The 67,293-nt window shown below is 49.7% G+C and overlaps 1 long non-coding RNA gene, 1 other non-coding gene and 1 pseudogene across 2 annotated transcripts; 2 read left to right on the forward strand and 1 right to left on the reverse strand.

The window, feature by feature from the left end:
- The first annotated feature begins 32,512 nt into the window (after nucleotides 1-32,512).
- LOC141582766 (uncharacterized) lies at nucleotides 32,513-42,319 on the forward strand. The gene is made up of 3 exons (XR_012515636.1): nucleotides 32,513-32,631; nucleotides 38,377-38,481; nucleotides 42,050-42,319. It is a non-coding gene; the product is annotated as an uncharacterized LOC141582766 (long non-coding RNA).
- Nucleotides 42,320-49,589: 7,270 nt separating this feature from the next.
- Nucleotides 49,590-49,692, forward strand: LOC120361932 (U6 spliceosomal RNA). Its single transcript, XR_005577961.1, has one exon. It is a non-coding gene; the product is annotated as a U6 spliceosomal RNA (small nuclear RNA).
- Nucleotides 49,693-53,629: 3,937 nt separating this feature from the next.
- On the reverse strand, nucleotides 53,630-57,982 carry LOC141582791 (elongation factor 1-gamma-like; annotated as a pseudogene).
- Between the last annotated feature and the right edge of the window lie 9,311 nt (nucleotides 57,983-67,293).

The raw sequence follows: 67,293 nt of genomic DNA on the forward strand, positions 1-67,293 counted from the left end.
CGGGGCCAGGCACCCAGCCGGGCCGTCGCCCTCGCTGCTCCCAAGGGAAGGGGCACCGGGCAAAGGTGCCACGGGCCGCGAGCCCAGGCTCCTTGGCGGAGGCCTCCGCTCGTCCCGCCCACATCATGGCCGCCCCCAGGCTCCCGAGCCGCGGCTTCCCGTCGGACCCCTGGCTGCCCAGCCCGTCCTGGCACCTGTCTCTGGGGCTTCCACGGCCCGAAACCACGGTAGACCCTGCGTCCCTCGGGCCCTCAGAGAGCTCGGATGCGGCCCAGCACCGTCCCTAGTCCCGCCTGGTGCCCCGCGGCAGCCGCCAGCCACTCCTCCCCAGGCAGGCACACGGAAGGGTGCGCGGGATTGCCAAACGATTTCCGCTTGATGGCAGTGTTGCTCCAGAAATGCCCGGCACTCCCTTGCCCCAGGTCCGCTCCCTCCGCCCTTCGCGGAGGGAAAAACGCCAACCCGCGCGCCGAACACCCACACGGCCGATCACGGCCTCGGCCGCTCGGGGCCACCCCTGGACCGCCTGCCGGACCCTGACCTTGGCGGCCGGGCCGCGGCCGGGTCCCCCTAGCAGCCCGCCTTCCCGGCAGACCGGAAAGCGGCCCCCTCGGACCGCCCTGGCGATGCACCCGACGTCACCGCATCCCTAACGATGCCTTCAGCCGGGGAGGGTCGTGGAACCCACAGGGAAGAGGACACTGGGCACGAAGCAGGAGCCCAGCCCGGCCCCTGCCCTGCGGGAGACCTTTGTCCTGGGGCATTGTCACGGCTCGCTGCCAAGCCGGCTTGACCGAGAGCTCAAAGGCCACGGGCGGGCCACTGGCCCCTGGGGGTGTGGACCCAAACTTCAGGTGAACCTACAGTTCAGGGATAGCTGGACCGGGTCCCTGGCCCTTGTCACGTGGCAGCACCGGTACGGGGGTGATGTGGGAGCCCTCGCCAGCCGAGGTCACACCGGAGGGGAGCCAGGTGCCGCCCAAAACACACCTGTCCCCCTCGCACCTGGCCTACGTCCACCTCTGGACGGCTCTGCCCAGAAACCTTGACAGAGGAAACCCACAGAGGCGCGCATGCCGCGGAGGACCGGTGTGTGCCACGGGGGTGCGGTACGTGGGCAAGGCCCAAGGGTTCCGCTCTTCCTCCTCGCACGCATGCTGGGAGGGCAACTCTAGGTTGACCTCGTCGGGGCACTCACGGCCTGGGCAAAGGCCTAACGTCTGCCGCAGGGACACACAGACATTCAACGTTGTCCTCTGGACAGAGGAAACGGAGGGAGCACCCTACCCCAAGCTGCTATCGCGCTGGCCCCTTCCCCAACTCCTTGATCCCCACGGAGTTTCCTTTCGGATCCTTCCGCAACACGGCCGATTTCGTGGACGTGCGCGTGTGCGTGTCCGTGTGTGTGCAGCTGTGGGTGTGTCTGTCTCTCTGTCTGCCTCCACCTTTCTGTCTCTCTCTCTCCGTCTCTGTCTCTCTGGCTGTCGCTCTCGCTCTCACTCTCGCGCTCGCTCTGGCTCTCGCTCTCTCTCGTGGCACTCTCAACCCCAAACACTCTCTCACCCACTTCTACCGGGGCCCGCCTCCTCTTGTGCTCTCTCTGTCTCTATGTCTACGGGTTTCTTTGACTCACTGGGACTTCCCACCAACGAGTGCCTTTAAAACGTTGGGAGGTGTAACTGATCCCGTGAGAAATCGTGCAGGGAGGCCGAGAGGTGGCAGAAGGGCTCGAGACCGGAACCGACCTCTCGGCTTGTACCGCCACCGCCACGCCACCCTGGGGACCCGCTTTCTGGGTCCGCGGGCCACGTCACCCTGATCTGGCTGGGTACCTGGGAAGGCGCGCAAGCTTCGGCGTGCCTGGTGGTGAAAGGTGAATGTCTGTTTGGATGGCAGTGGCTCGGCGCCCGGGTGAGGAGGGGCACAGGCAACCACCTGGCTCACACTCTGGCTGGACTCGGGCTGAAGGGAGGACCATGAACCCTCGAGACCTGCTCTGCTTCCAGTCCTCTGCTTCCCAGCTTCCGGGCCTCAGAGGCCATGGCCTCCTTTTGTGCCTGCCTTCAGTCCTCCCGAGACAATAGAAAACAAAGCAAAACAGAACAAAACAGAACAAAACCAAACAAGAAACGTTCCACCCGTCACCTCTGCCTCCCTGCGTCACTCCCGAACTCTGCGAAGCGGTGCCGATCACCACCCTTTGGACAGGAGGCCCTGTTCACTGGGGAGACTCCTGAACACCCCGAGAAGGGCCCGAAAGCCCGGGAGGCGGCCCGGTCCGCTTAGGAACCAGACCCGGTCCTGCAAAGGGACACGTCCTCCGAAACTCATCCCTGCACGCCCCGTAAGGCCTGGCCCCCTTCCACCTCAGAGACCCACTTGAGGAAAGGCACGGGGATGCTGCTGCCTGAGCAGCAGGCCCTCCTGACGTGGAGCAGCCTGTCCCATGCCGAGTCCCACGGGTCCCTTCCTCCTGGGTGCTCTCGGCTTCCCGGACTTCGGCAGGCCCGGAGAGGCCCCGGTCCCACGTAGCTGATGCCCAGAGGTCTCCATTGCTCAAACGTTGCCACCGAACCCGTCGGTGGCTGCGCCTCCCATCCCAGGTCAAGGGCCTGGGCACCCGCCAAGGCGACCGGGGTCCCGGGAAGCTCCCCAGGCAGAAAGGGTGATCCCGGGCCATGACGGCCCCGCTCCAAAACATCGTCGGGGACGTTGGGCACACCAAGACAGGGTGACACGCCTCCACAGGGCGGGGGCGCGGGGTCTCGGGGTCTCGGGGGGCCCGGCCTGGCGTCCACCTGGCCGAGGCCCGACGGGCAGCACGCTCCACCGGACACCCCAGCGGCCCACCTTCCTCCCTCAGGTGCACGGAAGGAGGCCCCGGGGGCCGGGCAGCAGCGGCCCGCAAGGGCTCCCACGGAACTCCGTGGGAGGGGCCCCTACTCCCTGGGGTGCAGCGTGGCCGAGGGAGCCTTCCGGGGCCAGGCACCCAGCCGGGCCGTCGCCCTCGCTGCTCCCAAGGGAAGGGGCACCGGGCAAAGGTGCCACGGGCCGCGAGCCCAGGCTCCTTGGCGGAGGCCTCCGCTCGTCCCGCCCACATCATGGCCGCCCCCAGGCTCCCGAGCCGCGGCTTCCCGTCGGACCCCTGGCTGCCCAGCCCGTCCTGGCACCTGTCTCTGGGGCTTCCACGGCCCGAACCACGGTAGACCCTGCGTCCCTCGGGCCCTCAGAGAGCTCGGATGCGGCCCAGCACCGTCCCTAGTCCCGCCTGGTGCCCCGCGGCAGCCGCCAGCCACTCCTCCCCAGGCAGGCACACGGAAGGGTGCGCGGGATTGCCAAACGATTTCCGCTTGATGGCAGTGTTGCTCCAGAAATGCCCGGCACTCCCTTGCCCCAGGTCCGCTCCCTCCGCCCTTCGCGGAGGGAAAAACGCCAACCCGCGCGCCCGAACACCCACACGGCCGATCACGGCCTCGGCCGCTCGGGGCCACCCCTGGACCGCCTGCCGGACCCTGACCTTGGCGGCCGGGCCGCGGCCGGGTCCCCCTAGCAGCCCGCCTTCCCGGCAGACCGGAAAGCGGCCCCCTCGGACCGCCCTGGCGATGCACCCGACGTCACCGCATCCCTAACGATGCCTTCAGCCGGGGAGGGTCGTGGAACCCACAGGGAAGAGGACACTGGGCACGAAGCAGGAGCCCAGCCCGGCCCCTGCCCTGCGGGAGACCTTTGTCCTGGGGCATTGTCACGGCTCGCTGCCAAGCCGGCTTGACCGAGAGCTCAAAGGCCACGGGCGGGCCACTGGCCCCTGGGGGTGTGGACCCAAACTTCAGGTGAACCTACAGTTCAGGGATAGCTGGACCGGGTCCCTGGCCCTTGTCACGTGGCAGCACCGGTACGGGGGTGATGTGGGAGCCCTCGCCAGCCGAGGTCACACCGGAGGGGAGCCAGGTGCCGCCCAAAACACACCTGTCCCCTCGCACCTGGCCTACGTCCACCTCTGACGGCTCTGCCCAGAAACCTTGACAGAGGAAACCCACAGAGGCGCGCATGCCGCGGAGGACCGGTGTGTGCCACGGGGGTGCGGTACGTGGGCAAGGCCCAAGGGTTCCGCTCTTCCTCCTCGCACGCATGCTGGGAGGGCAACTCTAGGTTGACCTCGTCGGGGCACTCACGGCCTGGGCAAAGGCCTAACGTCTGCCGCAGGGACACACAGACATTCAACGTTGTCCTCTGGACAGAGGAAACGGAGGGAGCACCCTACCCCAAGCTGCTATCGCGCTGGCCCCTTCCCCAACTCCTTGATCCCCACGGAGTTTCCTTTCGGATCCTTCCGCAACACGGCCGATTTCGTGGACGTGCGCGTGTGCGTGTCCGTGTGTGTGCAGCTGTGGGTGTGTCTGTCTCTCTGTCTGCCTCCACCTTTCTGTCTCTCTCTCTCCGTCTCTGTCTCTCTGGCTGTCGCTCTCGCTCTCACTCTCGCGCTCGCTCTGGCTCTCGCTCTCTCTCGTGGCACTCTCAACCCCAAACACTCTCTCACCCACTTCTACCGGGGCCCGCCTCCTCTTGTGCTCTCTCTGTCTCTATGTCTACGGGTTTCTTTGACTCACTGGGACTTCCCACCAACGAGTGCCTTTAAAACGTTGGGAGGTGTAACTGATCCCGTGAGAAATCGTGCAGGGAGGCCGAGAGGTGCAGAAGGGCTCGAGACCGGAACCGACCTCTCGGCTTGTACCGCCACCGCCACGCCACCCTGGGGACCCGCTTTCTGGGTCCGCGGGCCACGTCACCCTGATCTGGCTGGGTACCTGGGAAGGCGCGCAAGCTTCGGCGTGCCTGGTGGTGAAAGGTGAATGTCTGTTTGGATGGGCAGTGGCTCGGCGCCCGGGTGAGGAGGGGCACAGGCAACCACCTGGCTCACACTCTGGCTGGACTCGGGCTGAAGGGAGGACCATGAACCCTCGAGACCTGCTCTGCTTCCAGTCCTCTGCTTCCCAGCTTCCGGGCCTCGGAGGCCATGGCCTCCTTTTGTGCCTGCCTTCAGTCCTCCCGAGACAATAGAAAACAAAGCAAAACAGAACAAAACAGAACAAAACCAAACAAGAAACGTTCCACCCGTCACCTCTGCCTCCCTGCGTCACTCCCGAACTCTGCGAAGCGGTGCCGATCACCACCCTTTGGACAGGAGGCCCTGTTCACTGGGGAGACTCCTGAACACCCCGAGAAGGGCCCGAAAGCCCCGGGAGGCGGCCCGGTCCGCTTAGGAACCAGACCCGGTCCTGCAAAGGGACACGTCCTCCGAAACTCATCCCTGCACGCCCCGTAAGGCCTGGCCCCTTCCACCTCAGAGACCCACTTGAGGAAAGGCACGGGGATGCTGCTGCCTGAGCAGCAGGCCCTCCTGACGTGGAGCAGCCTGTCCCCATGCCGAGTCCCACGGGTCCCTTCCTCCTGGGTGCTCTCGGCTTCCCGGACTTCGGCAGGCCCGGAGAGGCCCCGGTCCCACGTAGCTGATGCCCAGAGGTCTCCATTGCTCAAACGTTGCCACCGAACCCGTCGGTGGCTGCGCCTCCCATCCCAGGTCAAAGGGCCTGGGCACCCGCCAAGGCGACCGGGGTCCCGGGAAGCTCCCCAGGCAGAAAGGGTGATCCCGGGCCATGACGGCCCCGCTCCAAACATCGTCGGGGACGTGGGCACACCAAGACAGGGTGACACGCCTCCACAGGGCGGGGGCGCGGGGTCTCGGGGTCTCGGGGGGCCCGGCCTGGCGTCCACCTGGCCGGAGGCCCGACGGGCAGCACGCTCCACCGGACACCCCAGCGGCCCACCTTCCTCCCTCAGGTGCACGGAAGGAGGCCCCGGGGGCCGGGCAGCAGCGGCCCGCAAGGGCTCCCACGGAACTCCGTGGGAGGGGCCCCTACTCCCTGGGGTGCAGCGTGGCCGAGGGAGCCTTCCGGGGCCAGGCACCCAGCCGGGCCGTCGCCCTCGCTGCTCCCAAGGGAAGGGGCACCGGGCAAAGGTGCCACGGGCCGCGAGCCCAGGCTCCTTGGCGGAGGCCTCCGCTCGTCCTGCCCACATCATGGCCGCCCCCAGGCTCCCGAGCCGCGGCTTCCCGTCGGACCCCTGGCTGCCCAGCCCGTCCTGGCACCTGTCTCTGGGGCTTCCACGGCCCGAAACCACGGTAGACCCTGCGTCCTCTGGCCCTCAGAGAGCTCGGATGCGGCCCAGCACCGTCCCTAGTCCCGCCTGGTGCCCCGCGGCAGCCGCCAGCCACTCCTCCCCAGGCAGGCACACGGAAGGGTGCGCGGGATTGCCAAACGATTTCCGCTTGATGGCAGTGTTGCTCCAGAAATGCCCGGCCACTCCCTTGCCCCAGGTCCGCTCCCTCCGCCCTTCGCGGAGGGAAAAACGCCAACCCGCGCGCCGAACACCCACACGGCCGATCACGGCCTCGGCCGCTCGGGGCCACCCCTGGACCGCCTGCCGGACCCTGACCTTGGCGGCCGGGCCGCGGCCGGGTCCCCCTAGCAGCCCGCCTTCCCGGCAGACCGGAAAGCGGCCCCCTCGGACCGCCCTGGCGATGCACCCGACGTCACCGCATCCCTAACGATGCCTTCAGCCGGGGAGGGTCGTGGAACCCACAGGGAAGAGGACACTGGGCACGAAGCAGGAGCCCAGCCCGGCCCCTGCCCTGCGGGAGACCTTTGTCCTGGGGCATTGTCACGGCTCGCTGCCAAGCCGGCTTGACCGAGAGCTCAAAGGCCACGGGCGGGCCACTGGCCCCTGGGGGTGTGGACCCAAACTTCAGGTGAACCTACAGTTCAGGGATAGCTGGACCGGGTCCCTGGCCCTTGTCACGTGGCAGCACCGGTACGGGGTGATGTGGGAGCCCTCGCCAGCCGAGGTCACACCGGAGGGGAGCCAGGTGCCGCCCAAAACACACCTGTCCCCTCGCACCTGGCCTACGTCCACCTCTGGACGGCTCTGCCCAGAAACCTTGACAGAGGAAACCCACAGAGGCGCGCATGCCGCGGAGGACCGGTGTGTGCCACGGGGGTGCGGTACGTGGGCAAGGCCCAAGGGTTCCGCTCTTCCTCCTCGCACGCATGCTGGGAGGGCAACTCTAGGTTGACCTCGTCGGGGCACTCACGGCCTGGGCAAAGGCCTAACGTCTGCCGCAGGGACACACAGACATTCAACGTTGTCCTCTGGACAGAGGAAACGGAGGGAGCACCCTACCCCAAGCTGCTATCGCGCTGGCCCCTTCCCCAACTCCTTGATCCCCACGGAGTTTCGATTTCGTGGACGTGCGCGTGTGCGTGTCCGTGTGTGTGCAGCTGTGGGTGTGTCTGTCTCTCTGTCTGCCTCCACCTTTCTGTCTCTCTCTCTCCGTCTCTGTCTCTCTGGCTGTCGCTCTCGCTCTCACTCTCGCGCTCGCTCTGGCTCTCGCTCTCTCTCGTGGCACTCTCAACCCCAAACACTCTCTCACCCACTTCTACCGGGGCCCGCCTCCTCTTGTGCTCTCTCTGTCTCTATGTCTACGGGTTTCTTTGACTCACTGGGACTTCCCACCAACGAGTGCCTTTAAAACGTTGGGAGGTGTAACTGATCCCGTGAGAAATCGTGCAGGGAGGCCGAGAGGTGGCAGAAGGGCTCGAGACCGGAACCGACCTCTCGGCTTGTACCGCCACCGCCACGCCACCCTGGGGACCCGCTTTCTGGGTCCGCGGGCCACGTCACCCTGATCTGGCTGGGTACCTGGGAAGGCGCGCAAGCTTCGGCGTGCCTGGTGGTGAAAGGTGAATGTCTGTTTGGATGGCAGTGGCTCGGCGCCCGGGTGAGGAGGGGCACAGGCAACCACCTGGCTCACACTCTGGCTGGACTCGGGCTGAAGGGAGGACCATGAACCCTCGAGACCTGCTCTGCTTCCAGTCCTCTGCTTCCCAGCTTCCGGGCCTCAGAGGCCATGGCCTCCTTTTGTGCCTGCCTTCAGTCCTCCCGAGACAATAGAAAACAAAGCAAAACAGAACAAAACAGAACAAAACCAAACAAGAAACGTTCCACCCGTCACCTCTGCCTCCCTGCGTCACTCCCGAACTCTGCGAAGCGGTGCCGATCACCACCCTTTGGACAGGAGGCCCTGTTCACTGGGAGACTCCTGAACACCCCGAGAAGGGCCCGAAAGCCCCGGGAGGCGGCCCGGTCCGCTTAGGAACCAGACCCGGTCCTGCAAAGGGACACGTCCTCCGAAACTCATCCCTGCACGCCCCGTAAGGCCTGGCCCCCTTCCACCTCAGAGACCCACTTGAGGAAAGGCACGGGGATGCTGCTGCCTGAGCAGCAGGCCCTCCTGACGTGGAGCAGCCTGTCCCCATGCCGAGTCCCACGGGTCCCTTCCTCCTGGGTGCTCTCGGCTTCCCGGACTTCGGCAGGCCCGGAGAGGCCCCGTCCCACGTAGCTGATGCCCAGAGGTCTCCATTGCTCAAACGTTGCCACCGAACCCGTCGGTGGCTGCGCCTCCCATCCCAGGTCAAGGGCCTGGGCACCCGCCAAGGCGACCGGGGTCCCGGGAAGCTCCCCAGGCAGAAAGGGTGATCCCGGGCCATGACGGCCCCGCTCCAAAACATCGTCGGGGACGTGGGCACACCAAGACAGGGTGACACGCCTCCACAGGGCGGGGGCGCGGGTCTCGGGGTCTCGGGGGGCCCGGCCTGGCGTCCACCTGGCCGAGGCCCGACGGGGAGCACGCTCCACCGGACACCCCAGCGGCCCACCTTCCTCCTCAGGTGCACGGAAGGAGGCCCCGGGGGCCGGGCAGCAGCGGCCCGCAAGGGCTCCCACGGAACTCCGTGGGAGGGGCCCCTACTCCCTGGGGTGCAGCGTGGCCGAGGGAGCCTTCCGGGGCCAGGCACCCAGCCGGGCCGTCGCCCTCGCTGCTCCCAAGGGAAGGGCACCGGGCAAAGGTGCCACGGCCGCGAGCCCCGCCCACATCATGGCCGCCCCCAGGCTCCCGAGCCGCGGCTTCCCGTCGGACCCCTGGCTGCCCAGCCCGTCCTGGCACCTGTCTCTGGGGCTTCCACGGCCCGAAACCACGGTAGCCCTGCTTCCCTCGGGCCCTCAGAGAGCTCGGATGCGGCCCAGCACCGTCCCTAGTCCCGCCTGGTGCCCCGCGGCAGCCGCCAGCCACTCCTCCCCAGGCAGGCACACGGAAGGGTGCGCGGGATTGCCAAACGATTTCCGCTTGATGGCAGTGTTGCTCCAGAAATGCCCGGCACTCCCTTGCCCCAGGTCCGCTCCCTCCGCCCTTCGCGGAGGAAAAACGCCAACCCGCGCGCCGAACACCCACACGGCCGATCACGGCCTCGGCCGCTCGGGGCCACCCCTGGACCGCCTGCCGGACCCTGACCTTGGCGGCCGGGCCGCGGCCGGGTCCCCCTAGCAGCCCGCCTTCCCGGCAGACCGGAAAGCGGCCCCCTCGGACCGCCCTGGCGATGCACCCGACGTCACCGCATCCCTAACGATGCCTTCAGCCGGGGAGGGTCGTGGAACCCACAGGGAAGAGGACACTGGGCACGAAGCAGGAGCCCAGCCCGGCCCCTGCCCTGCGGGAGACCTTTGTCCTGGGGCATTGTCACGGCTCGCTGCCAAGCCGGCTTGACCGAGAGCTCAAAGGCCACGGGCGGGCCACTGGCCCCTGGGGGTGTGGACCCAAACTTCAGGTGAACCTACAGTTCAGGGATAGCTGGACCGGGTCCCTGGCCCTTGTCACGTGGCAGCACCGGTACGGGGGTGATGTGGGAGCCCTCGCCAGCCGAGGTCACACCGGAGGGGAGCCAGGTGCCGCCCAAAACACACCTGTCCCCCTCGCACCTGGCCTACGTCCACCTCTGGACGGCTCTGCCCAGAAACCTTGACAGAGGAAACCCACAGAGGCGCGCATGCCGCGGAGGACCGGTGTGTGCCACGGGGGTGCGGTAGTGGGCAAGGCCCAAGGGTTCCGCTCTCCTCCTCGCACGCATGCTGGGAGGGCAACTCTAGGTTGACCTCGTTCGGGGCACTCACGGCCTGGGCAAAGGCCTAACGTCTGCCGCAGGGACACACAGACATTCAACGTTGTCCTCTGGACAGAGGAAACGGAGGGAGCACCCTACCCCAAGCTGCTATCGCGCTGGCCCCTTCCCCAACTCCTTGATCCCCACGGAGTTTCCTTTCGGATCCTTCCGCAACACGGCCGATTTCGTGGACGTGCGCGTGTGCGTGTCCGTGTGTGTGCAGCTGTGGGTGTGTCTGTCTCTCTGTCTGCCTCCACCTTTCTGTCTCTCTCTCTCCGTCTCTGTCTCTCTGGCTGTCGCTCTCGCTCTCACTCTCGCGCTCGCTCTGGCTCTCGCTCTCTCTCGTGGCACTCTCAACCCCAAACACTCTCTCACCCACTTCTACCGGGGCCCGCCTCCTCTTGTGCTCTCTCTGTCTCTATGTCTACGGGTTTCTTTGACTCACTGGGACTTCCCACCAACGAGTGCCTTTAAAACGTTGGGAGGTGTAACTGATCCGTGAGAAATCGTGCAGGGAGGCCGAGAGGTGGCAGAAGGGCTCGAGACCGGAACCGACCTCTCGGCTTGTACCGCCACCGCCACGCCACCCTGGGACCCGCTTTCTGGGTCCGCGGGCCACGTCACCCTGATCTGGCTGGGTACCTGGGAAGGCGCGCAAGCTTCGGCGTGCCTGGTGGTGAAAGGTGAATGTCTGTTTGGATGGCAGTGGCTCGGCGCCCGGGTGAGGAGGGGCACAGGCAACCACCTGGCTCACACTCTGGCTGGACTCGGGCTGAAGGGAGGACCATGAACCCTCGAGACCTGCTCTGCTTCCAGTCCTCTGCTTCCCAGCTCCGGGCCTCAGAGGCCATGGCCTCCTTTTGTGCCTGCCTTCAGTCCTCCCGAGACAATAGAAAACAAAGCAAAACAGAACAAAACAGAACAAAACCAAACAAGAAACGTTCCACCCGTCACCTCTGCCTCCCTGCGTCACTCCGAACTCTGCGAAGCGGTGCCGATCACCACCCTTGGACAGGAGGCCCTGTTCACTGGGGAGACTCCTGAACACCCCGAGAAGGGCCCGAAAGCCCCGGGAGGCGGCCCGGTCCGCTTAGGAACCAGACCCGGTCCTGCAAAGGGACACGTCCTCCGAAACTCATCCCTGCACGCCCCGTAAGGCCTGGCCCCCTTCCACCTCAGAGACCCACTTGAGGAAAGGCACGGGGATGCTGCTGCCTGAGCAGCAGGCCCTCCTGACGTGGAGCAGCCTGTCCCCATGCCGAGTCCCACGGGTCCCTTCCTCCTGGGTGCTCTCGGCTTCCCGGACTTCGGCAGGCCCGGAGAGGCCCGGTCCCACGTAGCTGATGCCCAGAGGTCTCCATTGCTCAACAAACGTTGCCACCGAACCCGTCGGTGGCTGCGCCTCCCATCCCAGGTCAAGGGCCTGGGCACCCGCCAAGGCGACCGGGGTCCCGGGAAGCTCCCCAGGCAGAAAGGGTGATCCCGGGCCATGACGGCCCCGCTCCAAAACATCGTCGGGGCGTGGGCACACCAAGACAGGGTGACACGCCTCCACAGGGCGGGGGCGCGGGGTCTCGGGGTCTCGGGGGGCCCGGCCTGGCGTCCACCTGGCCGAGGCCCGACGGGCAGCACGCTCCACCGGACACCCCAGCGGCCCACCTTCCTCCCTCAGGTGCACGGAAGGAGGCCCCGGGGGCCGGGCAGCAGCGGCCCGCAAGGGCTCCCACGGAACTCCGTGGGAGGGGCCCCTACTCCCTGGGGTGCAGCGTGGCCGAGGGAGCCTTCCGGGGCCAGGCACCCAGCCGGGCCGTCGCCCTCGCTGCTCCCAAGGGAAGGGGCACCGGGCAAAGGTGCCACGGGCCGCGAGCCCAGGCTCCTTGGCGTAGGCCTCCGCTCATCCCGCCCACATCATGGCCGCCCCCAGGCTCCCGAGCCGCGGCTTCCCGTCGGACCCCTGGCTGCCCAGCCCGTCCTGGCACCTGTCTCTGGGGCTTCCACGGCCCGAAACCACGGTAGACCCTGCGTCCCTCGGGCCCTCAGAGAGCTCGGATGCGGCCCAGCACCGTCCCTAGTCCCGCCTGGTGCCCCGCGGCAGCCGCCAGCCACTCCTCCCCAGGCAGGCACACGGAAGGGTGCGCGGGATTGCCAAACGATTTCCGCTTGATGGCAGTGTTGCTCCAGAAATGCCCGGCACTCCCTTGCCCCAGGTCCGCTCCCTCCGCCCTTCGCGGAGGGAAAAACGCCAACCCGCGCGCCGAACACCCACACGGCCGATCACGGCCTCGGCCGCTCGGGGCCACCCCTGGACCGCCTGCCGGACCCTGACCTTGGCGGCCGGGCCGCGGCCGGGTCCCCCTAGCAGCCCGCCTTCCCGGCAGACCGGAAAGCGGCCCCCTCGGACCGCCCTGGCGATGCACCCGACGTCACCGCATCCCTAACGATGCCTTCAGCCGGGGAGGGTCGTGGAACCCACAGGGAAGAGGACACTGGGCACGAAGCAGGAGCCCAGCCCGGCCCCTGCCCTGCGGGAGACCTTTGTCCTGGGGCATTGTCACGGCTCGCTGCCAAGCCGGCTTGACCGAGAGCTCAAAGGCCACGGGCGGGCCACTGGCCCCTGGGGGTGTGGACCCAAACTTCAGGTGAACCTACAGTTCAGGGATAGCTGGACCGGGTCCCTGGCCCTTGTCACGTGGCAGCACCGGTACGGGGGTGATGTGGGAGCCCTCGCCAGCCGAGGTCACACCGGAGGGGAGCCAGGTGCCGCCCAAAACACACCTGTCCCCCTCGCACCTGGCCTACGTCCACCTCTGGACGGCTCTGCCCAGAAACCTTGACAGAGGAAACCCACAGAGGCGCGCATGCCGCGGAGGACCGGTGTGTGCCACGGGGGTGCGGTACGTGGGCAAGGCCCAAGGGTTCCGCTCTTCCTCCTCGCACGCATGCTGGGAGGGCAACTCTAGGTTGACCTCGTCGGGGCACTCACGGCCTGGGCAAAGGCCTAACGTCTGCCGCAGGGACACACAGACATTCAACGTTGTCCTCTGGACAGAGGAAACGGAGGGAGCACCCTACCCCAAGCTGCTATCGCGCTGGCCCCTTCCCCAACTCCTTGATCCCCACGGAGTTTCCTTTCGGATCCTTCCGCAACACGGCCGATTTCGTGGACGTGCGCGTGTGCGTGTCCGTGTGTGTGCAGCTGTGGGTGTGTCTGTCTCTCTGTCTGCCTCCACCTTTCTGTCTCTCTCTCTCCGTCTCTGTCTCTCTGGCTGTCGCTCTCGCTCTCACTCTCGCGCTCGCTCTGGCTCTCGCTCTCTCTCGTGGCACTCTCAACCCCAAACACTCTCTCACCCACTTCTACCGGGGCCCGCCTCCTCTTGTGCTCTCTCTGTCTCTATGTCTACGGGTTTCTTTGACTCACTGGGACTTCCCACCAACGAGTGCCTTTAAAACGTTGGGAGGTGTAACTGATCCCGTGAGAAATCGTGCAGGGAGGCCGAGAGGTGGCAGAAGGGCTCGAGACCGGAACCGACCTCTCGGCTTGTACCGCCACCGCCACGCCACCCTGGGGACCCGCTTTCTGGGTCCGCGGGCCACGTCACCCTGATCTGGCTGGGTACCTGGGAAGGCGCGCAAGCTTCGGCGTGCCTGGTGGTGAAAGGTGAATGTCTGTTTGGATGGCAGTGGCTCGGCGCCCGGGTGAGGAGGGGCACAGGCAACCACCTGGCTCACACTCTGGCTGGACTCGGGCTGAAGGGAGGACCATGAACCCTCGAGACCTGCTCTGCTTCCAGTCCTCTGCTTCCCAGCTTCCGGGCCTCAGAGGCCATGGCCTCCTTTTGTGCCTGCCTTCAGTCCTCCCGAGACAATAGAAAACAAAGCAAAACAGAACAAAACAGAACAAAACCAAACAAGAAACGTTCCACCCGTCACCTCTGCCTCCCTGCGTCACTCCCGAACTCTGCGAAGCGGTGCCGATCACCACCCTTTGGACAGGAGGCCCTGTTCACTGGGGAGACTCCTGAACACCCCGAGAAGGGCCCGAAAGCCCCGGGAGGCGGCCCGGTCCGCTTAGGAACCAGACCCGGTCCTGCAAAGGGACACGTCCTCCGAAACTCATCCCTGCATGCCCCGTAAGGCCTGGCCCCCTTCCACCTCAGAGACCCACTTGAGGAAAGGCACGGGGATGCTGCTGCCTGAGCAGCAGGCCCTCCTGACGTGGAGCAGCCTGTCCCCATGCCGAGTCCCACGGGTCCCTTCCTCCTGGGTGCTCTCGGCTTCCCGGACTTCGGCAGGCCCGGAGAGGCCCCGGTCCCACGTAGCTGATGCCCAGAGGTCTCCATTGCTCAAACGTTGCCACCGAACCCGTCGGTGGCTGCGCCTCCCATCCCAGGTCAAGGGCCTGGGCACCCGCCAAGGCGACCGGGGTCCCGGGAAGCTCCCCAGGCAGAAAGGGTGATCCCGGGCCATGACGGCCCCGCTCCAAAACATCGTCGGGGACGTGGGCACACCAAGACAGGGTGACACGCCTCCACAGGGCGGGGGCGCGGGGTCTCGGGGTCTCGGGGGGCCCGGCCTGGCGTCCACCTGGCCGAGGCCCGACGGGGAGCACGCTCCACCGGACACCCCAGCGGCCCACCTTCCTCCCTCAGGTGCACGGAAGGAGGCCCCGGGGGCCGGGCAGCAGCGGCCCGCAAGGGCTCCCACGGAACTCCGTGGGAGGGGCCCCTACTCCCTGGGGTGCAGCGTGGCCGAGGGAGCCTTCCGGGGCCAGGCACCCAGCCGGGCCGTCGCCCTCGCTGCTCCCAAGGGAAGGGGCACCGGGCAAAGGTGCCACGGGCCGCGAGCCCCGCCCACATCATGGCCGCCCCCAGGCTCCCGAGCCGCGGCTTCCCGTCGGACCCCTGGCTGCCCAGCCCGTCCTGGCACCTGTCTCTGGGGCTTCCACGGCCCGAAACCACGGTAGACCCTGCTTCCCTCGGGCCCTCAGAGAGCTCGGATGCGGCCCAGCACCGTCCCTAGTCCCGCCTGGTGCCCCGCGGCAGCCGCCAGCCACTCCTCCCCAGGCAGGCACACGGAAGGGTGCGCGGGATTGCCAAACGATTTCCGCTTGATGGCAGTGTTGCTCCAGAAATGCCCGGCACTCCCTTGCCCCAGGTCCGCTCCCTCCGCCCTTCGCGGAGGGAAAAACGCCAACCCGCGCGCCGAACACCCACACGGCCGATCACGGCCTCGGCCGCTCGGGGCCACCCCTGGACCGCCTGCCGGACCCTGACCTTGGCGGCCGGGCCGCGGCCGGGTCCCCCTAGCAGCCCGCCTTCCCGGCAGACCGGAAAGCGGCCCCCTCGGACCGCCCTGGCGATGCACCCGACGTCACCGCATCCCTAACGATGCCTTCAGCCGGGGAGGGTCGTGGAACCCACAGGGAAGAGGACACTGGGCACGAAGCAGGAGCCCAGCCCGGCCCCTGCCCTGCGGGAGACCTTTGTCCTGGGGCATTGTCACGGCTCGCTGCCAAGCCGGCTTGACCGAGAGCTCAAAGGCCACGGGCGGGCCACTGGCCCCTGGGGGTGTGGACCCAAACTTCAGGTGAACCTACAGTTCAGGGATAGCTGGACCGGGTCCCTGGCCCTTGTCACGTGGCAGCACCGGTACGGGGGTGATGTGGGAGCCCTCGCCAGCCGAGGTCACACCGGAGGGGAGCCAGGTGCCGCCCAAAACACACCTGTCCCCCTCGCACCTGGCCTACGTCCACCTCTGGACGGCTCTGCCCAGAAACCTTGACAGAGGAAACCCACAGAGGCGCGCATGCCGCGGAGGACCGGTGTGTGCCACGGGGGTGCGGTACGTGGGCAAGGCCCAAGGGTTCCGCTCTTCCTCCTCGCACGCATGCTGGGAGGGCAACTCTAGGTTGACCTCGTCGGGGCACTCACGGCCTGGGCAAAGGCCTAACGTCTGCCGCAGGGACACACAGACATTCAACGTTGTCCTCTGGACAGAGGAAACGGAGGGAGCACCCTACCCCAAGCTGCTATCGCGCTGGCCCCTTCCCCAACTCCTTGATCCCCACGGAGTTTCCTTTCGGATCCTTCCGCAACACGGCCGATTTCGTGGACGTGCGCGTGTGCGTGTCCGTGTGTGTGCAGCTGTGGGTGTGTCTGTCTCTCTGTCTGCCTCCACCTTTCTGTCTCTCTCTCTCCGTCTCTGTCTCTCTGGCTGTCGCTCTCGCTCTCACTCTCGCGCTCGCTCTGGCTCTCGCTCTCTCTCGTGGCACTCTCAACCCCAAACACTCTCTCACCCACTTCTACCGGGGCCCGCCTCCTCTTGTGCTCTCTCTGTCTCTATGTCTACGGGTTTCTTTGACTCACTGGGACTTCCCACCAACGAGTGCCTTTAAAACGTTGGGAGGTGTAACTGATCCCGTGAGAAATCGTGCAGGGAGGCCGAGAGGTGGCAGAAGGGCTCGAGACCGGAACCGACCTCTCGGCTTGTACCGCCACCGCCACGCCACCCTGGGGACCCGCTTTCTGGGTCCGCGGGCCACGTCACCCTGATCTGGCTGGGTACCTGGGAAGGCGCGCAAGCTTCGGCGTGCCTGGTGGTGAAAGGTGAATGTCTGTTTGGATGGCAGTGGCTCGGCGCCCGGGTGAGGAGGGGCACAGGCAACCACCTGGCTCACACTCTGGCTGGACTCGGGCTGAAGGGAGGACCATGAACCCTCGAGACCTGCTCTGCTTCCAGTCCTCTGCTTCCCAGCTTCCGGGCCTCAGAGGCCATGGCCTCCTTTTGTGCCTGCCTTCAGTCCTCCCGAGACAATAGAAAACAAAGCAAAACAGAACAAAACAGAACAAAACCAAACAAGAAACGTTCCACCCGTCACCTCTGCCTCCCTGCGTCACTCCCGAACTCTGCGAAGCGGTGCCGATCACCACCCTTTGGACAGGAGGCCCTGTTCACTGGGGAGACTCCTGAACACCCCGAGAAGGGCCCGAAAGCCCCGGGAGGCGGCCCGGTCCGCTTAGGAACCAGACCCGGTCCTGCAAAGGGACACGTCCTCCGAAACTCATCCCTGCATGCCCCGTAAGGCCTGGCCCCCTTCCACCTCAGAGACCCACTTGAGGAAAGGCACGGGGATGCTGCTGCCTGAGCAGCAGGCCCTCCTGACGTGGAGCAGCCTGTCCCCATGCCGAGTCCCACGGGTCCCTTCCTCCTGGGTGCTCTCGGCTTCCCGGACTTCGGCAGGCCCGGAGAGGCCCCGGTCCCACGTAGCTGATGCCCAGAGGTCTCCATTGCTCAAACGTTGCCACCGAACCCGTCGGTGGCTGCGCCTCCCATCCCAGGTCAAGGGCCTGGGCACCCGCCAAGGCGACCGGGGTCCCGGGAAGCTCCCCAGGCAGAAAGGGTGATCCCGGGCCATGACGGCCCCGCTCCAAAACATCGTCGGGGACGTGGGCACACCAAGACAGGGTGACACGCCTCCACAGGGCGGGGGCGCGGGGTCTCGGGGTCTCGGGGGGCCCGGCCTGGCGTCCACCTGGCCGAGGCCCGACGGGGAGCACGCTCCACCGGACACCCCAGCGGCCCACCTTCCTCCCTCAGGTGCACGGAAGGAGGCCCCGGGGGCCGGGCAGCAGCGGCCCGCAAGGGCTCCCACGGAACTCCGTGGGAGGGGCCCCTACTCCCTGGGGTGCAGCGTGGCCGAGGGAGCCTTCCGGGGCCAGGCACCCAGCCGGGCCGTCGCCCTCGCTGCTCCCAAGGGAAGGGGCACCGGGCAAAGGTGCCACGGGCCGCGAGCCCCGCCCACATCATGGCCGCCCCCAGGCTCCCGAGCCGCGGCTTCCCGTCGGACCCCTGGCTGCCCAGCCCGTCCTGGCACCTGTCTCTGGGGCTTCCACGGCCCGAAACCACGGTAGACCCTGCTTCCCTCGGGCCCTCAGAGAGCTCGGATGCGGCCCAGCACCGTCCCTAGTCCCGCCTGGTGCCCCGCGGCAGCCGCCAGCCACTCCTCCCCAGGCAGGCACACGGAAGGGTGCGCGGGATTGCCAAACGATTTCCGCTTGATGGCAGTGTTGCTCCAGAAATGCCCGGCACTCCCTTGCCCCAGGTCCGCTCCCTCCGCCCTTCGCGGAGGGAAAAACGCCAACCCGCGCGCCGAACACCCACACGGCCGATCACGGCCTCGGCCGCTCGGGGCCACCCCTGGACCGCCTGCCGGACCCTGACCTTGGCGGCCGGGCCGCGGCCGGGTCCCCCTAGCAGCCCGCCTTCCCGGCAGACCGGAAAGCGGACATGGTTCATTTCGTGTGCGTGTGTGTTTGCATGTGTATTTGTGTGTGGGTGGGTGTTAATGTGGATGTGTCTGTTTGTCTGTTTTTGTCTCTGTTTCACTCTGTTTATATCTGTCTCTGTCTCTATGTCTCCCTCTGGTCATCCCTCATTCTTGTGGGAAGCTGAACCCCAATACTCTCTTTCTAACTTTTATGGTGGCTGGCTTCCTTTCTGCTGTCTCTGTCTCTTTGTCTTCGTGTTTGTTTTTCTGGGACTCCGAGGGTGGTCTCCGTAGATTGTCATCTCATTGTTGCTGGGAACCTGGAACCCTGCTAAAGTTTAAGTTTGCGTTGAAGTGCAAAGTGAATGTGTGTTTTGATGGCCTTGATTCTCCACCTGGTTGAGTAGTGGCACAGCTGTATACCTGACTCACTGTTTTTCTGGATAATTGGTACAGATGACTATGAACTCCCGGTACCTGTTCTGCTGTTGGCCCTCTTTTTCCATATTTTCAGGCTCTGGAGCCCATCACCTCATTTTTCCTTCTTGCAGTCATTCTAGAGAAAAACAGAAATCAAAAACCAAAAATACCACGACGTTCCACCTGTCATCTCAAAAGGGTATGCTAGTCCCTTTTTCAGTTTTGATTTATAGAACCTTTTTTTCTCCTCACCTGTTGCAGAGACATTTCTATTCTCCTTTGAGACTTATTGTCCGAATTGTATTCATTACCAGTATATATTTCTCTTTGGCATATTCCCTTAATGTATTTGTTTTTCCAAGGGACACCTGTTCAGATTTTTCCTCTTTCTTACTACCTCTTTTCCTTCTGTTTTCCAATATGGAAAATATTTTTAGTTCTTACTGACACCTTAAATTTAAGTAAATTCTTATCAATTTAGGGCTTCATCAATTTTTTTACTGTACAATCCATCAGATGTATATTTATGTAGGAAATTTCATTGAAACTGTTTTGAAATTCCAACAATGAAAGATTATATTCCTGGGAACATTCAGAGAAAATATTAAAATTCTACGTAAGTTTACTTTGGAAATTTTGAAGAACAGTATGTCAGACTTAAATAGTCATAAACATAGTCTACATTTTGGAATAAAAAGACCTATCCTTTTAAATGTTTGAATTAATCATTAGTTAATCAAGCTAACTTAATCCTGGGGAAAATCTAAAGGACTTAGAAGGCTTTGTTTTTTCCTGTTCATTGTGGAATTCTCAACAGGAAGGATTTTCCAGGAAAGTTATGAGAATTAATTCCCATTTGGTAAAAATTTAGCATTTCTGTATGTGAAAATATGTAGAAGACAATATCCAGAATTAAACCAGAAGGCATACAAGAATTTAGTACATGACGAGCCTGTCTCATAAATCAAGTGGAGATAAAAACATGGTACAAATTTCTAGCCATATAGAAAAGTCTCATAGTTTCATCCCTCACCCAATAAATGAGGACAAATTCTATGTGGATTCATGAATTAGTTGTACCGTGAACATAATCATTCAACAACTGAACACATGGGCTCCTTGTTTTATCACCCTGCAGTATGGAAAGCCTTTCTACCTTATACTCAAAATTGGTCAAAGTAAATATGGATAAATAAGAACACATAAAACTCATCATGTTAATAAAATATCAAAATCGGAAAAGCAGGAATGGGAATTTCTATTTTACACATTACCACAGAACTTTTGTGAGTTATTACATTTTGGAAATAAGGCCGGGGCCTGCCAGGCACTGTCATCCAAGAAGTTTGGGAGTTCAAGGCAGGTAGATTGTTTTAGCTTGGGAGTTCTAGACCAGCGTGAGCAACATGGTGGTACCCTATCTCTTAAAATAATAAATAATAAATAATAATAATAAACACCCATGCAAACAACAACAAATAACTACTCTGGTGTGGTAGTGCGCACTTGTGGTAGTGCACTGCCAGCTACTATGGAGGATGTGGTAGGAGGATTGCTGGAGGCCAGAAAGTTGAGGCTGCAGTCAGCCTGGAAAGTGCCACCCCATTCAGCCTGAGGACAGAGGAGGACACCGTCTTCGAAAAAGGAGGAAAGGGCCGGGCGTGGTGGCTCACGCCTATAATCCCAGCACTTTGGGAGGCCAAGGCAGGTGGATCACGAGGTCAAGAGATCAAGACCATCCTGGTCAACAAGGTGAAACCCCATCTCTACTAAAAATACAAAACACTAGCTGGGCATGGTGTGCGCCTGTAGTCCCATCTATTCGGGAGGCTGAGGCAGGAGCATTGCTTGAACCCAGGAGGCGGAGATTGCGGTGAGCAGAGATCGTGCCATTGCACTCCAGTCTGGGTAACAACAGCGAAACTTCATCTCAAAAAAAAAAAAAAGAAAAGAAAAAGAAAAAAGTAAAAGAAAAAGGAGGAAAGTGAGAAGGAACGAGAAAAATAAAGAGAAAAGAAAGCCAAACTTTTTCCTCAGTATCTGTAATAACACATGCACATACAGATAGATGCACACGTGCTCTCTCTCTCACACACACACACACAGAGCGAGCAAGCGCACTGTCATCTAGAAATAATGAACATAATTGTGTTTTCTTTCCTTTTTGATGTTTTTGTCTAATTTGGCCAATTTGTATAGATATTTTGTATTATTACCACTACCTTCTATCATCTTTGATACCTAAAATTATTTCTTTAAAATTTTCATTTTATTTCATTAATAATCACGGCCATTTCAAATCCTATTGTACAGAACTGTAGAAAGATGAAAATGTGAAAGCCGCTGAAAATTTTAAGGGTTTGTCCTTCCATGTTGCTAAATGCCTACATGGAAATGAACGATAGCGCTTTTTTTTCTTTTTTTCTTTTTTTCTTTTTCTTTTTATTTTTTGAGACGGAGTTTCGCTCTTGTTACCCAGGCTGGAGTGCAATGGTGCGATCTCGGCTCACCGCAACCTCCGCCTCCTGGGTTCAAGCAATTCTCCTGCCTCAGCCTCCCGAGTAGCTAGGATTACAGGCACGTGCCACCATGCCCAGCTAATTTTTTGTATTTTTAGTAGAGACGGGGTTTCACCATGTTGACCAGGATGGTCTCGATCTCTCGACCTTGTGATACACCCGCCTCGGCCTCCCAAAGTGCTGGGATTACAGGCTCGAGCCACCGTGCCTGGCCCCTCTTTTCTTTTCTTTTCTTTCTTTTTTTTTTTTTTTTGAGACGGAGTTTCACTCTCGTTACCCAGGCTGGAGTGCAATGGCGCGATCTCGGCTCACCGCAACCTCCGCCTCCTGGGCTCAGGCAATTCTCCTGCCTCAGCCTCCTAAGTAGCTGGGATTACAGGCACGCACCACCATGCCCAGCTAGTTTTTTGTATTTTTAGTAGAGACGGGGTTTCACTATGTTGACCAGGATGGTCTCGATCTCTCGACCTCGTGATCCACCCGCCTCGGCCTTCCAAAGTGCTGGGATTACAGGCTGAGCCACCGCGCCCGGCCTCTTTTTTTTTATAGAAGGGATTTCGCTCTGATTGCCCAGGATGGAGTGCAGTGGAGCAATCCCAACATAATACAGAGGCAAAGCCCTGGGCGCAAGCAATCCTCCCACCTCAGCCTCCCGAGTAGCTGGCACTGCAGGCCTGCTGCAGTCAATTTTTTTTATTTTTGGTGAAGAGACCGGGTTTGACCAGGCTGGTCTTGAACTCCTGGCCTGAAGCGATTCTCCCGCTTTAGCGTTCCAAACTGCTGGGATTACAGACAGACGTGAGTCACTGCGCTTGGCCTGAAGCTGTATTTCTTTTTGGTCAAATATTCCTTAGAGGAAAATTTTCTTCTTCAGTTTTACGTTCCGGGGAGCCCTGCCCCTGTCGGCAGGACGGCCATGTGGTTTAATAACCAGTCAATCTAAACTGAACGAGAACGCACACCCTCCTCAGCCATGTAGGTGGTGAGAACACGAGTGGGGCGAAGCAATCTGTGGGCTCAGCTTTCTCCCCCTGCCCGCCCTGCCACAGGAGACGCTTCCAGGCCCACCGACGGTGAAAGCCAGAAAGGCTGTACTAGGAGGATCTCCCTACACTTGCCAGAAGTAAAACCTAGGCAGCGGCAAAAACTCGGCGTCCGAAACGCGCCCAAAAGTCCTGGGATGCCCGCCGGACGCCAGCCTAGCGGCAGCCGCCATCGGGCAAGGTCGCGAGCACTGGCTGCCCAGAAGCGGGAGGGCAGGGAAGGTCCTCTGCATCAGAAAGGCCGCCCACGGCACAAACCTTGATCTCGCGTCCTCCAGTGTGAGAGAAAGAAAGGCAATGAAAGAAAAGGAAAGAAAAGGCGAAGTAGACCTACCTGGTTGAAGGTCGCGCGCCCGCGGGAAAGTCCCAACCCGCTCTACGTCCTGCAGTAGCACTTCAGATACTGGGTAGGATGCCCCCTCCCCATTCCTGGGAGGTGAGGGCTTAAAGAATCCGGGGAGGAGAAGGGAAAGGAATCCGGTCTTCCTAGTGCAGGCTTCGCCCAGGGTAGGTGTGGGGCGTCCTCAGGCTTCCCCAGGTGCAAGAAGGGGCGGAGAGAGGCAGCTTTGGGAAAGTCGGGTGGGAAACCTCTCCTCTTTACTAATTGCTGAGGAGTATCTATTCGTCCCACGTGATTCCTTTGAGTACGCTTTTCGCTTGCAAGAGGGCAAAGGAGACATGTATCGAAAAAATGAAAAGCGTACCGTTTAACATTCACAAAACTATTTAGAGGAAAAAGAAGCTTAAACAAGTACACTTTTAAGTGATGTCATCAGTTTATATCATCTATATGCCTGACGTTATTAAAAGCCTCAATTGCTCCCTCCCCAGGTGAGAAACGGGTTCCCAAGACCAAACACTGCCCGTGCCTTATCACCTCCCACTTTTTTTCAGGAACTGCGAGGAGCCAAGCGCTTCTTCTGCAGCCTTCCAGAAGATGCTGCTGGTGGCGCATGCGCCATCTAGGTGGGTGGGGGTGTGCTAAGACCGAAGGAGTGATCGCGACTCCTAGGTTTCCCCCGCCTGACCAGTCCCCAGAGTGATATCTTCTTTTGAGAAAAGGGACTTGCTGCGGGCCGCGGTGCGTCACGCCTGTAATCCCAGCACTTTGGGAGGCTGAGGTGGGCGGATCATCTGAGGTCGGGAGTTCAAGAGCAGCCTGGCCAACATGGTCAAGCCCGGTCTCTACTAAAAATACAAAATTAGCTAGACGTGGTGGCGCATGCCTGTAATCCCAGCTACTCCGAAGGCTGAGGCAAGAGAATCGCCTGAATCCGGGAGGCGGAGGTTGCGGTGAGCTGAAATCGCGCCATTGTACTTCAGCCTGGGCAGCAAGAGCGAAACTCCGTCTCAGAAAAGAAAAGAAAAGAAAGAAGGAAAGAAAGAAAAAAAAAGGGACTTGTTCGTCTTGCAAAAAATCATGTTCGCAGAATGCAGACACCTGTAGTGTATTAAGGAAAACGAAGATAATCTATTGATGACAGAACTCTGCGGAGTGTTAACTTGGGGCGTGCATCCTCCCAGCACCTGTTTCCTAAGGGGAGGGAAGATGCAAATTAAGATCATTTAAAAATAATAGCCTAGTGAGTTCCCAAAGCCCATGGGAATCATGCAAGCTATGCGGGTTGCTTAAAAAAATTGACTGTGAAGATATTGTGGATCCTTCCCACCCCCCACCCCCACAATGTAGTCCTTGATTGGTTTTTGTGAGAATTTTTTTTTTTTTTCACAAATAGGTGTTTTCAGTGGGAACCAAAGTCATCCCTGCCCAGGTACACTCTCAAGTGTACTCACCTTAAAAGAAACACTTTAAAAAGAAATCCAAGGCCTCTGAGGGCACTACAACTGGCCTTTCGAGGGCTCCAACTTCTCAGAATTTCCTGCCTCCATTTCACTCTTCAGCGATTGACCTTCACACTCTCAGTCCCCCACCCCCACCCCCACCTCAAGACCACCTGCTGCCAGATACTCCCAGACCTTTTCTCTTACTCATTCCCTTGCAGTTTGGGCAGAGCTGGGTGGGAATTACCAGGAGGTGCGCGGGGAGGAGAATAAATGGGCTTAGGTGATGCTTTGTTCTTGTCAGTCAGCTGCCTTCTCCTGCTGAGGGGAGAGTTGGGGGAAGGATTAAGGCTCTGCCACAACTCCACGTTATAGAAAAATGGAAACTGAAAAGAGCTTTCCTTCTCCCCCCGTGGAATTATCAAAAAAATAGCTCAGCTATGAATCTCAGCTGCCCCTCTCTGGATATTTCCCTTTCTCCTCCTTTATTTAGGGGAGGAATGCCCATCGCCTGACAGAGAGAACCAAGTCATAGCCTTTTTTTCTGTCTATATTCCCTGAAAGGACACAGATTCAATAAGCACTCATTGTGCTAGGAAACCAAAGTCGACAGAGGTTAAATGGCTTTGCCAAGGTGAATTAGGGTGGTAGGATGGATCCAAACATGCCAGGCTCTCATGCTGCAAATCCTTTGCTTTCTCCATGAAAACGGCCAAACAGCTCAATAAAGGTTGGTAGCCTGGGCGACAAGAGCAAAACTCTGTCTCAAAACAAACAAACAAACAAAAAAGGATTCTCGGTATCATTCATTTGGGCAAATAGACAAATACAAAGCAAAATCACAAGGAGATACACCTCACACTTATTAGGATGGCTAGAATAAAAACAAAATTGGGGCCGGGCGCGGTGGCTCAAACCTGTAATCCCAGCACTTTGGGAGGCCGAGGTGGGTGGATCACGAGGTCAAGAGATCGAGACCATCCTGGTCAACATGGTGAAACCCCGTCTCTACTAAAAATACTAAAAATGAGCTGGGCATGGTGGCGTGTGCCTGTAATCCCAGCTACTCAGGAGGCTGAGGCAGGAGAATTGCCTGAACCCAGGAGGCGGAGGTTGCAGTGAGCCGAGATCGCGCCATTGCACTCCAGCCTGGGCAACAAGAGCAAAATTCCGTCTCAAAAAAAAAAAAAAAAAAAAATTGAAAACAAGTGTGAAGATGTAGAGACATTGAAACTGTCATACACTGCTGGTGGGAAAGTAAAATGATGTAGATAGATATTTAATATTATGGAAAGCAGTTTGGCACTTCCACAGAAAGTTAAACATAGTGCCATTTGATCCAGCAATCCCACTCATGTGTATCCATCCAGAGGAAAAGAAGTTATACAAAAAAGACACTTGCACACACGTTTATAGCAGCACCATTTGCAATTGCAAAAATATGGAACCAGCCCATTGATGGCCCAAATGCCCATCAATGAGTGAATTTTAAAATGTGATATATGTGTATATACAGGTATATGTATATATATATATACATATATACATATTTCGGTTGCTGTGAATGCTATTATTTCATTCCTTTTATGACTAAGTAGTAGTCCATGGTGTGTGTGTGTGTGTGTGTGTGTATATATATATATATACACACACACATAAGTATTTATAAATATATGTATGTGTATATATACATATATACACCATGGACTACTACTTAGTCATAAAAGGAATGAAATAATGGCATTCACAGCAACCTGAATGGAAATGGAGACCATTATTCTAAGTGAAGTAACTCAGGAATGGAAAAGCAAACATCATATTTTTTTTTTCATTTTAGGTTTTGGGGTACATGTGAAGAACATGCAAGATTGTTGCATAGGTACACACATGGCAGTGTGGTTTGCTGCCTTCCTTCCCCTCACCTGTATCTGTCATTTCTCCCCATGCTACCTCTTCCCACCTCCCCACCCCCCATCCCTCCCCCATTTCCCCCCAGCGGACCCCAGTGTGTAGGGCTCCCCTCCCTGTGTCCATGTGTTCTCATTGTTCAACACCCGCCTATGAGTGAGAACATGTGATGTTTGATTTTCTGCTCTTGTGTCAGTTTGCTGAGAATGATGGTTTCCAGGTTCATCCATGTCCCTACAAAGGGTGCGAACTCATCGTTTTTGAAACATCATATATTCTTACTTATAAATGGGAGCTAAGCTGTGAGGACCCAAAGGCATAAGAATGATACAGTGGTTCAGGCAGGGTGGCTCCCACCTGTAATCCCAGCATTTTGCAAGGTCAAGGCAGATGGATCACTTGAGGTCAGGAGTTCCTGGCCAACATAATGAAACCCTGCCTCTACAAAAATACAAAAATTAGCTGGGCATGATGGCACATACCTGTAATCCCAGCTACTGGGAAGGGTGAGGCCGGAGAATCACTTGAGCACAGGAGGCAGAGGTGGCAGTGAGCCAAGATCACTCCACTGTACTCCAGCCTGGGTGACAGAGGGAGACTCCATCTAAAGAAAAAAGATACAGTGGACTTTGGGGATGTGGGTAGGAGGAAGTGGGAAGGAGGCAAGGCTAAGGGACAAAAGACTACACATTAGATACAGTGTACACTGCTTGGGTAATGGGAGCACCAAAATCTCAGAAATCACTACTGAAGAACTTATCCATGTAATCAAACACCACCTGTTTCCCTAAAAACCTATTGAAATAATAAAAAGTTGGGCCGGGCGCGGTGGCTCAAGCCTGTAATCCCAGCACTTTGGGAGGCCGAGGTGGGTGGATCACGAGGTCGAGAGATCGAGACCATCTTGGTCAACATGGTGAAACCCCGTCTCTACTAAAAATACAAAAAATTAGCTGGGCATGGTGGCACATGCCTGTAATCCCAGCTACTCAGGAGGCTGAGGCAGGAGAATTGCCTGAACCCAGGAGGCGGAGGTTGCGGTGAGCCGAGATCGCGCCATTGCACTCCAGCCTGGGTAACAAGAGCGAAACTCCATCTCAAAAAAAAAAAAAAAAAAAAAAAGAAATAATAAAAAGTTAAACATAGGGTTACTATATAATCCAGCAATTCCACTCCTAAGTATATACCCAAGAGAACTAAAAACAGATATTCAAACAAAAGTTATGCATGAATGATTGAGGCATTATTCATAAAACCCAAAAGAAACAACCCAAATGCCCACGAACTGGTTAATGTTTAAACAAATGTGCTGGCCGGGTGCGGTGGCTCACGCCTGTAATCCCAGCACATTGGGAGGCAGAGGTGGGAGGATCACAAGGTCAGAAGTTTCAGACCAGCCTGGCCAATATAGTGAAACCTCGTCTCTACTAAAAATACAAAAGTTAGCCAGGCGTGGTCCCAGCTACTTGGGAGGCTGAGGCAGGAGAATCTCTTGAGCCTGGGAGGCAGAGATTGTAGTGAGCCGAGATAGCATCACTGAACTCCAGCCTGGGCAGCAGACCAAGACTCTGTTTCAAAAAAAAAAAAATAATAATACAAATAAAAAATAAAAATAAGCAAATGTTCTATATCCATACCATGGATTGTTTTAGCCATAACATGAAACGTAGCACAGATACATGGATTTAACCCTAAAAATATTATAATACATTAAAGAACCAGACACAAAAGAATGCAGATTGCATGATCTCATCTATATGAAATGGTCAGAATAGGCAAATCCAGACACAAAGTGGATTAGTAGTTGCCAGGGGCTGGGGAAGGGGGAATAAGGAATGACTACTAATAGAAATGGAGCGTTCATTTTAGAAAAATGTTCTAAAATTGGTTGTGCTAACGGATGCACAATTTTCTGAGTGTGCTAAAAAGCAGTGACTTGTATATTTTTATGTGATGAATTATATGGTATGTGAACTGCATATCAACAGTAAAAAATAAGCCAGCACATAGATTTAATAAAATTTAGGTACAAGATTGGTGGGAAATTTTATAGTGTGGGTTAATCAAGATGACAATACTTCAACTCACTGATCTTTTATATCAAATATATGCAAAACATATGTGAGTGTGGCTGGGTGTGGTGGCTCATGTCTGTAATCCCAGCACTTTGGGAGGCTGAGGCAGGCAGATCACCTGAGGTCAGGAGTTCAAGACCAGCCTGGCCAACGTGGTGAAACCCGTCTCTACTAAAAACACAAAAATTAGCCGGGCATGGTGGTGCTCACCTATAGACCCAGCTACTCGACTCAGAAGGCTAAGGCAGAATTGCTTGAACCCAGGAGGCAGAGGTGGCAGCGACTGCACCGCTGCACTCCAATTTGGGCAACAGAGTGAGGCTCCACCTCAAAAAATAATAATAATAATAATAATATGTGAATGCTGAAATCATGCAATCAAAGTACAAAGCATCAACTATTAATGTTCTTGCAAAAAAAAAATATTGTACCTACATCTAACCAAATCCATAAAACTAACTACAAGATATTCTGCTTAAAAAGGAATATGTTTTGCACTGGAATAAATACAGTGAAATGTAGAAAGTGAAAAATTCTACAGGACAAATAACAGACTAATCTCTCACCAAAGGAATAGCAAAGAAAAAAACAGGTAGAATTGTTACAGATTAGAAGATGAAGAGGAAATATTTGATTCAATATTATTTGTAATACTTCTTTTTAAAATTTTTATTTTAAGTTCCACGATACATCTGCAGATAGGTGCAGCAAACCACCATGGCACACATAGGTAAACGTGTGCCATGGTGGTTTGCTGCACCTATCAACCCACCACCTAGGTATTAAGCCCCACATACATTAGCTATTTATGCTGATGCTTCTTTAGGTCCTAATAAGAACAAGAAAAATTTAAGAGGCATATTTAGGTCAAACAGGGAAATTGGACATTGATGTTTTTATGTTCCATTAAAGAATAGTTATAATTTTTTAGAGGCAATGATGGCATCTTGGTTACATTTCCCCAAAGTCCTTATTGTTTAGGGCAGGCGTCCCCAAACTACTGCCCGCCACATGCGGCCCCCTGAGGCCATTTATCCGGCCCCCCACCGCACTTCAGGAAGGGGCACCTCTTTCATTGGTGGTCAGTGAGAGGAGCACCGTATGTGGCGGCCCTCCAACGGTCTGAGGGACAGTGAACTGGCCCCCTGTGTAAAAAGTTTGGGGACGCCTGGTTTAGGGTGTATATTATTGTAAACTGCATGGATTATATAGCTTGTTAGAATTCATGTGTGAATTCATATGATACTTGGAATATACTTTGACATATTTCAGCCCCCAAAATAGTAAATAAAACATAATTGGTAAATGGTGATTTGTTTTGTTTTTGTTTTCAGACAGGGTCTTGCTCTGACTCCCAGACTGGAGTGCAGTGGCGCGATCTCTGCTCGAGAAAATGGTGATTATTAGCCGGGCATGGTGGCTAATGCCTGTAATCCTAGCACTTTGGGAGGCCAAGGCGGGTGGATCACCTGAGGTCAGGAGTTCAAGACCATCCTGGCCAATATGGTGAAACCCTGTCTCTAGTAAATATTCAAAAATCAGCCAGGCGTGGAGGCAGGCATCTATAATCCCAGCTACTTGGGAGGCTGAGACAGGAGACTAGCTTGCCTCAGCAAGCAAGGAGGGCAGAGGTTGCAGTGAGCCAAGATTGCACCATTTCACTTCACCCTGAGTGATAGAGTGAGACTCTGTTTCAAAAAAAAAAAAAAAAAAAAAAAAAAAGAAAGAAAGAAAGAAAGAAAGAAAATGGTGATTATTGGATTATTGTTGAAGCTGGTTGGTGGGTACATGAAATTTTTGATATATTCTTCTATCACCTTTGAAATTGTTCATAATTAAGAGTAAACAAAAGGCCGGGCACGGTGGCTCAAGCCTGTAATCCCAGCACTTTGGGAGGCCGAGGCGGGTGGATCACGAGGTCGAGAGATCGAGACCATCCTGGTCAACATGGTGAAACCCCGTCTCTACTAAAAATACAAAAAATTAGCTGGGCATGGTGGCGCGTGCCTGTAGTCCCAGCTACTCAGGAGGCTGAGGCAGGAGAATTGCTTGAACCCAGGAGGCGGAGGTTGCGGTGAGCCGAGATCGCGCCATTGCACTCCAGCCTGGGTAACAAGAGTGAAACTCCGTCTCAAAAAAAAAAAAAAAAAAAGAGTAAACAAGAACAACCAAATTGGAGTTTGAGCATATTATTGAGGACTATGAGTGAAAATATCACAAATAAAAGAGTTGGGCTGGGTGTGGTGGCACAGGCCTGTAATCCCAGTACTTTGGAGGCTGAGGAGGGCCAATTGCTTGAGCTCAGGACTTCGAGACCAGCCTGGACAACACGGCGAAACCTCATCTCTACAAAAAATACAAAAATCAGGTGAGTAGGTGGTGTGCACCTGTAGTCAATGCTACTCAGAAGGCTGAGGTGGGAGGATTCTTTGAGCCCAGGAGGTCAAGGCTGCAGTGAGTCAAGGTTTCATCACTGCACATGAGCCTGGGCAACAAAGTGCGACCCTGTCTTAAAAAAATAAAAATGCAAATAAAGAGTTGATTATGGTCACATTCACAGAGCTATAATTGCTTGGGTTTCAAGAGAGGATTGAAAAAAGGTGACTCTTGTTTAAAGTATTGTAAAAATATTCAGCAGCTTGAGGTACAAGGTGTCGATTTTTAATGGGCCTTTGAACCAAAATGTAGTAAGTAGAAGGAAGTTATATAATGCACTTCTTTTATAAGTGCACTATACTGTTGACAAGGTCACCCCTGGGAATGGCAGAAGATTAGGACTGGTGAACAAAGGTGAACTTCATTAATTTCTTCAACAAACGTTTGTTGAACATCTAGCATATGCTCATCATGTTCTTAATGTGGAAAGTACAGCCACGAAATAGACCAAAAATATCCCAATTCACATGGAGCTCACATTCTAGTAGAGGAGACTGATAAAATAGGATCAATAAGTTATGTACGTGTCATTATAGTCATATGTGCTATAACAGCAAACTGAGCACGGAAAGGGAAGAGTGTGGGGTGGGTATGGGATTTGCATCTCTGGGTGGATTGTAGAGCTAAGGCCTCGTTGAGAAGACGACATCAGAGGAAAGACCTGAGGGAGGAGATGAGAGAACTCTGTGGATATCTGGGAATGGGGATTTTAATGAGAGAGAGTATCCTGAGCTTTCCATGGATCTTTTCCTGTCAATGTATTCATCACTGACAAACAGTAATGTTCCCCCAGTCTTGATGCAAGGGGTGCTTCATTGTTTGGCAGCGTGAATTGGTCAGGATTAAGGCCACAGTTACCTTGATGGTTCACATAATTAGGACATGGTTGCAGATCTTTGATGCTTTGAACAAACTGAGGCTATAGCCATGCATAGTAACTGTGTATGCTTTTATAAAATGGATGTGTTGGGAATACGTATAAACAGGTCTTTGCAATAACCTCTAACTTAAGTGGTTCAGTCCAGTTTTTTAAGCTGTTTATAGCTACTTGTGTATGAATTCCAAACTGTTGCTTAGCACCCAATGTCAGGATACTCAACCATCATTGGAATCAATAAGCTATAGGTGGGAAAACATTTCTGTGTGTTTGGATGTGGACCTAATAAATTATTTGTTTCATTAGCTTCAGAAAAGAAACAATGGGCCGGCCATGGTGGCTCAAGCCTGTAATCCCAGCACTTTGGGAGGCCGAGGCGGGTGGATCACAAGGTCGAGAGATCGAGACCATCCTGGTCAACATGGTGAAACCCCGTCTCTACTAAAAATACAAAAAATTAGCTGGGCATGGTGGCACGTGCCTGTAATCCCACCTACTCAGGAGGCTGAGGCAGGAGAATTGCTTGAACCCAGGAGGCGGAGGTTGCGGTGAGCCGAGATCGAGCCATTGCACTCCAGCCTGGGTAACAAGAGCGAAACTCCATCTCAAAAAAAAAAAAAAAAAAAAAAAAAAAAGAAAAGGAACAATGGCTTAAGTAAGTAGAAAATCCTGTTCAGTATCTTTGACCACAAGCCTGAATCTCAGACATTACCATATATGGTTAATAACTGGTCATGGTTGATTACATCACAATAGGCATGACCTTATAAAGGCCAGACCAGCTTCAGTCTTAGGCTAATTTCTCCTAAGGGTGGGTAGCGGCTTGGAGGGTTTTAAGAATTGTTGTTGTTGTATTTTAATTTTATTTTACTTTATTTTTAAATAGAGAAGTGGTCATGCTATGTTATCCAGGCTGGTCTTAACTCCTGGGCTCAAGCCATTCACCTATCTTGGCCTCCCAAAGTGTTGGGATTGCGGGTGTGAGCCACCTTGTTTGGCCCTTGTTATATTTTAAACAGTTAAAAAGACTGTTTTTTATTTGTTTCTTTGTTTTTTCCTTATTACTGAATACTTATTGAGGAAAATTGTGTCTGTGGCAAAGGAATTCAACAATACTTTCTTTCCTTTTCAGGTCACACTATTATAAGAACATAGAAGAGTGTCATTTACAGATGGTGTGGCCTTGTGTGGCCCTGGACCCAGACTTCAAGCACAGATAAAAGATCAGACAGACACTGATGTCCCAAATCGGATAAGTATGTAACACAATTCTCAATTGTCCTTTGATTATGTTTTACTCCCTTCTGTACAATAGGCTCATTTTTAAAGGTATGTCTCTCACTGAACTTCCTCTCTTAATATCTGAGTAGGCACTGTGTCTGTGTATACCCTATGGCTAGAGTTGTTAATTATGATAATCATGAGAGTTCTCTCTGTGTGGTTGAAAATAACCTATTTGATAAGTTCTAACACTGCTGAACTCAGATTAAACTCAAATCCCCAGAAAGGTCATTATTTAACTAGAGCTAAATGCCTTGATATTTGGAAGTATGACTTTCTGAAATGTTTTCATCCAGTTTGTACTGGCACCATGGAGGTTTGGTAAAAACCATATGTTCATTAGGCTTTGACTTGCATCATAGCCATCTTCTCAATGCTCCACATTAAGTAAAGAAAGGCAGGGTTATTTCAGTAATCTGGGACCTTGCAAGGCTATCAGAGTAGCCTGATATTTCTATAATCCACAGAGCTGGGAAACAATTTGGGGTGATCCTGTTTGTCCCCTTGGATTGCTGGGAAAAAAAAAGGACCCTCCTGGCATCCTAAACTGGAATCTCTGAAGGCTGTGTGAACCTTCCCATGTGAAGTGCACTCTGCAATGTGGCCTTCTGGTTAAGCAGTTTTATTCACATTTTACTGAAATTGCTGTTGGAAATAATCCAGCATAAGCTTATTTGTGGTGCATTTGAAAAAAGAAAACTACAGCTGTAGCATGCCAATTATATATTATTCTTGCCTCCATAGCACAGAGTAGGCTCACAGTAACAATCAAATGTAAATAATTTATTATTTATGATGTATTGTTTTTTGTAGTTTTCATAGTACATGCTTATTATAGGCAATTTAGAAAGTTATACACATTTCATGAGAAAGCCATGAGAGTACTTTCAAACCTTTGTATTGGCTTCCAATTTCAAATGGATCAGCACACATACTCTCCTGGTGACTTGGGCAAACCCTGAAGCCAAGGTTCAGCAGATACTGGCTTGTTGCTATGTGCCAGGTCCTTATCATTATGCTTTATTTATTAAAAGTATTGGGGGCAGCAAGAGATAAGGGGACCAGGTAAGAGAGGGTAGTCAGCATCATAAACCCATTATGACTTCATCAACTTGTCACCCTGGTTTTGAACCAATCATTTTACTTCTCTAGGTTTCAACTTTCTCAACTAAAATAAGGATCCAATAAATTTGAGTGGTTCTTAATATTTTCTTTTCTTTTCTTTTTTGAGACAGAGTTTTGCTCTGTCACCCAGGCTGGAGTGCAGTGGCACAATCTCAGCTCACTGCAACCTCTGCCTTCTGGGAACAAGCAATTCTCCTGACTCTGCCCGCTGAGTAGCTGGGATTATAGGCATGTGTCACCATACCTGGCTAATTTTTATATTTTTAGTAGAGACAGGGTTTTACCATGTTGGCCAGGCTGGTCTTGAACTCCTGACCTCAGGAGATCTGCCCACCTCGGCCTCCCAATGTGCTGGAATTACAAGCATGAGCCACCGCACCCAGCCAATATTTTATCTTCAAGGATCTTTTTGAGAAGCTGGTGAATGCTGTGGGAATTTTTGTAAAAAGCAGAATGTGCACATACACACACACAAATTCAGGAACCTCAAGGACACCTATGGAATTCTCTAAAGAGCTGTCTTTTCCAATTTTAAACATATATGTGATTCTAGTGTCTTCCATCATTCAGATTATATCAGGCTCCTGCCTAAAACTCCAGTGTTTTCCCTTAAAATTAGAATTAAAATAAGCCGGGCGTGGTGGCTCAAGCCTGTAATCCCAGCACTTTGGGAGGCCGAGGCGGGTGGATCACGAGGTCAAGAGATCGAGACCATCTTGGTCAACATGGTGAAACCCCGTCTCTACTAAAAATACAAAAAACTAGCTGGGCGTGGTGGCGCGTGCCTGTAATCCCAGCTACTTAGGAGGCTGAGGCAGGAGAATTGCCTGAGCCCAGGAGGCGGAGGTTGCGGTGAGCCAAGATTGTGCCATTGCACTCCAGCCTGGGTAACAAGAGCGAAACTCTGTCTCAAAAAAAATAAAAAATAAAAAATAAAATAAAATAAGAACCAGCCTCAGCTAGTTGCCAACAAGACATGGTTACTCTGCCTGCCCCAGACACACAGGTTTTCTTTTTTTTGTAAGCTGTAGTCATGCAGGTATAATTGACAGACAATAATCTGCCCTTATTTAAAGTGTACTATTTGATAAATATTGCCATAGGTGACAGCTGTGAAAGAATCAGTGGAATGAACATATGGAACATATCTATCACATTCCAATGTTCTGGATCCCTACATATGCACAGTGATGAAACCTACATTATTGCTCCAAAGAGATTGCTTAGTTATTTATGTCATAATATGTCATGTTTATGGTTAACTAGGAATAAATTATTATCAAGGCAATTATATATGTATTGAAAGAAAAAGCATCCACCTTGATGATTTGAATGTTCCTGAGTTTCTTTCATTATGTATGTGTATTTTCTGCCTCAGTCCAATGTTATTTAAGCAAAATATTTCACCAGAGATCCTGAGTTAATGAGTGTTATTGTATATCCTCTTTGCATTGCTTTTAGTTTAAGGGTCATTTGAGTCTTAACCATTTTAAACATGGAGTCTTTGACACATTTCCACTCATAACAAATCACAAAAGAAATTTTAAAAATTCTATAATCATAAAAGTTGAACCTATTTTCAATCATTTTAAAATAGTGATAATGTGACCAAATATATTCATGGATGCTTGGTCTTGACAACCTCTATTCAGTAAGTTATCTAAGGAAAGAATATATGGTAGCTTATGTTTCATATGTGGTATAGGTCAATTTCTCTTTATTGGCAATTACATAAAAATAATAGCCTGCATAGCAGAGTTATCAACTGGCAGCCACCTTTGCCTAAGGGAAGCGACATAATTTCTAATTGCTTTTGTTTAATCTTAATAGACTCTTGAGTGGCCTTAGTAAAAGTTGAAGAAAGTGGACAAAAACAGAAGTGGAAATTTCATAAAAGGAAGGCATACTATATTAGATATTATTGTTTTACTTAATTTTTTTTTGTTTGAGATGGAGTTTTGCTCTTGTTGCCCAGTCTGGAGTGCTGTGGCACGATCTCGGCTCACCGCAACCTCCACCTCCCAGGTTCAAGTTATTCTCTTGCCTCAGCCTCCCGAGTAGCTGGGATTACAGGCATGCGCCACCACACTCAGCTAATTTTGTATTTTTGGTAGAGATGGGGTTTCTCCATGTTGGTCAGGCTGGTCTTGAACTCCCCACTTCAGGTGATCCACCCACCTCAGCCTCCCAAAGTGCTAGGATTACAGACATGAGCCACCATGCCCAGCTTATTGTTTTACTTAATAACTTACTCTTACCACATATTTTATTCTTTCTCTAAGAGTAATATTTTTTGTAAGAGTAATTTTTAATATTGTTTCAGTTATGTAGTACTTTCTATTTCTGGACCCAAATCATAAGCACAGGATATTTTTTTGTAGAATTATAGTGAAGCACTGTAAACAAGTGAAATATCTATGTAGAATTATAGTGAAGCACTGTAAACAAGTGAAATATCTATCAGTTGAGAAGTAGTTCAAGAAACATATTGGACTGGGCACAGTAGATCACGCCTGTAATCCTAGCACTTTGGGAGGCTGAGGCGGGTGGATCACTCTAGCCCAGGAGTTACAGACCAGCCTGAACAACATGGCTAAACCCTGTCTCTAAATAAAATATAAATATGTATTTTTATGATATAACCATATATACTGTAAAATACAATGAAGTTATTTATAAGTAACTCTATAAAAAGACATTTATAAATAATACAATGAAGTATGTAATTTGATACATTTTGATGTATGTATACATCCATGATACTGTCACTATGTCAAGATACTAAGAATATCCAACACCTCAGAAACTACTCTTTCCCCTTTGTAATCCATTCCTCATATCATTCCCTGCCCTGCCATTCCCCTGGCAGTCATTGATTTGCTGTATATCACTATAATAAATTTAATAGGTTTTTGGAGTTTAAATAAATGGAACGATACAGAGTGCATTCTCTTTTTTTGTCTGGCTTGTTTCACTTGGAATATTCTGTTTTTCATCCATCAGTGCATCACTGATTCATTTCTTTTGTTGCTGAGTGGTGTTCCATTATACAGCTAGGCCACAGTTTGTCTGTTTTCCTGTCAATGGACATTTGAGGTATTTCCAGGTTTTGGCCATTACAAATAAAGCTGCTAGGTACCTTGTGGGAACTTGTGTTGTATGAACATATGCTTTTATTTCTGTTGAGGTATAATTTACCTATTGTTAAATTTACTTTCAACGTGTAAAAAGTTGTATGAATTTTGACAAATACATATAGTCATTTATCTACCATCACAGTCAAGATATGGAATCTTTCTATGACCCCAGAAAGTTCTCTTGGGATTCTTTGTATTTCAATGCTTTCAACCTACTTCCAGCCTGGCAACCACTGATCTAATTTCTATTATAGTGTTATATTTTTAATAATATCATATACTTGGGATCGTAGAATAATGATCCATTTGTTTCTGGCTTCTTTCACTCAGCACTGTGTTTCTGAGACTCATCCATGTGGTTGCATGTATCGGTGGTTTGTTTTTGTTGTTGATGAATATTATATTGTATGTATATGTGACAGTTTGCTAATCCATTCATCAGTTCCTGGACATTTGGGTAGTTTCCAGGACTTTGTGTATGTATGGTATAACACACACACACACATATATATAAACATGTTTATTTCAGCCAGGCATGGTGGCTCACGCCTGTAATCCCAGCACTCTGGGAGGCTGAGGTGGGTGGACCTCCTGAGGTCATGAGTTCGAGACCAGCCTGGCCAACATAGTGAAACCCCGTCTCTACTAAAAATACAAAAAAAAAAAAAAAAAATTAGCTGGGTGTGGTGGCGGGTGCCTATAATCCCAGCTACAAGGGAGGCTGAGGCAGGAGAATCACTTGAATTCAGGAGGTAGAGGTTGCAGTGAGCCAAGATTGCACCATTGCATTCCAGCCTGGACAATAAGAGTGAAACTCCATCTCAAAAAAAAAAAAAATTGTTTATTTCTAAGATCTGAATTTCAACACAAAACAGTTAAAATGTCCATGATAAATAAAAATAAATTTGGTCTACCATGTTTTTCTTTTTATTTTTTTCTTTTTCTTTTTTTTTTTTTGTGACAGGGTCTCACTCTGTCTTCCAGGCTGGAGTGCAGTGGCATAATCTTGCCTCACTGTGGCCTCAATGCGCCCCCACCCACCACCCCCCAACCCCCGGCCAAAAGCTCAAGGGATCCTCCCACCTTAGCCTCCCTAGTAGCTGGGACCACAGGTGCACACCACCATGCCTGGCAATTTTTTTTTTCTTTTCTCTTCTTTTAAAAAATTATTTGTAGAGACAGGTTTTCACCATGTTACCCAGGCTGATTTTTTTTTCTAGGAATGAAAACATGATGGTTTGCCTTTAGTTGGGCATCTATTTCTTCACTATGCCACTCCTACCACCAGCACTATTCCTACCCCAACATGAGTACTTAATTGTCATGAAAATAGTCAATGAGCAAGGGCATGAAAATTCAAGGAGCAAGAAATGCTCAATATATTTCATATGTAATATTGCTTAGATATTTCCTGAAAATACATTATTAAGTGTATATTTATCTTGGTGATCATTGCAGAGAAATGAAGAATTCAGAGCCAGATCCTAACCTCAAGCCAAGAAATAAAAAAAGGAAGAAAAAATCAAGAAGCTCAGAACAGAACTCCAGCAATACTGAACACAGGTAATGAAACTAGATATGTATTGTGTCATGTCACATTGTGATCCATGGTAGGAAATTATCTCATTAGATGGAAGCAAAGTATGATAAGTAGTAGACTTTTTAGCAAATTCTCATTTCATTTAAAATAACTCTATAGAAAACAATAACTCCATGGATTTTATTTTCTAAGACAATAAACCATTTTCATGTGTGGAAAAGACCCAGGGATAACTAAACTATCCTAAATGTTTTGTGACAACATATTAAACAAGCAAAAATTTGTTCGTTTGTTTGTTTTGAGACAGAGTCTCACTCCGTTGCCCAGGCTAGAGGGTAGTGGCATGTTCAAGGCTTATTGCAGCCTCAACCTCCTAGGCTCAAGTGATTCTCCCTCCTCCACCTCCAAAGTAGCTAGGACTGCAAAAACATACCACCCTACACCTGGCTAATTTTAAAATGTTTTGTAGAGACAGGGTCTTACTATGTTGCCCAGGCTGATCTCAAACTTTCAGCCTTAAGTGATCCTCCTTCCTCAGCCTCCCAAAGTTCTGGGATTATAGGCATGAGCCACCACACCTAGCCACAAAACTCATTTTGAGAAAAAATTGTTATGATGATGTGAATAATTGGGTCAACAATATTTCCTTTTAGAAGAAAATTGGGGCCAGGTGGGGTGGCTCATGCCTATAATCCCAGCACTTTGGGAAGCCAAGGCAGGTGGATCACCTGAGGTTAGGAGTTCGAGACTAGCCTGACCAACATAGTGAAACCCCATCTCTACAAAAATACAAAGAAATTAACCTGGCATGATGGCAGCTGCCTGAAATCCCAGCTACTTGGGAGGCTGAGGCAGGAGATGGCTTGAACCTGGGAGGTGGAGGTTGCAGTGAGCCAAGATCACACCATTGCACTCCTAGCCTGGGTGACAGAGCAAGACTCCATCTCAAATAAGAAAAAAAAAAAAGAAAAAAGAAAAAAAACTGGACAATATGCAAGATCTCATCTCAAAAATAAAAGAAAATCTTTACATTTTAATAATCTTAAAGCCAGGGCCAGGCGCGGTGGCTCAAGCCTGTAATCCCAGCACTTTGGGAGGCCGAGGCGGGTGGATCACAAGGTCAAGAGATCAAGACCATCCTGGTCAACATGGTGAAACCCCGTCTCTACTAAAAATACAAGAAATTAGCCGGGCGCAGTGGCTCAAGCCTGTAATCCCAGCACTTTGGGAGGCCGAGGCGGGTGGATCACGAGGTCGAGAGTTCGAGACCATCCTGGTCGACATGGTGAAACCCCGTCTCTACTAAAAATACAAAAAATCAGCTGGGCATGGTGGCGTGTGCCTGTAATCCCAGCTACTCAGGAGGCTGAGGCAGGAGAATTGCTTGAACCCAGGAGGCGGAGGTTGCGGTGAGCCGAGATCGCGCCATTGCACTCCAGCCTGGGTAACAAGAGCGAAACTCCATCTCAAAAAAAAAAAAATAAAAATAAAAATAATAATAATAATAATAATCTTAAAGCCCTCTGTATACCTGTGTAAATCTCAAATACTCTATTTTTGAAAACCTTTAAGGCCGGGCGCGGTGGCTCACGCCTATAATCCCAGCACTTTGGGAGGCTGAGACGGGTGGATCACGAGGTCAAGAGATCGAGACCATCCTGGTCAACATGGTGAAACCCCGTCTCTACTAAAAATACAAAAATTAGCTGGGCATGGTGGCACACGCCTGTAGTCCCAGCTACTCGGGAGGCTGAGGCAGGAGAATTGCTTGAACCCAGGAGACGGAGGTTGCGGTGAGCCGAGATTGCGCCATTGCACTCCAGCCTGGTTAACAAGAGCGAAACTCCATCTCAAAAAAAAAAAACAAAACAAAACAAAAAGACCTTTAAACTTTATACATTCAGCTACTTTCTCTTTGAAAGTCCATTGCCGGGAATATGCATAAAGTGAAGATTGCATTTTAACATAATGGATGCTCACTAGGTGTTTATTGATTGAATTGGTTTGTTTCTACCATTCTATAGAAAAGTAAGTTAAGCAAAAGTCAGCAGGGAACTCCAAATGACACAATCTGTTGGCCTTTTCCTAGCCTCACTCTAGTTCACTTTATAATATTTGATCATTTCTTTTCAATAAGGTTTTCTTTTCTTTTTTTTTTTTTTTTTTCTATCCTCCTACTTCCTTTTTTTTTTGGAGATAGAGTCTCACTCTGTCACCCAGGATATAGCACAGTGCACAATCTCAGGTCACTGCAACTCTTTCTCCCAGGTTCAAGTGATTCACCTGCCTCGGCCTCCCAACTAGCTGGGATTACAGGTGCCTGCCACCATGCCCAGCTAATTTTTGTATGTTTAGCAGAAATTGGACTTCACCATGTTGGCCAGGCTGGTCTCGAACAACTAACCTCAAGTGATATGCTCAACTCAGTCTCTCAAAGTGCTGGGATTACAGACGTGAGCCACCGCACCTGGCCCCTTTTGTATTTCTGAGAATTCAGTTACTTTCCCTTATTTTACCCCTCAATGGGGCATTCCTGAAGGTTCTGTCCTCAGTTCATGACAAATTATGTGTATTTATGAAGAGGTAGTCTTTTATAGTAAAAAGGGAACTGAATTAGGTATATGAAGAATTGCATTCAAATCTTGATCATGTTTCACGCTGTGTGAACTTTGTCCATTTACTCAAACTTTTGGAGTTTGTTTCCTCATCTGCAAGCAGTGAAATGAAACTACTTGCCCAATTTACATAACAGAATTATAATGAGGATGAAAACAGATGATAGATGTAAAAACTCTGACAAGTATATATTACCATGCAAATGGATGTTACTTTCTATTCATTGTTACTATTATTAGACAGCTAGGTCACTGACACTATGAGACAGAATCTTTGTATAAACTTATTTGGCTCCCAAGGAAATTAAGCTAATGACCTTGTATTAATTATCCATATTCTAACAGGTCCAAGACATATAGAGTATTTTTTTGCATATGTTTATCATGAAATCTAATTTGTCATTATGTTGTAGTAGTATTTCACAAGGCCTTTGGTGAGGATACCATCTTTCCTAGCATTAGAATGTTAGCAGAAGTAGTCATTGTGTAGAGTTTAAAATGCTTATTATATTTCTATTCAAGTCTTTTCCATATACTGTTAGGTCCTTGAAATTTAATAAATTAATAAGTTTAGGGCTGGGTGCGGTGGCTCACGCCTGTAATACCAGCACTTTGGGAGGCTGAGGTGGGCGGATCACGAGGTCAGGAGTTCGAGACCAGCCTGGCCACATGGTGAAACCCTGTCTCTACTAAAAATATAAAAATTAGCCAGATGTGGTGGTATATGCCTGTAATTCCAGGTACTCGGGAAGCTAAGGCAGGAGAATCGTTTGAATCTGGGGGGTGGAGGCTGCAGTGAGCCGAGATTGCACCATTGCACTCCAGCCTGGGCAACAGGGCAAGATTCCATCTCAAAAATATTAAATAATTAGTTTGGTGTAAAATCTCCTTAAAAGCCCGCAAATGTCTACTGTTATACATTCTGACCTGCATATTTTATTGCAAGCATTTAAACATTTGACTATTTGTATTACAGGAGCATGGACCATCAGGCTGCTCGTAGACTTCAGGATCTTTTCAACCAGTTCTACAGGCAGATAGAGGGCCATCCCCACCCCAATCTCTACCACAACCATTTCTTCCTAGAGGATTTTTTACTCCTTCTCCAACTCCTTTACATGAACTAAGTAGGAAACCATCATCATGACCAACACCTTTGCAGACCACCTCTACTACCACCTTTGTTAAGAGACCTACTCCCCAGGATCCCCACCTACTGTCTTATGGAGTGAAATAGAAATAAATGTGTTAGCCTCAATTCCATGTGTTGATTCTTGAACTACATGAGAATTCTCTTTGAAGAGAATCAACTCATCAAGGCAAAACTTTGAAGAGTTTTTGGTGATTTTGGGCCACTGGTGATTATTAATGAGTGAAAAGTGATTGATTAGCTGGCTGGGCACGGTGGCTCACACCTATAATCTCAGCACTTTGGGAGGCCAAGGCAGGTGAATCACTTTGAGGCCAGGATTTTGAGACCAGCCTGGGCAGGATGGTGAAAGCCCATCTCTACTAAAAATACACAAATTAGCCTTGCATGGAGGAGGGTGCCTGTAATCCCAGCTACCTAGGAGACTGAGGCAGGAGAATCACTTGAACTCAAGAGGCAGAGATTGCAATGAGCCAAGATCATGCCACTGCACTCCACCATAGGCAACAGAGCAAGATTCCATCTCAACAACAACAACAAAAGTGAAAGAAAACTGATTAGCCATGTATAAGTATTAGATAATGTTAGAGAATATGACTGCTTCTTTTTTGTTTCCTTTGTGAGCTCACCATGTTATCAGTATAATATCTCGATAATTGGAAAGTCTATAGAGAATATTAAATTAATGTAGAAGGCAAAGAGAAATCAATAAAGTGGTGGAAGGATAATTGTATTAGTTTTTCAGGGCTGTCATACAAAATTCCTACAAACTAGGTGGCTCCAAACAACAAAAACTTCTCTCTTACAGTTTTGGAGTCCAGAAGTCCAAAGTTAAAGTGTTGGCAGGGCCACACTTTCTCTGGAGGTTCTAGCAAAGTAACTGTTCCTTGTCTCTTTTAGCTTCTGGTAGTTGTTGGCATTAATTGGTTTGTGTCCACCTCTCTCTCTACTGCATGTTCTCATAGCCTTCCCCTCTGTGTATCTGTAAACTCCCCCTACCTCTCTTTTGTGTCAACAAGTCCACTGAAAAAGATTTTCTTTTAAGGAAACCGAAAGAGACTTTATTCCAGTAAACAGTTTGCAAACCAGGGAGATACAGTCTTCTGTATAAAACAAAGGTGCATTCAGAGAGAAGAGAGGGGTTATTTTGCGGGATGGGGGTGGTGGGGCCTTCCTTTAACTGAGACTTCCCTGAGTGGAAGGGTGTTTATCTTTTTTTTTTTTCTTTTTTTTTTTCTTTGACAGAGTCTTGCTCTGTCACCAGGCTGGAGTCACCAGGCTGGAGTGCAGTGGCACAATCTCAACTCACTGCAACCTCTGTCTCCCAGGTTCAAGCAATTCTCCTGCCTCAGCCTCCCGAGTAGCTGGGATTACAGGCATGCACCACTATGCCCGGCTAATTTTTGTATTTTTAGTAGAGACGGAGTCATGTTGGTCAGGACGGTCTTGATCTCTTGACCTCATGACCCACCCGCCTCGGCCTTCCAAAGTGCTGGGATTACAGATGTGAGCCACCATGCCTGGCCATGTGGTTATCTTTTATAGACAAAGTTCCCACCCAGGTTCCCCACTCTGGTCCACTTATGCAAATGAAGAAGCAAACTTCCTTAGTTCTGATTCCTTGACTTGCTGAGTTCTGATTGGTCTACACAGGTCACAGTCTATTGGCCTATTATGCAGTTATGAAAGTCCCAAAGTTAAGCGAGCATGGAGTTTTTCAGGGCTGCAAAGTATGTGCATGACCTCTAGTAAGCAAATGGCCTGTCGGCTCTATTTTTAATTTAGGCCCAGTTAGCCACTCAGTGTCCATCTTAAAGGATTGGCTCTTTCAGGGTTCACATGTGAATGCATTTACGGTCCACCCAAATAATCCAGAATAAGCTCCTTCTCCGAAGATCCTTAACATAATCAGGCCGGGTGAGGTGGCTCACACCTGTAATCCCAGCACTTTGGGAGCCTAGGCAGGCAGATCACAGGGTCAGCAGTTTGAGACCAGCCTGACAAACATTGTGAAACCCCATCTCTACTAAAAATACAAAAATTAGCCAAGCATGGTGGTGCACCTATAATCAATCCCAGCTACCCAGGAGGCTAAGGTAGGAGAATCGCTTGCAGTGAGCCGAGATTGTGCCACTGCACTCCAGCCTGGGTGATGGAGCGAGATTCTGTCTCAAAAAAAAAAAAAAAAAAAAATCCTTAACATAATCATATATTTTGCCATATAAAGTAATACAGGTTATAGGAATTAAGTCATGGACATTTCTACTGGGGACCACCGTCCATTCCACTACAATAATATAGGAAATACATTCTCAAAAGCAATTTTGATTTTTTTACTATCTTTAAGTGGTGTTACATACAGGGATGATCCAGTGGCAGCAGGCTAGACAGGAGACCTACACAGCCCAGTGGTGGTGAACTGGGCAGGAGAACCACAAAGGATGCAAATAGCATGTAGTTCATATAGCATTTTCACCTAGCACCTTCCCCCTACCAACCTCCAAAACAGAAGGCCCCCATACAGCCTGCATTCCACAGGACGGGGTAGTGGGAGGTTCAGATGCTCCTTATAGATAAAGAATAAATCTCTGCGTTGGCCACTATCAGATTTCTAAGCTCAGAACTCCAAACACACATTCAGGTGCATCTGCCATACAGGGTTATTCTCATGGTATGTTTCAGTTATTACTGTCAGGCATGTTTACCACACATGGGGGTAGCCACCATACAACTGCACATGAAGAAACTTCTTAAAAGAGGCAGCAGTAGAATGCATGAACAGGAAAGGAAAGCAAGTATAGGGCAGATAAATTACAGGCGAGCACAACATCTAATATGATGTCATGGCTATAAAGAGGTAGACTCGATTAAGTCAGAAATTAAAACTTTCACGATGATGTCTTTGGTAGATGGAACCATTGATCTCACTTCTTCACCTCCTCACTGTATCCACACCCTTTGTCATGTGACTTTGCATGTCTCTCAGTAGAACTGGAGTGTATTTACCCATCTCTCTATTTATTTTTGAGACAATATCTCTGTCACCCAGGCTGGAGAGCAGTGGCACAATCACAGCTCACTGCAGCCTCAACCTTCCAGGCTCAAGTGATCCTCCCACCTCAGCCTCCCAAAGTAATGGTATTAGAGACATAAGCCACTCCGATTGGCCCCTGCCTCTTTAATATTAGCTTCAGGCGTATGATTGTCACTGACCAAAGGGAAATAAGCAAAAATGACAGCATGTCAATTCTGAGCTTAGGACACAGGAGGCATTATAGTTTTTCTACCTGCTCTCTTTTTCCCTCTGTCTTCACCATTCCTTGGCTAGCCTACTAGCCTAGGAATTCTTGATTAGCCAACGAACTACCAGGCAAAAAAATCAAGGATTCTAAAAAAAATGAGAAATATGTAGAGCACACCCAGACCCAGACTTGCAGCCATCTAGTTGAGCCTAGTTCAAATTAGCCAACGAACTACCAGGCAATCTGCAGATGTGTGAGCAAAAAGGATGTTTACTGTAATACACCACTGAGATTTAATGATTTTCTCTAGGCCACAATAGCAATCTAATAAAATATCACATGGTGCTAAGAAATACAGATCAGGGATTAAGAGGCAGTGCACAGTACGGATAGGAGCTCACACTTTGGGAGTCAAAGTCCAGCTCTGCCACTTAACTACCTGTGGGAATGTCAGGAAATCACTAAGCTTCCTGCACCTAAGTTTCCTCATTTGTGTAATTGGGATGATAGTTTATATACCTTGTCATACTTCACAGAGTTATTGTGGTAACTAAATAAATATATATAAACTGCCAAAGATATTAGTTTGCACACAGGAAACACTAGATAAGTATTTGTTATGATTATGATTATGATCATCCTCATCCACTGGAACCTATAACTAGTCTTTGAAACAATGATAAATGTCATAGAGAATTGCCCAAATGTAGTACAAATATTCAGTAGCAATATACATTCTACCCAAAACCATATGAAATTCACCCTTTGCATTCAACCTCAATTATAAATCTGTTTTTTTCTCTTTTGAGATGAGTTTCGCTCTTGCTGCCCAGGCTGGAGTGGAGTAGCCTGATCTTGGCTCACTACAACCTCTGCCTCCTGGGTTCAAGTGATTATGCTGCCTCCACCTCCCTAGCAGCTGGGACTACAGGCACCCACCACCATGCCCAGTGAATTTTTTGTGTTTTTAGTAGTGATGGGGTTTCACCATGTTGGCCAGGCTGGTCTGGAAATCCTCAACTCAGGTGATTCACCCGTCTCAGGCTCCCAAAGTGTTGGGATTACAGGCGTGAGCCATTGGACCCGACCTTATAAATCTGTTTTTAACCTTTGCCAATGTAGAACACGAACAACCATATTTCAGTGGTATTTTAAAAAGACATAGCCCCCTGGCTGGGCACAGTGGCTCATACCTGTAATCCCAGCACTTTGGGAGGCCAAGGTGGGTGGATCACTTGAGGCCAGGAATTGGAGACCAGCCTGGACAACATAGTAAAATCTCATCTCTACCAAAAATTTAAAAAATTAGCCAGGAATGGTGGTGCACACTGGCAGTCCCAACTACTTGGAAGGCTGGGGCATGAGAATCACTTGAATCTGGGAGTCAGAGGTTGCAGTGAGCAAAGATCATGCCATTGCACTCCAGTCTGGGCAACAGAGTGAGACAATGGTGGTTTGTCTTTAAATATGTTATTTTTCAGGAGCTATTATGTTATATAAATCCAGACTTTGTCTGGTTTTGTTTTTTGTTTGTTTGTTTTCTTTTTTTTTTGAGACAGAGTCTGGCTCTGTCGCCCAGGCTGGAGTGTAGTGGCCCGATCTCGGCTCACCACAACCCCCACCTCCCAGGTTCAAGCTACTCTCCTGCCTCAGCCTCCCAAGTAGCTGGGACTATAGGCGTGCGCCACCATGCCCAGCTAATTTTTGTATTTTTAGTAGAGACGGGGTTTCACCTTGTTGACCAGGATGGTCTCGATCTCTTGACCTTGTGATCCACCCGCCTCGGCCTCCCAAAGTGTTGGGATTACAGGCGTGAGCCACTGCGCCTGGCCTGTGAGAATTTTAAAACATTGTTTTTATATTTCTGATTTTAAAAGTATTACATGCTCACTATACAAATGCAGAAAATGATGCTGAAGTACCAAAAAAAAAAAAAAAAAAAAAAAAAAGGGCAAATCCTATGACTCATGGTATTCACTTTAAAGATTTGCATTTGACTCTGCCAGAAATTTCCTATACATGAGATACATTCAGTTAGGAATATTTTAATGGGAGTATCTTATTTATGCAGTTACATGAGCTATTTTGTTCATTTTTATAAATATCATTAACATCTATCCATATCATAAATAAATGTTTCTATCCTACTTTTTTTTTTTTTTGAGACAGTGTTTCCACTCTTGTCATCCAGTCTAGAGTGCAACGGTGCGTTCTCTGCTCACTACAAACTCCTCCTCCCAGGTTCAAGTAATTCTCCTGCCTCAGCCTCCTGAGCAGCTGGGATTACAGGGGCATACCACCACGTCTGGCTAATTTTCATATTTTTAGTAGAGACAGGGTTTCACCATGTTGGCCAGGATGGTCTTGATCTCTTGACCTCGTGATCAACCATCTCAGCCTCTCAAAGTGCTGGGATTAAAGGCGTGAGCCACTGTGCCTGGCCTATCCTACTTTTTTTTTTTTTCTTTTTTTTAAGTAGAGATGTGGTCTTGCTATGTTGCTCAGGCTGGTCCTGAACACCTAAACTTAAGCAATCCTCCTGCCTCAGCCTCCCAAAGTGCTGAGATTACAGGTGTGAGCCACCATGCCCAGCCTACATTCTACTTTTTTTCTTATTATTTTATCACATTATAATTCAACTACGGAATCATATAGTAGATGGCATTTAAGTTGGGCAGGGTGAACACTATATCTATTCTAAGAGACTGTCTGCTTGATTCACAGAAGCCTCTGGATAACTCCTTACAGTTCAGAAACTTACTTGTATCAGCTTGAGTTGGCCTAGGGAAGGCTGGAAGTGATAAATGAAGACTTTGTTCAACCTGAGTATAATGTGCTACACTGCAGTTAGTAGTCATAATGTATGCAGTACACACATAGAGTGCAACCCTATGATTGAGGAGAGGCACTCCACTTTGATGCAGAGGTTGCTGGTACATAACCATCCTATCCTATTCTGTTTGTAATGTGACTAATTAGCTTCTAGAAGGTCTGCTATGGCTCTCACTCACTGAAGTATTACATCTGCAAAATTGTGCCTCCACCTTCCATCATCCCACCATCACTACCCTTACTGCCTGATGAGGATTGGAGGTTCAGATGCTTATATCTTTGCACTTGAGAGCACTGCTTATCTTTGAGCTGTGTATTCTTACCACAATGACTTTCTTCTATGTCATCTGCAGAAGTAAACCTCAGTTGATTTACTTAGATGGTGTTTGTGTCTGAGCTTTCTGTCCATACAATCCTACTATGGTTATTTGTCAATCAGTGGATGTATAGGTGTTTAAAGAATATCTCCATAGATAATAAAACAATGTATACATGTCTGAACATTTCACATAGATGAAGTCTCATGTATGGAATTACCTGGTGTAGCAGGATTATCAAATCAGTCAACTGCCTTCAAGAAAACTTGTACTAAGGGATTCACTTGCTGTGGATGAGACTAAGTACTTTGCTGCTCCCTAGCCAGAACTGAGTAAAATTAATATTTTACACTTGGCCAATATGACCAAGCCAGAAGTAATAGTACTTCACTCTTGTCCCTTGCATCATCATGACAGCTATTGAGTAAAAAATAGAGAGTTGATACAGGTGTTATAAATACAAACTTAGAATCGAACAGACCCAAGGTAGAGCCCAGCTCCACCTCTTGATTTGGGCATAATTTTAAGCCAGTTTCTTTTCTTTTTCTTTTTCTTTTTTTTTTTTTTTTTGAGACGGAGTTTCACTCTTGTTACCCAGGCTGGAGTGCAATGGCGCGATCTCAGCTCACCACAACCTCCGCCTCCTGGGTTCAGGCAATTCTCCTGCCTCAGCCTCCTGAGTAGCTGGGATTACAGGCACGCACCACCATGCCCAGCTAATTTTTTGTATTTTTAGTAGAGATGGGGTTTCACCATGTTGACCAGGATGGTCTCGATTTCGTGACCTTGTGATCCACCCACCTCGGCCTCCCAAAGTGCTGGGATTACAGGCTTGAGCTACTGTGCCCAGCCTAAGCCAGTTTCTTACTCACTCCATGCATAGATTGTCTCCTTTGTAAAATGGGCATAACACTTAGGTCACAGAGGAGTGGTCAGAACCAGCAAATCTGACTCACAGATTAAACACGCTTCATATGCTCACTTCAGCAGCACATAGATAAAACTGGAAAGACACAGAGAAAATACATGGCAGCTGTGCAAGGATAACATGCAAATTTGTGAAGTGTTCTATATTTTTCATGTTCATGGATTGGAAGAATCAATATTGTTAAAATTTTATACTACCCAAAGCAATCTACAGATTAAATGTAATCCTTTTTAAAATACTAGCAACATTCATCACAGAAATTTTAAAAAAATTTTCTAAAATTTATATGGAACTACAGAAGACCTAGAATAGCCAAACTTACCCTAAACAAGAAGAACAAAACTGGAGGGATCACATTAGCTGACTTCAAATTATACTACATAGCTACAATAATCAAATCAGCATTGTACTGGCACAAAAACAGGCACATAAACCAATGGAACAATATAGAGAACCCAGAAACAAATTCACACACCTATAGTGCACTCATTTTTGACAAAGGTGTCAAGAACATACATTGGGGAAAAGACAGTCTGTTCAACAAGTGGCACTGGGAAAACTGGAAATCCATATGCAGAAGAATGAAATTAGACCTCTATCTCTCACCATATACAAAAATAAAATCAAAGTGAATTAAAGACTTAAATCTAACATCACAAACTATGAAAGTACTACAAGAAAACCTAGGGAAAACTCTCCAGGACATTGGTCTGGGCAAAGATTTTTTGAGCAATACCCCACAAGCACAGTCAATCAAACCAAACATGGACAAATAGAATCACATCAAGTTAAAAAGCTTTATACCTGTAATCCCAGCACTTTGGGAGACCGAGGTGGGTGTATCAATTGAGGCCAGGAATTGAGATCAGACTGGCCAACATGGCAAAACCTCTTCTCTATTAAAAATTTAAAAATTAGACAGGCATGGTGGTCACATGGGCACTTCCAACTATTTGGAAGGCTGAGGCACAAGAATCATGCACAGCAAAGGATACAATCAACGAAGTGAAGAGGCAACCTATAGGATGAGACAAATATTTGCAAACTACCTCTCTGACAAGCAATTAATCACCAGAATATGTAAGGAGCTCACGTAACTCTAGAGGAAAAAAAATCTCATAATATGATCAAGAAATTTGCAAAAGATTTGAATAGACATTTCTCAAAAGAAGACATACAAATGACAACAGCATTTTAAAAAGTGCTCAACATCACTGATCAGCAGAGAAATGCAAATTAAAACTACAAGGAGATAGCATTGCATCCAGTTAAAATGGCTTATATCCCAAAGATAGATAATAATGAATGCTGGTGAGGACATGGAGAAAAGGGAACAATTATACACTCTTGGTGGGAACGTAAGTTATTACAACCACTATGGAGAATAGCTTGGAGGTTCCTCAAAGTATAAAACTTTGAGCTACCATAGGATCCAGCAATCCCACTGCTGGGTGAATAACCAAAAGAGGAAAATCACTAGATATCTGCACTCCTATGTTTGTTACAGCACTGTTCACAATAGCTAAGATTTGGAAGCAAGCTAAGTATTCATCAGCAGATGCATAGATAAAGAAAATGTGGTACATATACACAATGGAGTACTATTCAGCCATAAAAAAGAATGAGATCCTGTCATTTGCAACAACATTGATGGAACCGGAGATCCTGTTAAGTAAAATAATTGAGGCCCTGAAAGACTAACATCACACCTTCTCACTTATTTGTGGGATCTAAAAGTAAAATCAATTGAAATAATGGACATGGAGAGTAGAAGGATGGTTATCAGAGGCTGGGAAGGATAGTGGGGGGTTTACGGCAGAGGTGAGGATAGTTAATGTGTACCAAAAAATACAAATAAAAAGAATGAACAAGACCTACTATTTGATAGCACAATAGAGTGACTATTGCCAATAATAACGTAATTGAAAATTTTAAAATAACTTAAAGAGTATAAGGGCCAGGCGTGGTGGCTTAAGCCTGTAATCTCAGCACTTTGGGAGGCTGAGGTAGGTGGATCACAAGGTCAGGAGTTTGAGACCAGCCTGGCCAATATGGCGGAACCCCGTCTCTACTAAAAATACAAAAAATTAGCTGGGTGTGGTGGCACATGCCTGTAATCCCAGCTACTCAGGAGGCTGAGGCAGTAGTATCACTCAAACTGGGAGGCAGAGGTTACAATGAGCCGAGATCACTCCACTGCACTCTTGCCAGGGCAACTGAGCAAGATTCAGTCTCAAATAAAAAACAGTATAATCAGATTGCATGTAACTCAAAGGATAAATCAGGATATGTGTACAGGGTCCCATAAGTACCATTATCCATGATGTGGTTATTTCACATTACATTCCTGTATCAAATCATCTCATGTACCCCATAAATATATATACCTACAAATGTACCCATAATTTTTTTTTGTTTTTTTTTTTTGAGACGAAGTCTTGCTGTGTCGCCCAGGCTGGAGTGCAGTGGTGTGATTCCAGCACACTGCAACCTCTGCCTCCTGCATTCAAATGGTTCTCTTGCTTCAGCCTCCTCACTAGCTGGGACCACAGGCGCCCTCCACCATGCCCAACTAATTTTTGTATTTTTAGTGCAAAAAGTGTTTTGCCATGTTGGCCAGGCTGGTCTCAAACTCCTGAGCTCAAGGGATCCACATGCCTTGCCCCTACAAAGTACTGGGATTATAGACGTGAGCCACTGTGCCCGGCCTTAGCTTTGGTTTTTTCCCAGATACCTTTTATGAGGATGAGGAAGTTATATCTATACCTAGTTTACTACATATTTTTATATGAAGGAGTGTTCAATTTTGTCCTTTTCTTTTTTATTTTTTTTTTTTGAGACAGAATCTCGCTGTCCCTGGGCTAGAGTACAATGGCACTATCTTGATTCATGGAAACTTCCATCTCCTGGGTTCATATGATTCTCCTGCTTCAGCCTCCAGAGTAGCTGGGATTATAGGTGCACCTCACCACACCTGGCTAATTTTTTGTGTGTTTTTAGTAGAGACGGGTTTTCACCATGTTGGCCAGACTGGTCTTGAACTCCTGATCTCGTGATCTGCCCTCCTCGGCCTCCCAAAGTGCTGGTATTACAGGCGTAAGCCACTGCACCTGGCCCGATTTTGTCAATTTTTTTCTGCAACTATTGGGATAATCATGTGATTTTTGTGTTTTTTTCTTGATGTAGTGTATTATATAAGTTCATTTTTGAATGTTTAAAGAATCTGTTAGGCTGCGCGTGTTGGCTCACACCTGTAATCCCAGCATTTGAGAGGCCGAGGTGGGTGGATCACAAGGTCAGGAGATTGAGACCAGCCTGGCCAAGATGGTGAAACTCCATTCCTACCAAAAATACAAAATTTAGCTGGGCGTAGTGGTGGGTACCTGTAATCCCAGCTACTCTGGAGGCTGAAGCAGGAGAACTGCTGAACTGCTTGAACCCGAGAGGTGGAGGTTGCAGTGAGCCGAGATCGTGCTATTGCACTCCAGCCTGGGTGACAAGAGCAAGACTCCATCAAAAAAAAAAAAAAAAAAAAAAAAAAAAAAAAAAAAAAAGAACCTGGTATTCCTGGTATAGATCACATTTGGTTATATTGTATAATTATTTTTACGTGTTACTATAGTCAACTTTCCAGTATTTTGTTGATGGTTTTTGCATCCATATTAATAAGAAATATTAGGCCAGGCGCCGTGGCTCATGCCTATAATCCCAGCACTTTGGGAGGCCGAGGCAGGTAGATCACGAGGTCAAGAGATTGAGACCATCCTGGTCAACATGGTGAAACTCTGTCCCTATTAAAACTACAAAAATTAGCTGGGCATGGTGGCACAGCCTGTAGTCCCAGCTACTTGGGAGGCTGAGGCAGGAGAATTGCCTGAACTCAGGAGGTGGAGGTTGCGGTGAGCCGAGATCGCGCCATTGCACTCCAGCCTGGGTAACAAGAGTGAAACTCCATCTCTCTCTTTCTCTCTCTCTCTCTCTCTCTCTCTCTATATATATATATATATATATATATATATATATATATATATATATATATAAGTTTGTAGTTTTCATTTTCCTTTTTTTCTTTTTTTTTCTGGCAAGGTCTTGCTCTGCTCCCCAGGCTGAAGTGCAGTGGCATGATCACAGCTCACTCCAGGCTCAACCTCCTGGGCTCAAGTGATCCTTCTGCCTCAGCTTCCCAAGTAGCTAGGACTATAGGTGTATGCCACCGTGCCCAGCTAATTTCTTTTTTTTTTTCCTTTCTTTCTTTCTTTTTTTTTTTTTTGTAGAGAGGAAGTCTGGCTTTGCTGCCCAGGCTGGGGCTATGTCTTTTAAAAACAGCACTGAAATATAGTTGTTCCTGTATCACATTGGCAAAGGTTAAAACGTTTTTCTTGGCCAAGCACAGTGGCTCATGCCTATAATCCCAGCATTTTGGGAGGCTGAGGCGGGCGGATACCCTAGGTCAGGAGTTCAAGACCAGCCTGGCCAACATGGTGAAACCCCGTTTCTACTAAAAATACAAAATTTAGCCAGGGGTGGTGATGAGTGCCTGTAATCCCAGTTACTTGGGAGGCTGAGGCAGGAGAATTGCTTGATCCTAGGAGGCAGAAGTTTCAGTGAGCTGAGATTGTGTCACTGCAGTCCAGCCTGGGCAACAAGAGTGAGACTCTGTCAAATAAGACAGTAATAATAATAACGACAACAAAAAGTTTTTTTTTTTTTTATTACAATGTTTAGTTTCCTTTAATGACCCCTATCTACCTGAAGAGCAGGTGCAGGCAGTGAGGTGATGGCAAGAGATGTTCACTTGAAGATCTTGCCCTGATTGAAGGCTTTACCCATGTGCTGGAAGGCCCCTCCCAGGAAAAGTTCTCTCAAACCAGTATCTGGGTCTCCTCACTGCCAGGATCCAGGATCCAGTTTCTGCCATGTGTATGACTCATAGTCCACCTGCCAATCTGGACTCACCGGAAAGGCAAGCTCCTGGCATAAGAAGACCCAGACTCCAGAAATGGAGCTGCTATTGTTGGTTCCAAAGAGGATGACACTGGCAAAGACATTCTTTCTTGGCTTGTCCAGTAGCTGGAATATTCCAGTGGTGAGATTGCAGCTCATGAAAGTCTGAGTGAGTTCTTCAGGGAAGTGATACTCTGAGTACCACAGGGACCAGCTGTCCTTATCAAAGTGCTTCCAGAAATATGGCAGTGCCACAGAGAGTGTGTCCTCGTTGGAGTACTTGTGCTTAAATTCATCCAACACAAAGGTACTCTTGGGCAGGTGAGTGAAGCAGTCTTTGACCTTGGGCTCAGTGGCCAGCGCCTGCTCATATTCATCCATCTCCTCCTCAAGAGCAGGGGCAGCCACCTTTTTCTCCTCCTTCCATCAGCCTGGGGCTGCTGCTTCTCTGCCCGTGAACCCTTCTCTTTCCATGGGGTGTCCTTTTTAGGTTGGCTCTCTGCAAACTTTTTAGTATCAAACTGGGCCATCTTCTCACAGTTTCACCTTCCCTAAGGCAGCCCAGAACTGGGGCTGGTTAATGCAGGTGAGGAACCAGCAGTTGGTATCAGGAAATGCCTGGCAGAAAGAAGACTCTAGGACCTACTTATAGAGCCACAACAGGGTGCAGGCAACTGTCATGTCAGCCGGTGTCACTCATTCGCCCACCAGAAAAGCCCCCATCTTCGAGTGAGCATCCAGCAGATTCAGAATTTGCCTCACTTCCTCCTTTGCATTCTCAGTTGCCTGCTCGTTGTGATGCATGATGCCCAAGGTGGGGAACACCCAGGTACTGGCTGGGGGCACTATATCACTAAGAGCAAAGCTCACCCACTGCACCACCTGGACTGTGCCTCTGGAGTACTTCCCCGCAGCTCCTCATTGCTCACATAGTAGGCAATGGCATTACTCTCAAACACACAGAATCCATCATCACCCACAAATGCGAGAACCTTGCTGGCAGGAAATTTGTGGAGAAATTCAGGGGTGCAGTTGGTTTGGCCAAATTGGAAATGGGGTGCTGTGGAGAGCATGTGGATCTAAGTCCCACTGTACTGAGCAGTGATGAGGGCATTGAAGCTCCTCCAATTTTCAGGATATGTGTACAGGGTGCCAGCCACCATGGTGATTCCACAAAGGCAGGCTTTTTTGTTTTGTTTTGTTTTCTTAAGATAGAGTCTCACTCTTTGTCACTCAGGCTGGAGTACAGTGGTGTGATCTCAGCTCACTGCAACCTCCACCTTTAAGGTTAAGTAATTCTCCTGCCCCAGCCTCCTGAGTAGCTGGGACTATAGGTATACACCACCACACCCAGCATTTTTTTTTTTTTTTTTTTTTTTTTAAGTAGAGACGGGGTTTTACCATGTTGCCCAGGCTGGTTTTGAACTCCTGAAATCAAGCAATCTGCCCATCTCAGCCTTCTGAAGTGCTGGGATTATAGGTGTGAGCCACCATGTTGGGCCTGTAGTTCTCTTATTTGTGATGTTATACCTGGTTTTGGTATGCGGTTTATACTGGCATGATAGAATGGCTCACACCTAAACTCAGGAAAACACTTTACTTACATTTACTCATTTAGTAGAAAAGGTTTTATAAAGGATACTGATGAGGCCGGGCGCAGTGGCTTACGCCTGTAATCCCAGCACTTTGGGAGGCCGAGGCGGGTGGATCACGAGGTCAAGAGATCGAGGCCATCTTGGTCAACATGGTGAAATCCTGTCTCTACTAAAAATACAAAAAATTAGCTGGGCATGTTGGCGCGTGCCTGTAATCCCAGCTACTGAGGAGGCTGAGGCAGAATTGCCTGAACCCAGGAGGCGGAGGTTGCGGTGAGCCGAGATCGTGCCATTGCACTCCAGCCTGGGTAACAAGAGTGAAACTCCATCTCAAAACAACAACAACAAAAAAGGATACTGATGAACAGCCAGATGGAAAAGATGCACAGGGCCAGTAATGTGGACAGGGGTGTGGAGCTTCTGTGCCTTCTCCTGGCACCCTTCAGGAACCTAGATGTGTTAGGCTATCTGGAAGCGGCTCCCAAACCTTGTCATTCTGGGCTTTTAAAGAGACTTCATTTCATAGACACGATTGATGAAATCACTTGCCATTGGTTACGAAGTCTAACTTCAACCCCTGTTACCTCCCTGGAGTTTGGGAGGTGGGGCTAAAAGTCCCAACCCTCTAATCATGCTTGGTCCTTCCTGTGACCAGCTCCCACTCTGCAGCTACCAAGGGGCTGCCACCAGTCATCTTCTTAGTATACAAAAGACATTCTTCTCTCCCAGGAGATTTGAAGGGATTTAGGTGCCATTTTAGGAAACCAGGACTTGAAGATTAAATACTTATATTTCACAATATCATAATACCCTTTTGCTATTACCCCCTACTACCACCTTAAACAGCCCTAGGCAACCACTAATTTCCTTTTATCTCTATAATTTGCCTATTCTGGATTTTCTTTGTTGTTATCACCCAGGCTGGAGTGCCATGGCACAATCTTGGCTCACTGCAAGCTCTGCCTACCGGGTTCAAGCAATTCTCCAGCCTCAGCCTCCCGAGTAGCTGGCCACTATGCCTGCCTAATTTTTGTATTTTTAGTAGAGACGGGGTTTCACCATGTTGCCAGGCTGGTCTCGAACTCCTGGGCTCAAAGTGATCTGCCCATCTTGGCCTCCCAAAGCACTGGTATTACAAGTATGAACCACTGTGCCCAGACAGAAGTTCTTTTTATAGACAGGGTCTCACTCTGTCACCCAGGCTGGAGTGCAGTGACATGTACAGTGAGCTCACTACAGCCTCCACCACCCCTGGGGCTCCAGTGATCCTCGCCTAGACTTTCCACGTACCTGAGAATACAGATGCATGCCCTGGCTAATTTTGTTTATTTTTTGTACAGACAGGGTCTTCCTATGTTGCCAAGGCTGATCTTGAACACCTGGGTCAAGCAATCCTCCTGCCTCAGCTTCCCAAAGTACTGAGATTATAGGTGTGAGCCACTGAGCCCAGCTTGGATATTTCTTGTAGATGGAATAATACAATATATACCACAATTTCTTTATTCTCTCACCTTTTTCTAGACATTAGGGTTGCACTCAGTGCTTACCTATAAAGCTGTTATGATTATGTATAGTTTTTGAATGGACATATGTTTTCATTTCTTCTTAGGTACCTACCTAGAAGTAAAATCGGTGGGTCATGGAATTTTTATGTTTAACAGTGTGTTAGCCGGGCGCGGTGGCTCAAGCCTGTAATCCCAGCACTTTGGGAGGCCGAGGCGGGTGGATCACAAGGTCGAGAGATCGAGACCATCCTGGTCAACGTGGTGAAACCCCGTCTCTACTAAAAATACAAAAAATTAGCTGGGCATAGTGGCGCATGCCTGTAATCCCAGCTACTCAGGAGGCTGAGGCAGGAGAATTGCTTGAACCCAGGAGGCGGAGGTTGCGGTGAGCCGAGATCGTGCCATTGCACTCCAGCCTGGGTAACAAGAGCGAAACTCCGTCTCAAAAAAAAAAAAAAAAAAACAAAAAAAAAACAGTGTGTTAAACATAAAAGTGATCTCCACTCACTCCAACCTCTGCCTCTAGGGTTCAAGCAATTCTCCTGCCTCAGCCTCTAGAGTAGCTGGGACTACAGGCACCCACCACCATGCCCAGCTAATTTTTGTATTTTTAGTAGAGATAGTTTCACCATCTTGGCCAGGCTGGTCTTTAACTCCTGACCTCAAGTGATTCACCTGCCTCAGCCTCCGAAACTGCTAGAATTACAGTCATAAGACATTGCACCTGGTCTGACTTTTTAATTTTAACCATCCTAGTGGGTTTGAAATGGTATCTCTTTGTGATTTTGATTTACATTTCCCTGAAGGCTAATGATGGTGAGTATATTTGCAAGTGCTTATTGGCAATTTGTATATCTTCTTTGGAGAATGTCCATTGAAACATCTTACCCATTTTTAAATCTTGTTTTGTGTTTATTCAGTTGCAATTATTCATCATATGTTCTCAGTACAAGTCTCTTATCAGATATAAGATTTACAAAATTTTTTTCCCATTCTGTAAATTTTGTTTTCACTTTTTCTTTTCTTTTTTTTTAGATGGAGTCTCACTCTGTTGCCCAGGCTGGAGTGCAGTGGCGCAATCTCAGCTCTCTGCAACCTCTACCTCCCAAGTTCAAGCAATTCTCTGCCTCAGCCTCCCAAGCAGCTGGGATTACAAGTGCATGCCACCATACCTGGCTAATTTTTGTATTTTTAATGGGGACAGGGTTTCACCATCTTAGCCAGGCTGATCCCCAACTCCTGACCTCGTGATCCGCCCACCTCAGCCTCTCAAAGTGCTAGGATTACAGGTGTGAGCCACCGCGCCTGGCTGTTTTCACTTTCTTGCTGGTATCCTTTGAAGCATAGAAGTTTTAAATTCTGATGTTATTCAGTATATATATTTTATGTTTTACTGCTTATGCTTTTGGTATTTGTGATATTGTTTTTACATTTGATATCCTAGGAGTCACCCCTGAGTGAGGGCAGCTTACTGTTTGGTGTTTAGTCAGGGTTTTGTGTTTAAACCCCTCATGCCAATGAAGCTTCTGTCCTATGTCGATGAGTCTGTGTGTGGCTTGGAAAATGCTTTTATGTCTCCCCTGTGTCTTGCTCTAAGATTCACTCTTGATTGGCTACAGCCATCCCAATTGTGCAAAGAATTCCCGAAACCTCTGGACTGTGATCCAGAGGGCTCTTTTTGGCCGTCTCTTTCCTTCATTTCCTCTGACTATTCTCCAAGGCCTCCACTGGTCACAGATTTCACCACTCTCTATTCTAAATAAAGTTAGTTGTGGTGGCATAATCCTAGCACTCTGGGGGCTGAGGCAGGGAGATTGCTTGAGCAGTCTGTGAGCCATGATCATGCCACTGCCCTCCAGCCTGGATGACAGAGGGAGATCCCTTCTCTACGTAAACAAACAAACAAACAAAGTTAGTCCCTTCAGGCCAAACAGCAGAGCTCTTAGAAATTAGTCAATCATAAAGGCCGGGCGCGGTGGCTCAAGCCTGTAATCCCAGCACTTTGGGAGGCCGAGGCGGGTGGATCACAAGGTCGAGAGATCGAGACCATCCTGGTCAACATGGTGAAAACCTGTCTCTACTAAAAATACAAAAAATTAGCTGGGCATGGTGGCGCGTGCCTGTAATCCCAGCTACTCAGGAGGCTGAGGCAGGAGAATTGCCTGAACCCAGGAGGCGGAGGTTGCGGTGAGCCGAGATCGCGCCATTGCACTCCAGCCTGGGTAACAAGAGTGAAACTCCGTCTCAAAAAAAAAAAAAAGAAAGAAATTAGTCAACCTTCCCCCTAGAAAATCCCCTGTGCCACTATTCTTGACTAGGGACAGAGAGCCACTTTTCACCAAATGACATCTTGTTCTATTCCTAGAACAGGACATTGGAAGGCTATAGTAACCCTGACTCTTCATGGTTTGCCCATTCTGCCACAGAAACTAGGATGGTTGTTGCTAGTGTCCCATTATTCTGAGCTTCCAGCACCTCTCATGCTCCTTCTTCTCTTTCTCCTGGCTTCCAGGCTAGCAGTAGGTCCAAAAGTATTTGTAGTAGGGCTTTGGGATGACAATCTATTGTATGTGTTGTGTTCCTGATGGGCTACCTCTGTTGCCTGAAAAGGCAGTGAGGCATGGGCTTCAGAAAGCTGGGGAAGAAACTTCTCACCACTTGCCCAGGGAGAACCTATTTGTCTCTTTAAGTGGGCTAACTGCCAGCAAGTGCACAAGGGATGATTGAAACATAACAACAAGCCCGGCATGGTGGCTCACACTTGTAATCCCGGCAGTTTGGGAGGCCGAGGTGGGCAGATCACCTGAGGTCGGGAGTTTGAGACCAGCCTTGCCAACATGGTGAAACCCTATCTCTACCAAAAATACAAAAAGTAGCCAGGCATAGTGGTGCACACCTGTTATCCCAGCTACTTGGGAAGCTGAGGCAGGAGAATTGCTTGAACCCGGAGGCGGAGGTTGCAGTGAGCCAAGATGGTGCCATTGCACTCCAGCCTGGGCAACAGGAGCAAAACTTCATCTCAAAATAAATAAATAAATAAATAAATAAGTAATCAAGACATAACAAAACAGAAAATTCATTCACAACCCTATTGAGAGGTTAAAAAGTTTAAATAAGTACATGTTCAAATGATAATGTTGCCTGTTGTATCTTTCTTATGCCTTAATTGCTCCCTCCCCAGGTGAGAGGGAGGTTTCCAAGACCAGACACTGCCTACGCCCTATCACCTCTTGCTCTTGGTCGTGGAACTGCTAGAGGGTCAGCACCTTAAGGGTTGCTGCTTGATAGCATCCATGTCGCCTAGGTGGGTGGCAATGTGTCAGGGCCAAAGAAGTGACAGCAGCTGGCAGGTTTCCCCTACCTGGCTACTATATGTTCTTTAAGAAAACAAACACACACCTCTTGCAAAATAATATTTACCTAAGGAGACATGTACAGGATAAAGAGGAAAATGAAAATAGCCAGTGATGAGAGATGAGGAGTATTAAATGCGGCCGCGTAACCTCCCAGCACCTTGTTCCCCCAGGACAGAGAGAGATACAAATAAAGATAGCTTTAAAACAATAGTCTAGTGAGCGCTATAGGTCCATGGGTAACCTGCTGGCTATTAGTAAACAATAACAATGAAAAGATTTTTTGTGGACCTACCTTTCTGGTTTCTATTGACAGATGTAATCCTTCTTTTTTCAGGAAAAATATATTCACAAATACAAAAGTGTTTCAAGAAAAAATTGAAGTCACTCTTGCCCACATCCACTACTCAGTGTAACCACCCTTAAAGATTGCTGTGGTCAGGCGCAGTGGCTTACGCCTGTAATCCCAGCACCTTGGGAGGCTGAGGCAGGTCAATCACGAGGTCAGGATTCTGAGACCAGTCTGGCCAACATGGTGAAACCCCGTCTCAACCTAAAATACTAAAATTAGCTGGGCGTGGTGGCAGGTGCCTGTAATCCCAGCTACTCAGGAGGCTGAGGCAGGAGAATCACTTGAACCTGGGAGGCAGAGATTGCAGTGAGCCAAGACTTCACCATTGCACTCCAGCCGGGATGACAGAGCAAGACTCCATCTCAAAAAAAAAAAAAAAAAAAAAAAAAAAAAAAAAAAAAAAAAAAAAAAAGATTGCTGCATATTTGTCTACTAATTTTTCTGTATTTATAAAATCAGTCTATATTTATCAAGAACATGTTTAAAAGAAATCTCTGCATTAACCTCAGGGCGCACAGCTGGTCTTTGATCGCCTCCAACTCCTTAGAATGTCCTGACTCCATTTCACTGTCCCACAGCTGACTTTCTTGCAGGCTCAGGGCCCCAGTACCACCTGCTGAAAAGCTACTTCCAATCTTAAACTTAGGCCCTGACTCACAGCCCTTTATTCTAACAGAGCCCCTAGGTGTTTGGGCAGAGGTAGACAGGTATTACCAGGGAGGCGGGAAGAGGACAATGAGACCCCTTCTGTTCTTTGTCCTGGCCAGGCAGCTGCCCTCTTGCATTACAGGTCTACACAAGCTAGCTCCCCATTCCCACCTGCTTTCAATAGGTGGGGTGTGGATTGGCAGGATGGGTTAATAGTCTGCCACAACTTTCTCACTTTGTAATGAATGGGAGTTGTATCGTAAATGCACCTGATGGTAATAACGTAAGCATATCCTGAGAATGATCCTGTATGGCAGACGCACCTGAATCCTGACTGTGTGTTTGAAGTTCTGAGCAAAGAAATCTGGGGGTGGCCAACACAGGGATTCATTTCTTATTGATGAAGAACCTGTGAACTCCCAGCCGTCCTGCCTCGTAGAATGTGGGCTATACAGGGGTTCAAGGCCCTGTGTTTTGGGTTAAATGAAGTCTGCCAGGTGGAGGCTGTTGGGGGAGGGTGTGAGGTGAAAATACTATATAAATTCCGTGACTTTATTTTCCAAGTGGTTGTGATTCTCCTGTCCAGCCCACTGCTGTTGGGCCTTGTCCCCCATATGTAAGCACCCGATAAAACCCCACGTCTCATTCACTGGCTCTGACTCTTCTTCAGCCTGTTGAACCTTATATTCACCCCCATTGGAGTGTACAGGGGTTCAGCATAACATGATGATATGACAAAGACCTGGGCTATGAATTTTAACTACCCCTTTCTGGATTCCTGCTTGTTTTTTTCTCCTTCACTTTAAGGAGGAATGGCCATTTCCCCATGTAAAGAACCAAGTCATTACCTTTTTTCTGCTCCATTGCCTAGATGGACAGATTCAATAACTACTAGTGCCAGGAAACCGAGGTCCACAGAGGCCACGTGGCTTTGCCAAGGGGAACAACCAGGGGTGACACAGGATAGTTTCACACAAGCCAGGCTCTCATGCTGCAAATCCTTTGCTCTCTCCATGTTATATAAATGGATTTTAAAATTTTACTTTAGGGTATTGTCTTAATTCGTTTTCTGCTGCTATAACAGGAGTGGCCAACCCGGAGATTCGTTCCTTGTCTATGAGGAACATCTGAGCCACCTGCCTGTCCCATGGAACATGAGCCATATAAGGCTTTGAGGCCCTGAGTTTTGGTCTAGATGAAGGCTACCAGGTGGAGGACATTAGGGGAGAGTGTTAAGTGAAAATGCTGTAAAAACTTGTGGGCCGGGCAAGGTGGCTCACGCCTGTAATCCCAGCACTTTGGGAGGCTGAGGGGGGTGGATTACCTAAGGTCAGGAGATCAAGACCATCCTGGCCAACATGGTGAAACCCCATCTCTACTAAAAATACAAAAAATAGCTGGGCGTGGTGGCATGTGCCTGTAATCCCAGCTACTCGGGAGGCTGAGACAGGAGAATCGCTTGAACCCAGGAGTCAGAGGTTGCAGTGAGCTGAGATTGTGCCACTGCACTCCAGCTTGGCGACAGATCAAGACTCTATCTCAAAAAAAAAAAAAAAAAAAAGAAAAAAGAAAAAAGAAAAAAGAAACTTGTGAAACGAACAGAAAAACATGCAACCCCAGCTGGGTGTGGTGGCCCGAGCCTGTAATCCCAGCACTTTGGGAGGCTGAGGCGGGCGGATCACGAGGTCGAGAGATCGAGACCATCCTGGTCAACATGGTGAAACCCCGTCTCTACTAAAAATACAAAACATTAGCTGGGCATGGTGGTGCGTGCCTGTAATCCCAGCTACTCAGGAGGCTGAGGCAGGAGAATTGCGTGAACCCAGGAGGCGGAGGTTGCGGTGAGCCGAGATCGCGCCATTGCACTCCAGCCTGGGTAACAAGAGTGAAAGTCTGTCTCAAAAAAAAAAAGCCATGCAATCCCAATTCACTCCTCTGCTAAAAGGAAAAAATTAAGCTGAAATCTGAGTGCTGCAAGCAGCTGCCTTTTCTTTTTTTCCTAAGCAGATAGCTACTGACAAAAGGTGAAACAACTTTTCTTATGTAAACTTCCGATTTACTGAATGTGACACGAATACATAATTCACTAATCCCTTACCAGTTCCTTTTGTCTTGCCACTTGTGTCTTTGGTAATGTAACCATATCCTCCCCCTTTCCCCTCCATCCTGCTTCTCCCCTGTCTCCCCACCCTCCCCAGCCCCCCACCTACTTTTTTTTTTTTTTTTTTTTGAGATGGAGTTTCGCTCTTGTTACCCAGGCTGGAGTGCAATGGCGCGATCTCAGCTCACCGCAACCTCTGCCTCCTGGGTTCAGGCAATTCTCCTGTCTCAGCCTCCTGAGTAGCTGGGATTACAGGCACGCGCCACCATGCCCAGCTGATTTTTTGTATTTTTAGTAGAGACGGGGTTTCACCATGTTGACCAGGATGGTCTCGATCTCTTGACTTCGTGATCCACCCACCTCAGCCTCCCAAAGTGCTGGGATTACAGGCTTGAGCCACTGCGCCCGCCCCACCACCTGCTTTTTTTTAAAGACAGGGTTTCTGCCTGTCTCCACGGCTGGAGTGCAGTCCTGGGTTCAAGTGATTCTCCTGCCTCAGCCTCCCGAGTAGCTGGGATTACAGGCACCTGCCACCACGCCCAGCTATTTTTTGTATTTTTAGTAGAGATGGGGTTTCACCATGTTGGCCAGGCTGGTCTCAAAGTCCTGACCCCAAACGATCCATCTGCCGTGGCCTCCCAAAGTGCTGGGATTACAGGCGTGACCACCATGCCATGCCTGCTTTTCCCGCTTTAAATACTGAAGCCATTAAAATTTTCTTTGGAGAAAGACACAGACCACAGACTGTTTCTTCAATTCCATGTTCCTTATCCCGGGACATTGTCCTTAACCTTGGCAAAATAAACTTCTAAATTGATTGAGAACTATCTCAGATACTTTTGGTTTACAAACTGCATGGTCTTTGCCAGCAGTTGCAATTCTCCTGTGAACTCTCTCCCCTGTATGTAAACCCTCAGTAAAACCCGAGGTCTTATTTGCTGGCTCTGGGTCACTTCTTCGGCCTCTTGAACCTGGCGCCTTCCCTACTGAGGTTTATAGGGGTTCAGTACAACATCCATTCTTGAAAGCAGAGCCCAATCACCTTTTTTTTTTTTTTTTTTTTTTTTTTGAGCCGGAGTTTCGCTCTTGTTACCCAGGCTGGAGTGCAATGGCGCGATCTCGGCTCACCGCAACCTCCGCCTCCTGGGTTCAGGCAATTCTCCTGCCTCAGCCTCCTGAGTAGCTGGGATTACAGGCACGCGCCACCATGCCCAGCTAGTTTTTTGTATTTTTAGTAGAGACGGGGTTTCACCATGTTGACCAGGATGGTCTCGATCTCTTGACCTCGTGATCCACCCGCCTCAGCCTCCCAAAGTGCTGGGATTACAGGCTTGAGCCACCGCGCCCGACCCTAATCACCTTTTAAAGGTCTCACCTCACCTCTTTTTCTTTGAGACGGAATCTCGCTCTGTCACCCAGGCTGGAGTGAAGTGGCACAATCTCAGTAGAGCAACCTCCACCTCCTGGGCTCAAGTAATTCTCCTACCTCGGCCACCCAAGTGGCTGTGATTACAGGCATACACCACCACACCCAGCTAATTTTTGTATTTTTAGTAAACACGGAGTTTCGCCATGTTGGCCAGGCTGGTTTCAAACCCTTGACCTCAAATGATCCACCCACCACAGCCTCCCAAAGTGCTGGGATTATAGGCGTAAGCCACCACGTCTGGCAGGTCTCACCTCTTAAAACCATCAAAATGGCATTTAAATTTCAACATGGGCCTGGTGCGGTGGTTCATACCTGTAATCCCAGCTCTTTGGGAGGCCAACGCGGGTGGATCACTAAAGGCCAGGCATTTGAGATCAGCCTGAGCAACATGGCAAAGCCCAATCTGTACTAAAAATACAAAAATCAGCTGGGCATGGTGGTGCACACCTGTAATTTCAGCTTCTAGGGAGGCTGAGGCAGGAGAATCGCTTGAACCCAAGAGGTAAAGGTTGCAGAAAGCTAAGATCACGCCACTGCACTCAGCTTGGGTGACAAAGTGAGGCTCTGTCTCAAAAAAAAAAAAAAAAAAAAAAAATCCAACATGCGTTTTGGAAGGGGCACTGAATCCATAGCAGGTAGAGGCCAACTCCCTGCAAACCTCGGTATTCAATGCTTCTAGATTCCCTGCCCTAGCTCAAGCTCCAATTCCCGTTTTCTGTGCCTGTCCGGTTTCTTTTCTTTTCCTGTTTTTTTTTTTTTTTTTTTTTTTTTTTTTTTTTTTTTTTAACACCGTGTCTCACTCTCTCAGTCTGAAGTGCAGTGGCACGATCTCAGCTCACTGCAACTTCTGCCTCCCAGGTTCAAGCGAATATCATGCCTCAGCCTCCTGAGTAGCTGGGATTACAGGTACCCCCACCACACATGGCTAACTTTTATAATTTTAGTAGAGACAGGCTTTCACCACGTTGGCCAGGCTGGTCTAGAACTCCTGACCTCAAGTGATCCACCCGCTTCGGCCTCTTAAAGTTCTGGGATTACAAGCATGAGCCACCGCAGCTGGCCGCCTGTTCAGTTTCAAGGCCCATAAAGGCAAGCTCAGATACTCCAATTCTTTTCTCAGCTAGAGGCCAGGACCATCCTGACCTCATTTATAATTTGCTCCTGTTCTCTCCAATTTTGCTCCTGTTCAGGGACATGAGGATTAATTTCCCTCATGGCCCCAGCTCTTGGCCTGCTGACACATTTTGATCTTCCAAGCCCTAAGCTCAGTCATCAAGCTCACCTCTCTGGGGCCTGCATCTCCTGGAACTCCACCATTATCTCTGGCCCTGTGGAACACAAATCCTAACCGCTTCAAATTCGGCTGCACCTTTGCAGTGTGTAGGGGAAGCCCGGGCTGGCAAGGACTTCCTAAAATCTACATGTTCACCTGTTATGCTCCCAGAATCCTGCCGCCTAAATATATCCCCTCCTGGTTTCAAAAGAGAGACTCACAAGCATATGTAAATAGGGTCAAGGGGACTTCAGCGTCAAGGTCAAATCAATCCTTCCCAAATGAAGTCATTGTTTTCCCGCAAAAGGCAGACTATTTCCCAAAAGTTTCAAATATTCCTTGCATCTTGAAATAGCTGAGGCTTTGTTTGTATTTCACGGATGCCCAAGGAGTGCGGTGAAACTGCTGGGCTCCATGAACGTGCCGCTCAATTTAAAATAAGCTAGTGCTGGGCGCGGTGGCTCAAGGGTGTAATCCCAGCACTTTGGGAGGCCGAGGTGGGTGGATCACGAGGTCAAGAGATCGAGACCATCCTGGTCAACATGGTGAAA

This window comes from Saimiri boliviensis, chromosome X, assembly GCF_048565385.1.
Source record: "Saimiri boliviensis isolate mSaiBol1 chromosome X, mSaiBol1.pri, whole genome shotgun sequence".
Classification (NCBI taxonomy): domain Eukaryota; kingdom Metazoa; phylum Chordata; class Mammalia; order Primates; family Cebidae; genus Saimiri; species Saimiri boliviensis.